This window comes from Loxodonta africana, chromosome 15 (assembly GCF_030014295.1).
Source record: "Loxodonta africana isolate mLoxAfr1 chromosome 15, mLoxAfr1.hap2, whole genome shotgun sequence".
Taxonomy (NCBI): domain Eukaryota; kingdom Metazoa; phylum Chordata; class Mammalia; order Proboscidea; family Elephantidae; genus Loxodonta; species Loxodonta africana.
In genome coordinates, this window is record NC_087356.1 from 2,198,027 (window position 1) to 2,268,137 (window position 70,111).

The following is a 70,111-nucleotide window of genomic DNA, read 5'->3' on the forward strand; positions in this document are numbered from 1 at the left end:
GTGCGCGCATGCGGAGGAGCAGCGGGTCCAGGTGCGTGCACGCGAGGCGCAGCGGGCCCAGGTGCGTGAGTGCCGAGGGCTCTCGGGCCAGGTCGACGCTCTTCCCGCGCGCTCGGCCGCGAGGGTTTGGCAGGAGGAGCGTGTCGGGGCCGCGGGGCGGGGCTGGGAGGAGCCCGGACGGCGGGAGCCTGCAGCGGCAGTGGCGCCCTCGGAGCCGCCCTCGCCGTGGGGCTCGCAGGGAAAGGCAGCGATGGCGCGCTGCGGGCCCCAGACGCACAAACGTGGTCTGCTCCCGGGAGAAGGGAGCGGGGCGGCTCCGGCGGGCGGACCCAGCCATGCACGCGGAGCCGCCACCCCGCCAGGAAGAGGGCGAGGACCGTCAGGCCGCGCTGTCCCTTTAAGACCATGTTCCTGCTAACCCCAACGGTGAGTAACCTGGCCCCCGATCAGGGAGAAACCCTGAGGAGGGAGGGGCCCTGGTTCAGGAGGCTTAGTCTGGATAGGCCGTGAGAGTACAAGTCTCAGGCCATGGAATTTGGGGAAGTTATGAGTGGGGTGGGGGGGCTCCCCACTTTGAGCCCCAACCCCCAGGTACCTTGTAAATTTTAACAGGGTTCCTGGAGGGGCAGTGAGACTAAGCAAGGCCACGTTCCAAAGGGCAGGAGAGTCCCCACCGGGCTTCAGCCTCGCGCAGCTCAGCTCTTCATGAATCTCGGTAAGCCCAATAGCTTGTCAGCTGGAGGGACGGAAGCGAGAAGCAGAAGCAAGAAGCTGCAGTCTCCTGGGAGGGGAAACAGGAGCCCGCTCCTGCTCCACCAGGTGGGGCTTGGGCACCAGTTCTTGTTTCCTGGGCTAGAGGTGGAGCTGTGCCTGCCTCTGGGCCTGGCCCACAGAGGGGCATCGGGCAGCCCTCTCCGGGTCTTAGAGGGCAGAGGAGCCAGCAGTGGAGAGGTGGCTGGCAGCACTGGGGGTTTGCCCACTGGGCAAGTCAGAGTGGGAGAGGCCCAGCGCTTTGATGACACAGTGAGCAGAATGAGAATTGTGAAGTCACAGAGGAAGTGGGCAGCACTCCTGGGGCCTGGGGCTGTGGCCGGGAGAGGAAGGGCAGCAGCAGGTGGTTTCAGTGCTTTCTGCCTGTGGAAGGGAGCCTCTGGGACCAGCAGGGCATCTCTGGTGTCCGTGGTGGACTCATGAGTCGGGTGAGGCCACCCTGCCACAAAGGTCCCCCCCATCCTACACAGGAACGTCCACACTCTGAAGGCCTAAATACACCCACACCATGTGGAAGGAAGGCAGTAGAGAGACCGAGTGGCACATTCGCCATCCCCCTTTCTCTCAGTCCTCTGGGGCAGACCGACGTGCTGTGTCCAGCTCCAGCTCTGTGAGCTTTATCTGTTCTTCCTAAGTAGCTGACTTTGAGGACTAGGGTTACAGGGCTCTGGGGGATGTACACACTAGAGAGCAGATGCGTCCAGAAGACCACCACTGACTCCTCACCCTCCTTCTGCAGATACAGAGGCCCCCATGGCTGTGATAAGCCTGCTCTTCCTGGCAGTGATGTATGTTGTTCACCACCCCTTGATGGTCAGTGACCGGATGGACCTGGACACGTTAGCCAGAAGTCGGCAGCTGGAGAAGCGAATGAGCGAGGAGATGCGCCAGTTAGAGAGAGAGTTTGAAGAGAGAAAGCGAGCCGCTGAACAGAGGCAGAAGGCCGAGAACTTCTGGAGGGGAGAAGCGCCCAGTGACCAGTTAGTGCTAGGGAAGAAGGACATGGGGTGGCCTTTCCAGGCTGACAGCCAGGAGGGACCTCTGGGCTGGATGCTGGGAAACCTGTGGAACGTTGGCCTCTTCTGCCTTTTTCTCCTCTTTGAGCTCCTGCGACAGAGCTTGCAGCATGAGCCGGCCTTTGAGTCCAGCAGTGATGAGGAGGAGGCAGAATTCCATGTTGTGCCCGTCACTTCCTGCAGCTGGCTCATGGACTTCCCCTCCCAGGAGGCCCTGGAATCCTTTTATGAGCACTATGTCCACAGCGCTACCCATGACCTGCCCTGCACCTGTGAGTTCGTGGAGAGCTTTGTGGATGACCTGATTGAGGCCTGTCGGATGCTCAGCCGCCGGGAGGCTCACCTGCAGCTGGAAGACTGCCTGGGCATTGGGGCTGCCTTCGAGAAATGGGGGACCCGCCACGACACCCAGACATTTGATATCCTGGTGCCCATAGTCCCCCCTCAGGGCTCCATGTTTGTCCTGGAGATGAGGGATCCGGCGCTGGGCCGACGCTGTGGCTGCGTGCTTGTGGAGCTGGAGTGCATGTGCAAGTGTGAGAAGCTTCCAGGTGACGTGCTGTGCTTGGTGCACCATAACAAGGACCACCCAGCTGCCCCGGGGAAGTCGACCAGCTCCATCAAGGCGTCCCTCTGCACCGGCTCCCACCTGGATGTGCACAAGACCGTACAGTGGTTCCGTGACATGGTAGGCAATGCCTGGGCCCTTGTGGCCCACAAGTATGACTTTAATCTCAGCCTCCCACCGTCCACCACCTCCTGCAAGCTCAGGTTGGACTACCGCTCAGGCCGCTTTCTCTCAATCAGCTTGGTCCTGGGGGTGCAACGGGAAGACACCTTGGTCTACCTGGTGAGTCAGGCCCCTGACCAGGAAGAGCTCACCAGTGTCAACTGGCCCGAGTCCTTTGCAGCCTGTGAGCACTTGTTCCTGAAGCTGGTAGGGCGTTTTGCTCCAGAGAACACCTGTCACCTCAAATGCCTGCAGATTATTTTAAGTCTCTGGGAGCTCCAAGACTTACCCCAGGGGGCGTCCTGCCCTGTCCTCACCTCTTATCACTTCAAAACAGCCCTCATGCACCTGCTGGTCCGGCTGCCCCTGACAGACTGGCAGCACGATAGGCTGTCTCAGCGGCTGCAAGACCTCCTGTGGTTCTTGGGCCGCGGACTCCAGCAGAGGTCCCTCCATCACTTCCTCATTGGGAACAGCTTCCTGCCCCTGACCATCCCCATCCCTAAGACGTTTCGGAATGCTGAGCCCGTCAATCTCTTCCAGCACCTGGTGCTAAACCCTGTGGCACACTCACAGGCAGTGGAAGAGTTCCACAACCTCCTGACCCAGGTGAAAACCCTGCCTTGTGCTCCACTGGCTGGAGCGCACTGATGTAAAGGCCATTAAAACGGAGAGGCGGTATTTCTGGTTCCTCAGGCTGCAGAGGAGTTTATTTTTCAGATATTCTCAGCAGTGTGTGTGACCTTCCCCTTGCCAGTGGGGCCATTACAGATGAAGACACTTGACGGGTACGGGAGGTGGTCACGAGGATGGGGTGCAGTCTGCAGGGCCCCGTTCGGGGTGGTTCTTCTGAAGTTTTCTTCTCCTGACTTAACTTTCATCATGACCCAAAGAGGGTCCAGGGAAACAGGTATTATGGGAGGGACTTACTGCTGAAGAATTGAGATCCAGAGGGTTTTTGTTTCAGTACTGGAAGTGAAGGAGAACCAGCGAACACCTGCATCTCAGCTTGTGCCTGTGTGAGTGACTCCCAGCACGTTCCTTGTCAGCTGCTTTCCTGGTTGAACTGTTAGCTTAATTCACATCAGAGTTGATGGCACTTCATTTTATTCCAGTCAAATACTGTGATGGCAACTTCATGTATTTTAGGATCTAATTTAAAAATATAACAAGATGTTTATTTTCCATTTTCTTTATTTAGCCCTATTTTCATATGACAATATAGCTATTTTTATGCATCTGAAAAGACCCCAAGGCTACCCAAATAATTTCTTGGCACTGATTTAACAAACAGATGTTGAGTCATAGTGACCTGTCCCATAACTGAGATGATGTATTTACTACAGGTAAGAGCCCACATCTGACAACCTTTGTAGCACCTGGAAGGAACACTGTAAACCCCTTAACAAGGACAATCTGTTTTGGGGCTCTAAGATAAACAATTACTTTGTTCCTGAGGGGGAATCACTGTGAGAGAAATGAAGGTTTGGCTACCATCTATACCTGCGCTTTTTCTCAGCCTGGGAATACCTTTGTGATTCTCAGAGAAGACAAAGGGATTATTTGAAGGATGTTTGCAGTTTTGAAGAGCGGGCTCACCACCATCCAGGCTGACTGCCAGGGTTGGACAGGAAGGGACTGTGGAGCAGCCCCGCTCTGCAAAGTAGTGATTCTAGAGATATGACTGATGTATTTTTCCCTTTCAAAACCTCGGGCCTCCTGAGGAGGGTTAAGAAACAACTATAGTTGTGGATGTGGTTGTTTCGGAAATGCTAATACTGTCGCTACCTACCCAGGACAGGAAGACCTGCTGGGGAGGAAAACCTGGCCTGGGTTTAACATGACCTCAGGGGGTTTAGATGTGGCCTTTTTAGGCTTCAGTCCTGGCAAAAATAAGTGTCCCAGCAGCTGATTCCGGCCAACACCCGAGCGTCCATCTCGCCTGCTAGCATCCACCAGGTACTGCTTTCAGGCTGAGGTGCAATGATGGTGGAATTTTGGTGTTTTAAAAACCACGCATCTGCTTTGTGTGTAGAAAATAATTTGCTGGTGTTTGTTTCACATCAATAAAGAGCTGTTTTCTGTACCAACTGGAATCTCTGCAGTCACATACAGCAGATCAGCGTTTGCACCTGCCTGTTTCCAAGGAGTTGAGGTTACTTGGAGTAGCTTGATGCAGAATCCTCTGCCGTTTCTCGGTGTACCTTCGACTAATCTGCCTCGTGGTTGCCTAGCGGCGTGGCCAGTAGCCAGGAATGGATAATTAAGAGCGCTTAAGGCACATACGGAAGCCCTGGTGGCGTAGTGGTTAAATGCTATTGCTGCTAACCAAAGGGTCAGCAGTTCTAATCTGCCAGGCGCTCCTTGGAAAGTCTATGCGGCAGTTCTACTCTGTCCTATAGGGTCGCTATGAGTCAGAATCGACTCAATGGCACTGGGTTTGGTTTGGTTTTTTGGTAAGGTACGTACAGGCTATTTGTTTTTCAGGGTGCCCAAACCAAAGATCTTACAAACAAATGCATAAGCTCTAGAAACAAGTTGCCTCAGGCAGAAAGAAGGTGGTGTGATTTTCCAGGACTGCAGGGTTGTTTCTAGTCTACTAAGAATCAAGAAAGGGAATGTAAAGTTATGTGTGGGTAGAAGACTTACAAAGGGAACAGTCAGCAAAGCTTGGGTGGGGCAGAGGGTGCAAGAAAGGAAAAAAACAAATAGTAATGGGAGGAACAGAGCTGCAGTGTTCTGGGAACATGCTTACAATGAAAGAGGAAACCTTTGCAGATATTTAGGAAGCTGAGCCTTATTCCAAAACAAACCTGGCTAGCACCCAGGATATACCAGCAATGATAACAGTGGGAATTCTTAGGTTCATTGAGTGTTGCCAGTGGGGGTGGTTTACATCTGGTAACTCATTTAATCCTCACACTGCAAACCCACGGAGTAGGCACTTCACCATTTCCACCGTACACTGAGGAAACATGACGCACACAAAGGGAATGCATCTCGTTCCAGGTCACACAGTAAGTGACAGAGCCACGGGAAGCATCTGCCCTGGCAACCTTTCAGGGTGGTCTTGGGAATAAAATGAAATGAAGGGGTTAAAGTGCTTTGAAAAGCAAAGAAGTACTGTATTAATGTTAAGATGAAGGGTGGTGTGTGATTGTTTGGAAATTCTAGAAGACAGAAATTGTTGGTTCTTGGCCCAGTCTTTAGGAGATGAGGAATTTCATATCACACACAAAAATTACAGGCATTTGCTCAGAGGCCAAGATGAATGCAAACCTAGTTCCCACTAGGAGTCCACTGAGCCTCACGGTGATTTAACGGCTTATCTCCTTAATTGCATTGTCTATCTCCTTAATTGCATTGTCGATCAGCAGCAGGCTGGACACTCAGGGCAAGTTTGCAGTCAAAGGACTGCTGTTCAGGCAGCCCGACTGATGCCAGTAGTTCTAAGCTATGAGTCAAGGGCACACAACAATAGCAACAACAACCCTGAGCCCAGGATGTTTCCAGTTTATTTTGCGGAAGAATTCCCGGTGAGGAGTAAGGTGGAGGAGGGGAATGGTTCCCCCATTGCTTTTCTGGCAGATGTGGAATGGGGGAGTGGCCCCACTGCCACTATATTTTTGTACAAAAAGAGGAATTAAGCTTTGCATACCACAGATAGATCATTCAGTCTTTTGGCATCCTCTGAAGCCAAGAAACAAAGATGGCATTCAGAGCAGAACGTGAAAGACCAGCTTGCCCCGGGCGGGCCGGGCCCACAGAGACACTGGGGGTGGAGCTGGCTCCGTCCCCCACTGCACTGCCTCAAGCAATCAGCCTGAAACCAAACCAGCTGCCGTCAGTTCACTCCAACTCAGGAGGACCCCAGGTGAGTCAGAGTAGAACTGTGCTCCATAGGGTTTTCTTCTTTTATTCCATCGTGGTGAAAATAAACATAATATATTGCTTCATAGGGTTTTCAATGGCTGGGTTTTCAGAAGTAGATTGCCAGGGCTTTCTTCCAAGGTGCCCTTTCGGTTAGCAGCCTTAACCTTTTGTACCACCCAGGGACTCTAAGCAGTCAGCCCAGGAAGCTCCATTATCACCACAGATCAGCCTCCTGCCTCCATCTAGGGGGTCAACGAGGACCCTTCCTCTGCCAGGACTGCCAAGGCGGTTCTTCAGAGGCTCCTGATGCATTTCCGCCTGGCACCCTCCCACCTCCACTGCTCTTAGTGCACACAGGAAGTGCAGAAGATCCCAGTGTTCCCACTCTCCTCCCTCAGATACTCTCAGCAGGTGAGATGGCAGGGATCCTAGCACACAAGGAGCCTGCATGTTCTCCAGAAATACCAAAATCAAACTCCTTGCCGTCGAGCCGATTCCAACTCATAGCAACCCTGTAGGACAGGGTTTCCAAGGAGCAGCTGGTGGATTCTAGCTGCTGACATTTTGGTTAGTGTAGCTCCTAACCACTTGGCTACAAGGACCCCTACATGCTGGTGTCGGGAGAGGGGGCACTTAGTGTCTTACCTAATTCTCACAAAGCCCAGCAAAGGTGGTGTTATCATCTCCATTTGAGATAAAACCAAACCAATCCCAGCATCGTCAAGTCGATTCCAACTCATAGCGACCCTATAGGACAGAGTAGAACTGCCCCATAGAGTTTCTAAGGAGCGCCTGGCGGATTCAAACTGCTGACCCTTTGGTTAGCAGCTCTAGCACTTAACTGCTATGCCACCAAGGTTTCCCCCATTTGAGATACACGGAAGAAATGAGGCCCAGAAAAATAGGCTGCCCAAGGCAGGATTTAAACTAGTCTTCTCATTTCATTGACTATTTAAGTACTTGCTGTGTCCAGGGTCAATACCAGGTCCTGGGAAAACACTCGTGAGCAGAAACACAGCTGTGTCCTCATAGAGTCTAAGGAAGAGACAGACAAGGAATAGTCATAACAGATGTAAAACTGCAAGGGTGACAAGTTCTACTAAAGCCTGCGGTAAGGGGACATGACTATCAGGGAAGGCCTCCTTGAGGTAGTGACGTGAGCTGACACCTGATGGTAGCTCACAAGTGAAGACTAGGAGGAAGAGGACCAAACAGAGGAAATGGCATGTGCAGAGCTCCATGGTGGAGGGTGGGGAGGGCAAGTGTGAAAGAAGGCCTGCCTGGCTGGAGGTCAGGCAGCAAGGGGAGGCCTGGTGCAAAACTGGAGAGGCTGCAGGGAGCTACCAAGGCCTTGGGAGCCTTTGAAGGTTTTAGACTTTGGGGAGGAAGTGGGGGTGGGGGGTAGGGGAACAGGAAGTAAGAGTGACAGGTCAGATTTGAACTTGGCAAACACCACTGTGGGCCTGGGGGGTGGGGGTGGGGTGGGTGGGCGTCAAAGGTGTTGCAGACCAGTGTGGGGAGGGTCCTGTGGACTTACAGAGACTCAGATCGAGGAGAAGTAAAAAGACCCTGATAATTGTGTGTGGGGATTAACCAGCAGGGAACAGGGTGACTGGTGCTGATTCGGGTCCCTGGGTGGCTGGTGGAGTCGTTCATAGAGAACACTGTAAATGCCTTGTCTTCTCTCCCACACTGCCTTACATTAAAGATTGGAAGGTGGTCACTGTAAGAACAAACCAAAAAATGAAACCTGTGGCCCTTAAGTCGATTCGGACTCATAGCGACCCTATAGCACAGAATAGAACTGCCCCCATAGCGTTTCCAAGGAGCACCTGGTGGATTCAAAGTGCCAGGCTTGGTTAGCAGCCAAACTCTTAGCCACTACACCTCCAGGGTTTCCTGTAAGAACAAGTTCAGGCAAAAAATAAATAGGTTTAAAAAGTGGTTTTCAACAAAAGAAGTACTTCTTGGCTGCCAAAATGACTGAGGGGCATTGACAGATTTAGTGGGCAGGGAGTGTCAGGGACAGGACAGCCCAGCAAAGAGGGTGTGCGTCCCACAGGTCAGGAACTGCTTCACTCCAAATGCCAACGGCACTCCTGAGAAGCGCGGTAAAAGATGTGTGAGTTTTAGGACATTACGGGATGTTCTAGGCATATCTGAGGGAATTGCCCTGGCCCTTCTTCCCATGATAAATTCTTGGGGCCGCTGAGGCACAGAGAAGGGACAGGCGGCATTCACACCTGTCTCATTTCCGACCTTGACCTTTTGTCACGGAAGCGGGAGGGCGAGGTTTGCAGGAGGCATCTCCCGGGGCCTTTTTAACGGTAAAAGGTACACGACACCTTGTCTCGGTCCTTCCCTCCCGGAACGGTCCTCTGTAGGTGGTCGCCTCACTCTCCACACCCGCCGCTTTCTACCTGGGCGTCCTGCTGCCCTCGAGCACAGGTCCTCGGGCCTCTGTCTCCCTCCTGGGGAGTAAGGTCCAGGACAGCAGAGCCCTTGTCGGCCTTGACGTCGGGTCCCAGCTCGCCCTAGGGCTCCGAAGGAGTGCCTTTTCATGCTATTTCAGGATGCCCGTGGACCCTGATGGCGCTGGATCAGAAACCCACTGACAAATGGACTCAAGTCATTGCGACCCCATATGACAGACCGGAACTGCCCCATTGGATCTCTTGGCTGCACTCTTTAGGGGCAGATCGCCAGGTCTTTCTCCCGCGTAGCAGTTGGGTAGTTAGAGCCGCCGACCTGCTGGTTAGCAGCCGGGCGCCTAAACCACTGGCCCCCAGGGATCCTCAGCGCGGCACCGGCACCATGGGCCCCGTCGCCCCCTCGGTCCCGCGGGGGAAGTCTCCGCGAGGGAAGGGGCGGATCTGGGGGGGGTGGGGGCAGCGAGCCGGGCGGTCTGCGCAGGCGCGCCACCAGCCCCGCCCAGGTGACGTCACCGCGGCCGTTACGCGCTCGGCAGGCTCGCGCGCGCGATTTAAACCCAGCTCCTGACAGGCGGAAGGCAGGATGGGACCTCCCTGCCGAGGTGAGGCCGGGCGGGCGGGAGGAGCAGCAGGAAGGGCCCGGGGCGACGCAGTGGCCCGGGGGCGGGTAGGGCCCCCGAGCGGAGAACGCGGCTGCCCTCAGCCCCGGTGTGGGCCCGCCGACGTGTGGAGGCCGGCCTGGGGGCATGATCTCGGCGGGCAGGCGGGCAGGCGGGCGGGCGGGCGGGCGGGCGGGCAGGCGGGCAGGCGGGCAGGCAAGCGGGGCGCGTTCGTCCAATCAGGACGCGGCTTGGGCGGGCGCGGCCAGCTCGGCCAGTCAGGACGCGGCTTGGGCGGGCGGCGGGCGTGCGCGGCCAATTAGGTCCCGGCTTGGGCGGCCATGGGGGCGCGCGGGGCTTTGGCCTGGGCTGGGCGGGGCGTGGGGCGCCTTCTCCTTGGCCCCTGCGTTCTGCCATGTGTCACCGTCAAAAAAAGAAAAAAAGCCAAACCCATTGCCGTGGAGCCAATTCTGACTCATAGCGCCCCAATAGGACAGAGTAGAACTGCTCCATAGAGTTTCCAAGGAGCGCCTGGCGGATTCGAACTGCCGACCCTTTGGTTAGCAGCCATAGCACTTAACCACTGAACTACCAGGGTTTCCGGTGTCACCGTTGAAAGGCAGGTTTTCCTGGAATGGGCGTTAGTGTCAGGGCCGTGGAAACAAATTGGTTACCGCTGTATGTTTACCACGCTTGCGTTTATTTTTGCATTCATCCAACAAGTATCTGAGCGCTCTTCTTGGGCCAGACTCGGGCAGGTGCAGAGATGCAGTAAGGGATAGAACAGCCGAGATCCCTGCTCTTTTGGAGCTTATTTTCAGCCGGGGAGACAGTAAACACACGAAGTCACAAGCAAAAGAAATAAGTACAGACTGGGGCTGAGCGCTGTGATTGAGAATAGCGGGGCGGGGCGAGGCGGGGGGCCTCCTTTAGAATAGAGGTTCAAGCAAATTCCAGGCAGGAGGAGCAAGTGCAAAAGTGAGGTGGGGAAGAGCCTGGCCTGGGTTATGACTTGACCAGAACTTCGAGATCAAGCTTAGTGAGGCTGGACATGCCTTGTAGGCCTCGGTAAGAGGTTTGACAATTTAGTTATATTTTCGGTATGTTAAGTGTGATATGCCTGAGAGACACCAGGTGAAGGGGTCAGTCACCTGCACAAGAGTTTGGCAGTCAGAGAAGAGGAGGAAGAAATAAGCTCGGACATCACTGTCGTATACATCATATTTAAAACCATGGGAACAGATGGAATCTCTAGGAAAACATTGTGGAGAAAACTCCCAGGGTCAGCCTTTAGACGCTGGCTAGAGAGGGAGAAGCTGGGAAAACTCAAGCAGAGAGTGGTGTCATCGAAGCCAGGAGTGTTTCAAGGGGGGGCTGTGGCTGTTTCAAGTGCTGCTGAAGCTAAGGGAGACCCTGAAAAGTGGCCGTTGGATTTGGCAACATGGACGGACATTTCAGGTGATCGTCACAAAAGCAGTTTCGTGCAGTGGTAGGAATGGGAGTCAGGCCAGAAGGGATTGAAAAATGAGAGGGAGGTGAGGAAGTAGGGGCAGGAGATGTTTCTGAGCTCAGTAACTGTTGAATGAATGGATACACTACGTCCGGCACACAAAAGAAGTCAGGGAAAGAAAATTCAGGGAATTACAGAGTGCCTCTAATTCCCAAGAAGGAGCCTGGTGGCGCAGTAGTTAAGCACTTGGCTTCTAACTGAAAGGTTGGCAGTTCAAATCCACCAGCCACTCCGAGGGAGAAAGATGTGGCAGTCTGCTTCTGTAAAGATTACAGCCTTGGAAACCCTACGAGTCAGTTCTCCTCTGTCCTTTAGGGTCGCTATGAGTTGGAATCGACTCAGTGGCGATGGGTTTTTAACTATGTGTTGAATGAATGGATGCATTATGTTGAAGGCAACAAGAGAAATCAGGGAAAGAAAATTCAGAGAATGAAAGAGTGCCTCTAATTCCCAACTCGTGTTTCCCCTGCAGATATACTAAATTCCCCCTTTGGTGCTTCCTATTTCTGTTTTCTTTTCCCCAAACTCCAGCCCTTTTCCCACATCCAAGTAGCCTCAAGACCTCCTGGTTTTGCCTCTGAAAATGCCTATGACCTCTCTAGAGGTCAGAATGTTTCTTTTAGTTGTTTGACCTCAGGTGAGAGTTGGGTTAATCAGGTTGTGAAGCCATCAGGGGATATGAAGTTCTTTTCCTCATGTTTACTTATTTATTCCTTGTTATCTCTATTCCCCTTTCCTATTGCTTCCTCTGCATCGTGGCAGTGATTAGTGTTTCTTGTGTATAACTGCTCTATGAAAACTGCTCTTGTCAAGATTACCAATAACCCTTGAGTTGCTAAATGCAGTGACCACTCCTCACCTGATTTGACCAACCAGCCGTATTTGACACAGGTCATTACTCCTCCCTCCCCTGAAATACTGTCTTCACCTGGCTTTTAGGATGCCACGTTTTCCTCCCACCTCACTAGTTGCACAATCCTCATCTCTCGGGTTAGTTTCTCTTTCTTTCCTGCTCTTTAAATTTTTTTTTTATTAACTTTTATTAAGCTTCAAGTGAACATTTACAAATCCAATCAGTCTGTCACATATAAGTTTACATACATCTCACTCCCTACTCCCACTTGCTCTCCCCCTATTGAGTCAGCCCTTTCAGTCTCTCCTTTCTTGACAATTTTGCCGGCTTCCCTCTCTCTCTATCCTCCCATCCCCCCTCCAGACAAGAGCTGCCAACACACTCTCAAGTGACCACCTGATATAATTAGCTCACTCTTCATCAGCATCTCTCTCCCACCCACTGACCAGTCCCTTTCATGTCTGATGAGTTGTCTTCGGGGATGGTTCCCGTCCTGTGCCAACAGAAGGTCTGGGGAGCATGGCCGCGGGGATTCCTCTAGTCTCAGTCAGACCATTAAGTATGGTCTTTTTATGAGAATTTGGGGTCTGCATCCCACTGATCTCCTGCTCCCTCAGGGGTTCTCTGTTGTGCTCCCTGTCAGGGCAGTCATCGATTGTGGCCGGGCACCAACTAGTTCTTCTGGTCTCAGGATGATGTAGGTCTCTGGTTCATGTGGCCCTTTCTGTCTCTTGGGCTCTTAGTTGTCGTGTGACCTTGGTGTTCTTCATTTTCCTTTGCTCCAGGTGGGTTGAGACCAACTGATGCATCTTAGATGGCCGCTTGTTAGCATTTAAGACCCCAGATGCCACATTTCAAAGTGGGATGCAGAATGTTTTCATAACAGAATTATTTTGCCAATTGACTTAGAAGTCCCCTCAAACCATGTTCCCCAGACCCCCGCCCCTGCTCCGCTGACCTTTGAAGCATTCATTTTATCCCAGAAACTTCTTTGCTTTTGGTCCAGTCCAATTGGGCTGACCTTCCACGTATTGAGTGTTGTCTTTCCCTTCACCCAAAGCAGTTCTTATCTACTGATTAATCAATAAAAAACCCTCTCCCTCACTCCCTCCCTCCCTCCCCCCTTCGTAACCACAAAAGTATGTGTTCTTCTCAGTTTTTACTCTTTCTCAAGATCTTATAATAGTGGTCTTATACAATATTTGTCCTTTTGCCTCTGACTAATTTCGCTCAGCATAATGCCTTCCAGGTTCCTCCATGTTATGAAATGTTTCACAGATTCTTCACTGTTCTTTATCGATGCGTAGTATTCCATTGTGTGAATATACCACAATTTATTTACCCATTCATCCGTTGATGGACACCTTGGTTGCTTCCAGCTTTTTGCTATTGTAAACAGAGCTGCAATAAACATGGGTGTGCGTATATCTGTTTGTGTGAAGGCTCTTGTATCTCTAGGGTATATTCCGAGGAGTGGGATTTCTGGGTTGTATGGTAGTTCTATTTCTAACTTTTTAAGATAACGCCAGATAGATTTCCAAAGTGGTTGTACCATTTGACATTTCCACCAGCAGTGTATGAGAGTTCCAATCTCTCCGCAGCCTCTCCAACATTTATTATTTTGTGTTTTTTGGATTAATGCCAGCCTTGTTGGAGTGAGATGGAATCTCATCGTAGTTTTAATTTGCATTTCTGTAATGGCTAATGATCGAGAGCATTTTCTCATGTATCTGTTGGCTGCCTGAATATCTTCTTTAGTGAAATGTGTGTTCATATCCTTTGCCAACTTCTTGATTGGGTTGTTTGTCTTTTTGTGGTTGAGTTTTGACAGAATCATGTAGATTTTAGAGATCAGGTGCTGGTCTGAGATGTCATAGCTGAAAATTCTTTCCTAGTCTGTAGGTGGTCTTTTTACTCTTTTGGTGAAGTCTTTGGATGAGCATAGGTGTTTGATTTTTAGGAGCTCCCAGTTCTCGGGTTTCTCTTCATCATTTTTGGTAATGTTTTGTATTCTGTTTATGCCTTGTATTAGGGCTCCTAGGATTGTCCCTATTTTTTCTTCCATGATCTTTATCGTTTTAGTCTTTATGTTTAAGTCTTTGATCCACTTGGAGTTAGTTTTTGTGCATGGTGTGAGGTATGGGTCCTGTTTCATTCTTTTGCAAATGGATATCCAGTTATGCCAGCACCATTTGTTAAAAAGGCTATCTTTTCCCCAATTAACTGACACTGGTCCTTTGTCAAATATCAGCTGCTCATACGTGGATGGATTTATATCTGGGTTCTCAATTCTGTTCCATTGGTCTATGTGCCTGCTCTTTAAATTTTTGAAGTGTTCTAGAACCTAGCCTCAGATCTCTATCTACACTTATTTCTTTGGTGATCTCATCCAGACTCATGGCTTTAAACGCTGTCTTTATGCTGATGGAAGCCCTGGTGACGCAGTGCTTAAAGTGCTTGGCTGCTAACTGAAAGACTGGTGGTTTAAACCCACTAGCTGCCCCTTGGAAACCATATGGTGCAGTTCTGTTCTGTCTTATAGGGTTGTTATGAGTCAGAATTGACTTGATGGCAATGGGTTTGGTTTCTTGGTTTTATATGCCGATTTCCAAATTTATGTAACCAGCCTGGAGCTTTTCTCTAAACTCTAGGTTCACGTATCTGTTTGCCCCATAGGATGACTAATAAGCATCTCAAGTTTAGCATGTCCAGGATTGAGTCCTGACCTTCCCTCCATCCACCTACTCCCCAAATGTGCTTCTGTAGTCTTTCTCTCTCAGTTCATGGCAACTCCATTTTACCAGTTGTTCAGAATAACCTTGGAGTTATTCTTGAGTCTTCTATTTTCTCTCCTGCCCCACGTTTAACCCATCAGGAGATTAAATTGCCACCTCCACTGCCACCCCTCTCATCTGAGCCACCTCGCTCTTGTCTTGGTTATTCATTCGCCTCCTAACTGACCATCCTGCTCTTCTGTTCTTGCTCCCTTTCCAGTCTGTCCTCAGTGTAACAGCCTAAGTCAGATTCCTCTTCTCCATACCCTCCAGTCACTTTCCTCCTCACTCCCGTAAAAGGCAAAATCATTACAGTGGCCTGTAAGCAAGGATGATATGTCCCTTCCAGTTGTCCTTCTCTCATCCTGACTATCTGGTGTTCCTGCTCCACCAGCCCCTGCACAGTTTGACCCCGCACTGCCTGTCTAACTTTTGTGGCTACTCCCCGGGTTGCACCGCTCCTGCACACGGATCTTCTCAGACATGCCAGGATGTTCTTGTCTCGGCACTTACTCTTCACTCTACTTCCATATGTCTTCCCCAGATATCCGCACGGCCTTGATTCTAAGGCTCCCTTCTTGGTGACATGGAAACCCTGGTGGGTGGCGCAGTGATGAAGTGCTATGGCTGCCAACCAAAACATTGGCAGTTCGAATCCGCCAGGCGCTCCTTGGAAACTCTATGGGGGCAGTTCTGCTCTGTCCTATGGTGAAATGGAAACCCTGGTGGGTGGCGCAGTGGTGAAGTGCTACGGCTGCCAACCAAAACATCGGCAGTTCGAATCCGCCAGGCGATCCTTGGAAACTCTACGGGGCAGTTCTACTTTGTCCTATAGGGTCACCGTGAGTCGGAATGGACTCGACGGCAGCGAGTTCTTGGTGAAGGCTTTCTTGGCCACTGTTTAAAATGACCCCCACCTCCACTCCCCAGATCCCCTCAGTCCCCGTCCACGCCTTAGTTTCTTCACAGGAAAATTGACAGACTAGGACAATAAATACCCTTACGCCCACCACCTAGATCGCATAGTTGTTGACATTTTGTCATATTTATGTTGGTCTCCTCCCTCACGTGTATGTATTTTTTGACTGAACCGGTTGAAAGCAAGTTGCATACATGATGTCCAAAAGCCAAACCAAACCCACTATCATCGAGTCGATTTCGACTCGTAGCAACCCTATAGGACAGAGTAGAACTGCCCCATAGAGTTTCCAAGGAGCGCCTGAAGGATTCAAACTGCCGACCCTTTGGTTAGCAACCATAGCACTTAACCACTGTGCCACCAGGGTTTCCTTACATGATGCCACTTCCCCCAAAATTGTTTCTCATGCATCTCTTAAAAGCAATGCCATTCTTCTACATTATTATACCATTATCACATCTAAGAAAATAATCAATTCCCTAAGCAAGGCCCCTGCGTCCTGCCAGGTGTCACCGTCAAAAAAAATTCCCTAATGTTATTTGATATCTAGACTATACCCAGAATTTCCCTAATTATCCACAAAATGTTGTTTATAGCTGTTCTTTTTTTTACTGGGCGGGGGCGGGGGGGCAAGGATTGGCTCAAAGGTCATACATTGTTTTTGGTCTTTTATTCCAGAAGAGTCCCCCTACTTCTTCTGTGGAATAACTGACTTTTTTAAGAGGCGAAGCCCGTTGTCTTGTAAACTCTCCCACATTCTGGATTTTTGGGATGTTTCCTTGTGTTATCATTTAGCTTGTTCCTCTACCCTTATAAAAAAAATTTTTTTTTTCTTTTTTTTGAAGTTGGAGCTAAAGTCAGACACTTTTGGCAAAAATGTTCATGAGTGGTGCTGTGAATTTTATATTGCATCGCTGAGAGATGAATGAATTTCAGGCTGTTCTTTTTGAGTGTGTTAGGCTACACGTGATTGCCTGGTTGAAGTGGTGATGGCTAGATCTTTCCTTGTAAAAGACGGTTTTCCCTCTGCAACTAGCAGGTGATTCTTTGGAATGTGCTATTTATTTAATATATTTTTTTTTATTCTCTGTCTCCCAAGATATGGCAGAGCTGGAATTAGCCTATCCCCAACCCTTGTCTCAGCACCTGCCTCTCCCTTGCCTGGCATTATGGGCTATACGTGTTTGTTGTTCCAGGAGTCTGTGAGGTTATCAGAAGCAGCACCTTTATCTTATCCCTCTTTTATATCCTGTACAGTGCTTAGATTCATAATAACTAGCTATGAAGTGGATTTTTGTCCCAGATCGGCAAGGAAGCAGCAGAAACCTATCACCCTCCCAGAAACCCAACTCAGAGGTTCTAGTCACAGAGTATTAGAGTCAGAAAAGATGCTTGAAGGAAAGGTGCAGTGACCTTCCGCCCCGTGACAGGCCCCACAACCCCTTTTAGATAGAGGAACGTTCTGCTGAACCTTGCCTGAGCAAGCGTTTTTGTTCCGTTGCCATCAGTCCCAATGAACAACTCTGCTTCAGAGACCCGTGGACACCTCCACAGTGCCTCCTCACCGTCGGAACGGGCATTCGCAATGCCTCTGCCCAGGAAGGCCCCCCTCAATACCCCTGGCACCCCTATCCTTGAAGACTTTCCGCAGAACGATGATGAGAAGGAGCGACTGCAGCGGAGGCGCTCCAGGGTCTTCGATTTGCAGTTCAGCACGGACTCGCCTCATGTGCTGGCCTCTCCCTCCAGTAGGTGAGTGTGTTCCTGGGCTGGCTCCCTTGGGGAGCAGCTGTGACATGGGTAGCCTGTGTCCTGCATCTCCATGATACCACCATGGGCCTGGGTTTTGAAAAGTCACAGGATCATGGATCCTGGCTAGAGTTTTCTATGTTTGTTTCCCATTTAGGAGTATTGACAGTTCAGTTACAATCTCCAAGTTTACAAACACACAGATAACAGAGCATTACTCCACCTGTATCAAATTATCCACAGAAAATGTGAGTATCTGCTGGCTTATCCCTGAATATTTTGCAGCTTGATGCAGAGGGGTCTGGTCTCCTTGATTCCATAGAGAGTGCATGATTGATCGTAATTGTATACTGCATTTTTACACAAATAATGGGGCACAGTTGGCAGACAAACATAGAGGGTGCGTAACTCTTAATGCTGATGTTTTTCAATGTTTTTACTGTTTCTTGTGGAACTTTGGTGCCCCCACCATATCACTGCCACCTGCAGTGTATCTAGATAAGCAGGAAGGCTTATGTTAATAGTGTGAGCTCTGAAACTAGATTTCCTGAGTTGGGATCCTGTCTCTTCCACTTTCAAGCTGTGTGACCTTGGCAAGTTACCCAACCACTCTGCCTCAGGGTCCTCAGGTCAAATGAGGACGAGACTAGTACCTACCTCAGAGAGTTGTTCTGAGGTGACAGAGTCCCTTCATGTGAGGACGAGACTAGTGCCTACCTCAGAGAGTTGTTCGGAGGTGACAGAGTCCCTTCATGTGAGGACGAGACTAGTGCCTACCTCAGAGAGTTGTTCTGAGCTGACCGAGTCCCTTCACGTAAGGATGAGACTAGTACCTAAGAGAGTTGTTCTGAGGTGACAGAGTCCCTTCATCTGAGGACGAGACTAGTGCCTACCTCAGAGAGTTGTTCTGAGGTGACAGAGTCCCTTCATGTGAGGACGAGACTAGTGCCTGTCTCAGAGAGTTGTTCTGAGCTGACCGAGTCCCTTCACGTAAGGATGAGACTAGTACCTAAGAGAGTTGTTCTGAGGTGACAGAGTCCCTTCATGTGAGGACGAGACTAGTGCCTACCTCAGAGAGTTGTTCTAAGCTGACCGAGTCCCTTCACGTAAGGATGAGACTAGTACCTAAGAGAGTTGTTCTGAGGTGACAGAGTCCCTTCATCTGAGGACGAGACTAGTGCCTACCTCAGAGAGTTGTTCTGAGGTGACAGAGCCCCTTCATGTGAGGAAGAGACAAGGGCCTACCTCAGAGAGTTGTTCTGAGGTGACTGAGTCCCTTCATGTGTAGTGCTTAGAACAGGGCCTGCACACTACGGACACACAGGAATTTTGTGCTCTCGCTGTGTAGACGTTGAGAATGAGGAGGAACATATGTTGGATTTGGCTATTTGCCAGATTTTTCTGGGAATTCAGGTCAGGGTTGTGGTATAGGATAATCCTATATAAAAATTTAGCTTGTTCTGTTCACTGTAGAATCATTTACATCAATCTAGGCTATAAATAACAAAGCTTTCTGTAATTTTCCGTTTTCAGAAAATCACTACCAAGAATGCTTTTGGCTTGCATTTGATTGATTTTATGTCAGAGATTCTTAAACAGAAAGACACCGAACCGACCAACTTTAAAGTAAGAAGGATGTCCATTGTCTTGCATTGGAAATAATGATGACTATTTCTAACACCATAAGACAATAGTTGAATTCTGCAAATACATGAAAGCCTCTCTCATTTAAGATGTCGTTAGCTACTTCGCTGTGTTTCCTAACCTGATGAAATGCAGATAAGATACCTGTGTGTCATGTTCTGGTTATTCCCCGCCAGTGTTAATGGGACTTCTGCCTGTTCAGAAGCAGCTTTTTGAACATCCCTGTGAGTGTAGCTCTGCTTGTCTGACCAGGTGGCTGCTGGTACTCTGGATGCCAGCACCAAGATCTATGCTGTGCGTGTTGACGCAGTTCATGCCGACGTGTACCGAGTCCTTGGGGGACTGGGCAAAGAGACCCCGGAAGAGGAGGGCCACGATGCAGGTGTGCAGACTGGGGTTTGGACTTAATGGGCTTCTTTTAGGGTTTAAAAAAAAAAACCAAACCCATTGCCACAAGTCAATTCTGACTCATAGCAACCCAATAGGATGGAGTAGAACTGTCCCATAGGGTTCCCAAGGAGCGTCTGGTGGATTTGAACTGCTGACGTTTTGGTCAGCCGCCATAGATCTTAACCACTACACCACTAGAGTTTCCTCTTTTAGGGTATAACAGGTAGTTATTTGAATGATATACTGGAACGATTACCTCATGGAATCGATTACCTCATGGACATTTTCAGAATTGGATATTGTCTTGCATGAGAAGTTATTCAAACATGAGTTATTTTTTTTGGAAAAAGAGAAGGGCCTTATAAAAGCTTTTAGATTTTATTTTGGCAAGGTTGAGTAAACACCAGCTAGGGAGCTTCAGATGTGGGGGTGTTTGGAAGTCAACTTGCATTAGAAGCCAAATAACTGATCTAGCACACAAAACCTGCAGAAGCCAGAACCTGCATAAGGCAGAAACCTGTCAGAGAAGGAAAACTCAAATATTTTCCACTAATGGACAGTGATAGAAAAGTGGTAAGACTGCATCCTGTCAAAGGCAGAAAACGTGCAAGACCTGGGAAAACAAAGCAGCCATGTGGAGCTCCAGCTCTCACAGGTCTCACCGTAGTTAGATTTCCCCTGAGCTGCGGATCAGATGTACCTGTTGCTTTCAGAGAATCGTGCACGTTGAAGTTATGACTACTCTTCAGGGCTCTGAAGAACTTGAACTGATAATAACAAGTTCCATTACATGCTCCAAAGCAATCCTCACACTCCACAATCTTATTCCTTCTTTCAGATGCAAGTGCTACCGAAGTGGGAACAAGCAAAAAGGCGCCGAAGCCAAAAAAGAAGCACTCATACAAAACCATTGAGCAGAACCTTAACAACCTCAACGTCTCCGAAGCAGATCGGAAGTGTGAGGTGAGGCGCTGTGTGCACAGCGTAGTCTCTGTCTACTTCAGAGCCTCAGGGTCTGGTGCTTGGCAGGGCTTGCTGCATTATGGGTGTGTGCTTGTGTAAGCCTTGGAGGAGGACAGTGTTCACCTGGCATCCTTGCACTGCTACCCTTTAGCTTTACAGTGAAGCCTGAAGGTGCTAAGTCCCTGTTTTCCCTTCAGTCTATCAGAACGATGAAGTAGAAAGAGATTGCAAATTGCTGAGAAACCTGATCAATAGAACAATTCATTTTCTTTCCTAGTAGAAGCAGCAGGAACGATAGCTAACGTTTAACTGCGCTTCTGGGGTGCCGTGTGCTGCCCTAAGCCTTTGACCTGTGTTGACTCATTAGCCTCACAGCACACTTGCGACCTCTTGAAATTTTTCATAGTAAACAGAAAGAGAACAGTGGGAGGCAGGAGTGAAGACACTGAGTACAGGCAGGTCTTCCGAAGAGTTTTCCCATAATGGGAGCAGAGTAAGGTAATGGGAGAATTAAGAGCTTGTTTACTTGTTGATGCCAGCAGTCTAGCAGAGGAGTGGTTATTGATGATGTAGACAAGAAGGGAGAGTTTCTGGAGCGAGCGGATAATGAGGGAAGGAGTGGACAGTCCCGTGGGGTTGGCTGAGGAGCACCAGCGACTGGTAGGGGATGAGCTTGAGCGTGTACACGTGGGAGCCTTCTGGATGTCCTTTTGTAGGGATGTCTTTTTTCCACAGTAAAATAGAAAGCCAGGCCATCAGCTGGCAGTGAATGTGGGGGAGGAACACATTGGAGGTTTAAGGAGAGAGAAAAGGTAGGAAAGAGTCCTCCAGGAAGGTGGGCAAGGGATGGACCAGGGAAACACAGCTTGGTTGCCAGATAACACGCAGGGCCCTTTGAGGGTAGTGGAGACACATTTAAAGTGAGGCCAGACAGCATGGCTTTGTCCTTCCCGGCCATGATTAGCTGTCTGGGTACAAGCAGGAAGTGGGCAGGAAGTTGGGTTTAACAAAGCAGTGTGTCTGGTTGTGTGAATGACACAGCTAGCAAGGGGCATTGGGTTAAAACCATGTGCAAGGAAGTGGTTATAATCATTGCTCATGGAATTTTAGCTGGGAAAAGAGGGGAGGGAGTAAGGGACAGGAAAGTGGTACAATTAGTAGATTGTAGGTCCTGGTGGGCGTCAGAGACTTGGCATGGCAGACAAGAAGGCGTAAGCTGGAAAGACAGGAGGTCATTGTCAGAAAGGGGCGCTTGGAATTGAGCTTATGGAGAGATTGTACTCTAATGACAATTCAGGGAACAGGCAAGGGGGCGAAAGGCTGAGAGGACTAAGGTGTGGGGGTCTTGCTAAGACCTCAGAGATGGAGGGTTGTTAGGATGGTGGACAGGAGCATTGAGGGGGAGGGTGTCAGGTGGCTGAGAGGCCAGAGAACTAGATGGATGTTGAAATCCTTCCGAATTACGATAGTAGTACAGTGGAGAATAGGAACGAGGGAGGAGCTAATACTCAGTCTTCAAAGACAGGGCATAGGATTGTGACCAGGGGATTGGAGGGTGATTGCCACACAGATGGGAAGAGGGTGGCTGAGTCTTATGTTATATTCAAAGCTGACAGTTCTTGGGAATTGGGAAGGAGACTAGTCTGGAAGCTGCATGAGGAGCAAGGAAATCGTCTGCCTCACTTCTGGGCCTAGTGGTTGGAGGGTTTGGGAGAGAAGACAGCTGCTGTGGAGAGGCTGCTGGGGAGGCAGTGTCCTGTGGGAGCACCATGCTTCATAAACAGTAGTGCCCCTCAAGCTCTTTTCATTGTTGTCCCTTCTAAGGAGCCTCCAGATGTTTTGTTCCTTGAAATGAAATACTAAGGGATAAGATTTTGTCAAGTCGGGTTGAGGTTTGGAAAGCCACAAATTATTGTAATACCTAAGGTTTTTTTTTCACTGCCGGCAAGAACCAATTTTCACTTCCTTGAGGGCGGTATCACCCCCACTGAGAATGCATGAGTTAGAGCAAGAAGGTAGAGGAGCCTTCAGGGAGAGGCAGGGTATATGGGAATGTTGGTGATGACTGACTGAGTCTGGAGGGAGAGGGGGTCGAAAGGGAGATGTACAGCCCTGGGTAGGATCTAGAGTCTGGGGAATGTAGACTCCTGGGTGTCTTGGGTCTTCTTTGTGTAATTAATAAATAAACTAGATAAAGGGCAATAAAATGGGAATTGTTCTAGTGGTCTCATAGCAGATGGGAGTGGTGAGGTGGGCTCAGAGTAGTAGGGTAGGGAAGTGATGGATTTTGCTAAACAAACATTGACACAGTGTCTTAGTTAACTAGCGCTGTTAGAACAGAAATGCCACAGGGGTGGCTTTAACAAACAGAAATTTATTTCCTCACAGTTTAGGAGGCTAGATATCTAAATTCAGGGCGCCGGCTCTAGGGAAAGGCTCTCTCTGTCAGGTCTGGGGGAAAGTCCTTGTCTCTTTTCATCTTCTGTTCCTTTTTGATCTTCAGGTAGTGTGGCATCTATCTGCCCCCATCTCTGCTTTCTTATATCTCAAGAGAGATTGACTTAAGACACACCCTTTACTAATACTGCCTCATTAACATAAGAAGAAAATCCACTCTCAAATGGGATTATAACCACTATGTTGTTGTTCAGAGTCTTCCTCTTTTTCACTGGCCCTCTACTTTACCAAGCAGGATGTCCTTCTTCAGGGACTGGTCCCTCCTGACATGTCCCAAGTACGTGTGACAAAGTCTCACTATCCTTGCCTCTAAGGAGCATTCTGGCTGTACTTCTTCCAAGACAGATTTGTTTGTTCTTCTGGCAGTCCATGGTATTTTCAATATTTTTCACCAACATCATAATTCAAAGTCATCAGTTCTTCTTCAGTCTCCTTATTCATTGTCCAAGTTTTGCATGCTTATGAGATGATTGAAAACACCACGGCTTGGGTCAGACGCACCTTAGTCCTCAAGGTGACATCTTTGCTTTTGAACACTTCAGTATTTTTTTTTATAATTTTTATTGTGCTCTAAGTGAAAGTTCACCAATCAAGTCAGTCTCTCACACAAAAACCCATATACACCTTGCTACATACTCCCGATTGCTCTCCCCCTAATGAGACAGCCCGCTCTCTCCCTCCACTCTCTTTTCGTGTCCATTTCGCCAGCTTCTAACCCCCTCCACCCTCTCATCTCCCCTCCAGACAGGAGATGCCAACATAGTCTCAAGTGTCCACCTGATCCAAGAAGCTCACTCCTCACCAGCATCCCTCTCCAACCCATTGTCCAGTCCAATCCATGTCTGATGAGTTGGCTTCGGGAATGGTTCCTGTCCTGGGCCAACAGAAGGTCTGGGGGCCATGACCACTGGGGCCCTTCTAGTCTCAGTCAGGCCATTAAGTCTGGTCTTTTGAGAATTTGGGGTCTGCATCCCACTGCTCACCTGCTCCCTCAGGGGTTCTCTGTTGTGTTCCCTGTCAGGGCAGTCATCGGTTGTAGCTGGGCACCATCTAGTTCTTCTGGTCTCAGGATGATGTAGTCGCTGGTTCATGTGGCCCTTTCTGTCTCTTGGGCTTGTAATTACCTTGTGTCCTTGGTGTTCTTCATTCTCCTTTGATCCAGGTAGGTTGAAACCAATTGATGCATCTTAGATGGCTGCTTGCTAGCGTTTAAGACCCCAGACAGTTCGAAGTGGGATGCAGAATGTTTTCTTAATAGATTTTATTATGCCAGTTGACTTAGATGTCCCCTGAAACCATGGTCCCCAGACCCCTGCCCCTGCTACGCTGGCCTTCGAAGCATTGAGTTTATTGCTTTTGAACACTTAAAAGAGGTCTTTTGCAGTTGATTTGCCCAGTGCAATATGCTGTTTGATTTCTTGACTGCTGCTTCAGCTGGGTCTGGGCTTCCATGGGCGTTGACTGTGTATCTCTTTGGTTCCCTCTCTTTGTTTTTGTGTTCAGATTGACCCCATGTTTCAGAAGACTGCAGCCTCCTTCGATGAGTGTAGCACAGCAGGGGTGTTCCTCTCTACCCTCCACTGCCATGACTATAGAAGCGAGTTGCTTTTTCCTTCTGACCTGCAGACTCTATCCACCAGAGAACCTCTTGAGTTTCCTGATTTAGGTTGGGTGGAAATGACAGATTTAGAAGGTAAGTACAGATACTCCCTCTCGCCAGAGCGTTCTGGTCATCAGAGAGGTTTTTATGTAACTGTGGGTGTGATCACCCCATTATGCTCTTAGGCTGATTATTTAAATTACCCAGAAGGTACCAAACCGGGTATCCCTTTGGGAGTGCCTAGCACAAGGCAGTACTTGTTTTCCTCTCCGCAGCATGGAGTCTGAAACAGTAGTAGCTAATATTTGCCGTTGCTCTTGGTCTCTATATGCCACGTAGTTCAGGTGTCCACTGTTGTGGTTCTCACACTCATGTTATTGGGGCCCTGGGCTGTCAGAGTCTAGACTTGTCCGGCCAGAGAGGCCTTGTTTTTATTTATTATCAGTACAGGGGGTTCTGAGGAAAAGGGGGCATTGTGAATTGTTTTCACAGTACTCTTTGGCCATCTCAGAACTGACCTGTCCTGTTGTGGCCCTCTTATACTGGCCTCCCAAGGATTTTCGTACCCCTTCCTATTGTATCCCCTTTCCCTCCCCCCGGGGGTGATCCCCTAAGGATGTTGTGACGACGCACAGTGAGTGTAATTGTTTTATGTGTCGCTTGAAATTGGCCCTCTTCCCCTGGGGCAGATGTTACAGTCCCATCCTTTCTATTCTTGTCTAATATTTGCTAAGTGTAACTGCTTTGTGCAAACAGTCTCTTTTCCAAGTTTATACACTCTAAACTGGAACTCCGATCCTCTGAGATCAGTAATCTGTAGCAAGTTTAGTTTGGGACTAAAAATAAGAGACATTACAGGATTGGGTATGTCCTGAGTACATTTTAAGGAAGAGCTTTTGATTTCCTGACTATGGCATAGGGCGTGCAGTTTATTTCAGAACAAAAGGTCTGTGCTTCAGGGTTTCCATCCTGGTATTAACTAATTCTCGGAATGACCACATGTAATCTAAGTGGAGCGTGGGGCGGACCGTGCGTCGGCACACTCCCAGGAGGGTAACTGGAGATGGAGAGGTTGGCTTGCAGCCACCCACCCAGTCAGGGCTGGCACTCGAGCCTCTGGCCAGAGAGTAACAGAGCGGCTGCGAGCCTCTCAGCTCCATCATGCTCCTCAGTGTCGTCTCGGAAGGAATGGGGAATGTGCGTGACCCACCTCTAATCCCTCTCTGATCTCCTGTCATCTGCAGCCCCCTTGCAGCAGTGTGCAGAGGACCGCCAGATCTGCCCCTCCCTGGCCGGCTTCCAGTTTACTCAGTGGGACAGTGAGACACACAATGAGGTGTGGTCAGCTTCTGGACTCGAGGGCACTGGGCATTTCTCCAACCGCTCGAGGTCTCGGTTAAATGGCCCATGATGAGCGCTGCCCAATGGGAACCAGACTCTGTGGCATCATGTTTGTTTAGCCAGGAGTGCAGAAAACATTTCCTTTGGCACTCCTGTAGACACAAAAGCCTGTAGGGGAGAGGGATGGGGTTGTGGACCCCAGCAGGACCAGCAGACAACTGAATGAATTCTGGGGTCAATTTCACGTCCCCTCTTTGCTTCCCCAGGATGAGGCAGCATTGCCATTCGTGGGTGAACGTTTTACCCCCAAACGTGCTTATACCCGTGACCTCTGTCTCCTAGGCTGCTGTCAGGCTCCAGGAATTTCCTGCTCCTTGAGGTTAAGTCCCGTGGCACAGCATTTCCTGAGAAAGTGTCATGTGTGAAGCTTTCCTCTGTATATTTTTAGCATGGCCCCCTTTGGTCTACTTACTACAACTTCAAAAATAAATGGTCTCCATGGAATATTGTTTTTGCTAAACATGTAGTTAATAGATTTGGATTCCTGTCTCATGTTTTATGAAATGTGCCGGCCAACAATACAGCTCCATCCTGTGCTACACAATGTAAACTTCCTCGTGCTCACTACTGTGAGAACATTGGCCCTGAGGGGGCAGGGCAGGAAGGTCCTGTGGGGAGGCTGTCCCTCCAGTGGTGAACGGGGTGGTGATGGCAGTGGGGAGAACCCCTGAGAACCGTCTTTCTGTCCCCTTCAGTCTGTGTCAGCCCTGGTGGACAAATTTAAGAAGAACGACCAGGTATTTGATATGAACGCCGAGGTGGAGGACAGCGACTGCGGAGACTGCCCTGAAGAGCCCCCAGAGGACGACTTCTATGCCAACGATGAAGCTGACCACGCCACAGTTGGCAATCAGGAAGAGTTCAGGAGCTGGAAGGAGCCCTGCCAGGTTCAGAGCTACCAGTAAGGGTCCCAGCGCCTTGGAAATGTTTCCATACGAGGTGCTCATCAGTTCCTACAGACTTCCTGCCGGGATGCCTAATTTCACCTCTTTGATCAGCTGAGCTGCTCTGACTCGCAGTGGAGTCATGCTGGCCTCGAACGTTGGTTCAGCCAGCGCAAGTGATGAGACTGACACTGCAGGGACGTGTGAGGATTAGAACTGAAATACCTGAGCGCTGGGAAAAGATGCCCGGGAAGTGGCAGCTACTTAAGAGGTGGCTGTTCGTGACCAGTTGTGTTTGGGAGCACAGAGCACTCTCCCTTTCTACACGCTGCACGTAGTCGGGCCGTGTCACGCCGTATCACTTACAGATAGAAACAGGTTTACATGTCACTTACAGGAAAAAGTTTCTCCCACCTGATGGGTCAAGCAAAGAGGTGGGATAGGCAGGATTGGGTTACCAGATAGGGACTAGCAAAGCAGGGATCCTGGTAAAGAAATAGAATTGGGCATGTCAGTATCTGGAGAGGTAGAATTTGATATTTAGTAATTTAAACTTCATTAGCGGGCATCATAAGAGAAATAATCAGAACTTCGTTAGCCTTTATAATATGTACTCAAGAGATTAGCAGTGTTTTAATTTTGAGTATGATTTGGAAGTGGGATCCCACAATCCTTTTTAGTGCCGAGGGCCTTGAAAGGTCTCGAATGGGCCTAGTGATGCCGTGAGACGAGAATGCCTGTGCCTCTGGTAACTCCATACTCACAACAGCAGTGTTGCAAGCCTGGGCCTGGGGACAGCCAAGCTGGTTTAGTTTGAGTAAAACCTTACAAGTTGTTCAAGGTAGAAATCCCATTAAGGACACCGAGTGTCTCCAGAGTAAGAGAGTTCCTTCTTGAGCTCTGTTTGTAGGCCCACATGGGAAATGATTAGATCGATAACATCTCTTCAAGTCGAGGTTGAAACTTGGGGGGCTGAACGTTCAGAACCTCAAGGCAAAATTGTCCATCCAAGCCCATTAGCACCCACCCCTCCTGATTTGTACTATTAAGGTACCCGTGGCTTTGCCCCTGCTCCTGTCCCACCTCCTAAGGTGTGAGAAACGGTAGGCAGGCTGGTGAAATGGGCCCTTTTCACAGTCTCGTCAGCTGTCATGAAGAGCTGCCACTTCTCCTAAGCGGTGAGGTGACGTCTGAGGAACTGATGAGAGCAGAGGGCTTTAGTCACTTCCATTTTGTTTTTGGAAGGTTTCTTCTGTTGGTTATTTTTAATAAATTTCTCTCCCCAGTTCCAAACAGAACAAAATCTTAGGATCCATCCTCCTGAGTGTGTTAGGGGTAGGAGGGTTAGGTTCCAGTCCCGAGTTTGGTCCATCCTTAAATTCCCTACCCTTGGCGTGGTGCTGGGCCTCTACCAGGAGCTCAGTAAGTATTTGAACTGGACTAGACCTGACCTTACCATTGACAGCTCTGAGTGGGGAAGGGCAAGTCTTGTAACCCTTTGTTTTCTCATCCGTAAAATGAGCGATTGGGACTAGATGATAATGCTACTACCTGATCTTTATTGAGCTCCTTATTCTGTACTGCACACTGTGCTGAGTTCTTCAGTGCCTGCTTTCACATAGTTTGTATAACATACAAAATGTAACTACTTAATCCTCACCACAGCCCTGTAATTAGGTACTGACATTCCCAGATGTGGGAACAGGCTCAGAGAAGCTAGGTAATGTGGTGGAACTGGGAGTCACTCAGCACTTTAGCCAGTCCTGGCTGCACTAACTGAGCTTTTGACGTGCAGGCCCACCCGTGACCAGTTAAACAAGAGTCTCTGCAGTGAAGCCAGGCATTGTGTTGCTGTTGTTTGAGTTACCCCAGGTGACTGTATTGTGCACCCAGGGTTAAGAACCACTGAGTACCGTGCGGAAGGGCCTTTAAGGCCTCTACAGCTCCAGTTGGGGTGGGAAAACACTGGTTTGTAAACACCAGTGTTCTGTAAAAACCCTGGCGGCGCAGTGGTTGAAGCGATTCACTGTTGGCAGTTCGAAACCACCAATGGCTCTGCGGGAGAAAGATGTGGCAGCCTGCTTCCATAGAGATTTACAGCTTTGGAAACCCTATGGGGCCGCTATGAGTCGGAATCAACTTGACAGCAGTGGGACTTTTTTTTAGTGTTCTGTAGGATGCTCTAACAGCCGCGCATGGTGTTCAGACCTGGAGCTGTCCGCGTGCATATGTTAACAATGACCCAAAAAAAACACCCTTGAAGTCAATTCTGACTCATAGCAACCCTATAGGGCAGAGGAGAACTGCCCTATAGGGTTTCCAAGGAGCAGCTGGTAGATTCAAACTGCCTACCTCTGCCTGCCTGCTCAGTCAGCTGCTGAGCTCTTAACCACTGCACCACCAGGGCTCCATGCCTCCTGAAGTATCTGATAAAGTGCCTTGTGCCTCAGCAGCTCCCGTGCCTCCTTTTCCTGAAGCGGTGGAGTGTTTCCTAGCTGACCCTTTGGTGGCGCATGCCTGTGAGATGCTCACTGTGGTCAAGGCCCAGAGCACAACCTGCTCCACGCTGGCAAGAATGAGGAGGCATCTTGCTGCGTGCTGGGTGATGTTCTGGGAGCCAGCCATGGCCATGAGGGTGATGTGCTGATGGGCAGGAGGATCCTGTGACTGGACACTGCAGGGTTCTCCCCGAGGGGAGTAGAGGAGCTCAGTGGCGGGCAGGTCTTAGAGAACAGGCTGGCTGTGGAGCGGTTGTGAAGCGGTGGGCAGGGACCAGCAGGTGCCTGTCATGCAGGATGGAGCGTTGAAGGAATTCTTGAAAGGCTGGAATTCCAGCCTCCAGAGCCTGGTCCACAGACTCTCGGGGAAGTGGAAGCCCAGCTCTGAACACCTTTGCCTGTAAGTTCTCAGTAAAGCCCCAGCCTGACAGCCACAACTTTTTAACAGAAGATCCCTGAGAATTCAGCGGGGATGCTGTTGTCGCCCCTGTCTTTCTCCCTGTGGGGTTCAGAGTGCAGTGTGTTTGTTACTTCATAGCGTGAGCTGGACATCAGGCTGCTGTCGCCCTGGGTCTTACAGATGAATGTATTTTAATTTTAAAAATGAAGTCTTAATTACCCAGTAAATGTACAAATACAGTCTAAATACAGTCTCCTGGTTTAAAAAAAGAAGATTAAGTCAAAGTTCCCTTTTAAAGCTTTGTCAGTTAACTCGATAAGGCTTGATGTACAGGGGGTTTATATCTGTGGCTCAGCTCAAGCCTAAAGCTGCTGCCTGTGTGTTTCCTTGTTACCTTCACCTTCAGAGGACAGGGTCGCAGCACCAGCAGGTTTTCTAACAAGTCAGAGGCCTTAGGATAAAGCTACCTGGAACATTTTAGCACCTTGTAGCAAACGTGAAAAACCAAACCAAACACAAGCTTCCATGCTAAACTGGTCAGTTACGTACTTCATGGACAGCAAAGAAGAAAGCTGGTTGACATATGAGACAGGTAGAGGCAGCAGCCATTTGGCAGGCTAAAGAAGTAAATTAACATAACGTCTCTTTTCAGTTTTATTAGAAAGTGTGGTGAAGAAGGAATGAAGGATTACCACCCTGTGTGGCAGGAGGCCTTGCAGTGGAGAGACCCTGAGGCTGGCATTCACAGAATCGTGTCCAGCTGCCGGCACTGGCATTTTACCAGCCATCTGGCTTTATATGAAAACTGAATTTCTCTGTACCTTTTTTTTTTGTCTCTCAAATGGGTAGACTTTCATTTTATGAAGGGCTTTGAAACATCCAAAGTACTTGTATAGACATGATCATATTGTCATCAAATTAGGAGAAGAGAGGCGAAAGCACTTCGAAAAGTAAAAAACAAAGGATTATTAGTGAAGTATTTACCTTGGGCTTACTCTTAGAGATGCTGCTTGTTCAGAAAAGTGGGCAGGCAGAGGAGCCTTCTTCACCTACATCACAAGCTTTTCATAAGTAAACACATTCTGATTTCATGTGTGTTGCAGGGAAGATGTCATTCCCCTTGGGGACGGAGACATTGGGACCATGTGCCCCCTTCTGTCCATGAAACCTGGAGAATATTCCTATTTCAGTCCCCGCACCATGTTGATGTGGGCTGGCCCGGATCATTGGCGCTTCAGACCGCGACACAAACGTATGTACTTGTAGATGGAGCTTTAAGAAACAAGATAGCGCAGATGACCAGCCGGTCAGCAGTTCAGCCAAGGAAGGGAAGTGCCAGCTGCTACACGGCTGTACTATCTGATAAACTGAGGAAGCATACAGATGAGGCGGCCTCCTGGTTGGCCGGTCAGTTGGTGAAGCATCAGTTAAGACTAGGTCCTCTGAGTGGGAAATGTGAGTACCTGAGTTAGGAGAGTGGGCTCGTGTCCTGTACTACTCCCTAGTATCCACACGACCTCAAACAGGAGTAGGTGGGCATGACCTCCAGACTTTGGAGGGCCCACGTGAGTTATTGCACACAAGGCTGTGTTCTACAGACCTCCGAAGGGCTAGGCCAGTGTTACATATTTTACATTCTCTCTCTGAAAGGAAGGAATTAGCATATATTTTTTATTACATTTTGTTAGCAAAAACAAATTCTAAGTCCAAATTATATATGACTTACGTTGTTTAAGTGGTTACGCTCAGACACAAACACAGCCTCGTGGTTGATGAGGCTGTCCGTGGGTTTGTGGGATGAGTAAATGATTTAGGCCATCTGTGTTCATTTCTGCAGAAGATGCTTCCTCAAAACCAGAGAACAAAAAGAAGAGTGCGAAGAAAGACTTTGAAATTAACTTTGAAGATGATATTGACTTTGATGTGTATTTTCAAAAAACAAAGGTTTGTGCTGCATTTATTAGCATTTGTGCTTTCTTAAATCACTCTTTGTACTCCTCTTCCTGTTTCAGATTTTATTTTTAAAATCCATTATGAATTTAACTCTTAGAATAAATGAATGTTTTCATTCCCCCTCAGTCCCTAGAGGGATTGAGAAATAGTCCCAGACTCAGTTGCAGAAAGAATCAAGTTTATCGTAAGGGAAATAGTGTCCAGCAAAATCAGCTTCTTATGCAAAACCCTGGGAATGCTAATGCTAGACTTTACTGGATGCTGTTGAGTCAGCTCCCAGCTCCGGACGACCCCGTGTGTGTCAAAGCGGAGTTGTGCTCCGCGGGGTTTTCCCAAGTAGTTCACCGGGCCTTTCTTCCGCATTGCCTCTGGGTGGACTTGAACCACCAATCCTTCAGTTAGCAGCTGTGCATGTTAACTGTTTATACCACCCAGGTAGACTAGTGCTGCCCAAACTCCAGTTTCCTTCAAAAAAAAAAAAAGACGTTCTGACCATCCTTATTAAAGGTGGGTCAGAATCACTTTCTCTTTTATCGTAGGCTGCTACTATTCTGACCAAGTCCACTTTGGAGAACCAGAATTGGAAGTCCACAACTCTTCCCACAGATTTCCACTATGAGACTAATAACCTTGTCCAGCTGCACCTCAAGCCAGGCATCAGGGTAAGGCTGTTCCTTGGCTCCTTTAAGCCGCTGCTGTGGCCAAACTGTAGTATAGTATTGTTGTTGGGTGTCTTCAAGTCGATTCTGACTCCTTGCGACCCTATTGGACAAAGAACTGCCCCGGAGGGTTTTCTAGGCTAATAGCTTTGATGGGAGCAGATCACCAGGTCTTTTCTCCCATGGAGCTGCTGGGTCAGCTTGAACTTCCAACCTTTTGGTTATCTGCCAAGCACTTACCCATTGCTCCACCAGAACTCCTGTTTGTAGCATAGGAGGTACCGAGTATTCTAAATGGAGAGGGAATTAGAGATTGTGTCACGTGAGCAACTGTGGAAGACATTGTGCGTTTCTTCGTTCAATACGTATTTATTGTTTAATATTATTTTTGATTTGTATTACAGAGCCATTGTGAGGGTTTTTTGGGGAGGGCTTGTTTTTCAAAGTATAAGGTTGTATTAACATACTCAGTGTGTGTTTGTAAACTGTATAAACCATGGACCTCCCTTCCCCCACCACAGAGTCACATGCCTGGGTAAAAACCGCTGGTCTAAGGGCCTGCAAATATTGAAGATGTGTGGTCAACAGGCACTCGCCAAAGAGGAAGCAAACCTGTTCTGTGGAAGGCGGACCAAGGACCCACGCGTGTAACGACAGGGAGAAGAGGGGGATGTTGCTCCCTTTAGCCACGTGGGGAGCAGTGGTTACTACCTAGGACTGGGACAGCCTGCCTGCAAATTAAGGGATTGAGTTTTCCATCCAATTTGTTCAAACGACAAGTTGACTTTCTTTCAGAAAGCTCTAAACAGGGATTTCCAGCTTTCGTTTTGTTTTTAATAAAACCCATTGCCACTGAGTCAATTCCAACTCATAGCAACTTTATAGGACACAGTGGAACTCCCCCAGGGGGTTTCCAAGGCTGTAATCTTTACAGAAGCCAGCTGCCATATCTTTCTCCTGCAGAGGGACTGGTGGGTTCAAATCACCAACCTTGTGGTTAGCAGGAGAGCACTTAACCACTGCACCATGAGGGCTCCTTATTTTTAATAAAAGAACCATTTTTCAGATAAAGTTGTGTGCAGAAGACCTTGCCACAAACCAAATAGAAAAGGAGCTGCTCTGGTCTCTTGGATGCGCGGAGGTTCTGAGCCCCACTACCATGGGCTGGCTCAGAGGGAGCTGTGCCATTGAAAATCTGATTGGACTGGAGGACCTTTCTCACTCTAAATTTTTACAGTCCTAGGAGGAGTTTGATCACAGAAACTAAGGTCTATTTATTTGCCTGACCTAGTTCAGTAGCTGCTTTTCTAAAAATTGCTTTCTGAACTTGTTCTTTCTCCGTAGTTACTTAAGTTGGCCCAGGACCAGAAGACAGGAACTGAGCAATATGAAGAAATTGGAGACTATGATTACAATAACCCTAACGACACATCCAACTTTTGCCCTGGGCTACAGGTAAAGGAGGAGAGCTCTGTCCTCTTCTAAGCAGAAGACTCTTGCTTTCCTGCTTTCCATCTCCCCCTCTCCCTGCATGGCTGAAGGATGTAGGACATTCTGAATGAGGCCAGACTTTTGTGCGTGCAGGGCCTGCCCTGCCTCAGGCATCAGGGAACTGAACAGAGCTGAGGTGATTCCTCAGCCTTGGCCTGCCTTACCTCAAACCTTACATGTTGTTGTTGTTCTTAGGTACCATCGAGTCAGTTCTGACTCACAGCGACCCTACATACCACAGAACGAAACCCTGCCCGGTCCTGCGCCGTCCTTACAATTCTTGTCATGCTTGAGCCCGTTGTTGCAGCCACTGTGTCAGTCCATCTCGCTGAGGGTCTTCCTCTTTTCCGCTGACCCTCTACCAAGCATGATGTCCTTCTCCAGGGACTGATCCCCCCTGACAACATGTTCAAAGTATGTAAGACACAGTCTCGCCATCCTTGCTTCTAAGGAGCTTTCTGGTTGTACATCTTCCAAGACAGATTTGCTCGTTCTTTTCGTAGTCCATGGTATATTCAATATTCTTGCCTAACATCACAATTCAAAGGCGTCAATTCTTCGGTCTTCCTTATTCATCATCCAGCTTTCACATGCATATGAGGTGATTGAAAATACCATGGCTTGGGTCAGGCGCACCTTAGTCTTCAAGGCGACATCTTTGCTTTTCAATACTTTAAAGAGGTCCTTTGCAGCAGATTTGAGCAATGAATGGATCTTTTGATTTCTTGACTGCTGCTTCCATGGGTGTTGATTGTGGATCCAAGTAAAATGAAATCCTTAACAACTTCAATATTTTCCGTTTATCATGATGTGGTTTATTGGTCCAGTTGTGAGGATTCTTGTTTTCTTTATGTTGAGGTGTAATCCATACCGAAGGCTGTGGTCTTTGATATTCATTAGTAAGTGCTTCAAGTCCTCTTCACTTTCAACAAGCAAGGTTGTGTCATCTGCGTAACGCAGGTTGTTAATGAGTCTTCCTCCAATCCTGATGCCCCGTTCTTCATGTAGTCCAGCTTCTCGGATTATTTGCTCAGCATACAGATTGAATAGGTATGGTGAAAGAGTACAACCCTGATGCACACCTTTCCTGACTTTAAACCACTCAGTATCCCCTTGTTCTGTCTGAACAACTGCCTCTTGATCTGTGTACAGGTTCCTCATGAGCACTATTAAGTGTTCTGGAATTCCCATTCTTTGCAATGTTGTGCATAATTTGTTATGCTCCACACAGTCGAATGCCTTTGCGTAGTCAATAAAACACAGGTAAACATCCTTCTGGTATTCTCTGCTTTCATCCAGGATCCATCTGACATCAGCAATGATATCCCTGGTTCCACGCCCTCTCCTGAGTAAGGCCTGAATTTCTGGCAGTTCCCTGTTGCAATATTGCTGCAGCTGCTTTTTAATGATCTTCAGCAAAATTGTTTTTGCTTGTGATATTAATGATATTATTCGATAATTTCTGCATTCAGTTGAATCACGTTTCTTGGGAATAGGCATAAATATGAATCTCTTCCAGTCGGTTGGCCAGGTAGCTGTCTTCCAAATTTCTTGCCATAGACGAGTGAGCACTTCCACCACTGCATCTGTTTGTTGAAACATCTCGATTGATATTCTGTCAATTCTTGGAACCTTGGTTTCCACCAATGCCTTCAGAGCAGCTTGGACTTCTTCCTTCAGGACCGTCGGTTCCTGATCATATGCTACCTCTTGAAATGGTTGAACATCGACTAATTCTTTTTGGTATAATGACTCTGTATATTCCTTCCATCTTCTTTTGATGCTTCCTGCATCATTTAATATTTTCCCCATGGAATCCTTCACTACTGCAACTCAAGGCTTGAATTTTTTCTTCAGTTCTTTCAGCTTGAGAAACGCCATGTGTGTTCTTCCCTTTTGTTTTCTATCTCTAGCTCATTGCTCATGTCGTTATAATACTTTGAGCCACCCTTTGAAATCTTCTGTTCAGTTCTTTTACTTCATCATTTCTTCCTTTTGCTTTAGCTGCTCGACGTCGAGAACAAGTTTCAGAGTATCCTCTGACATACGTCTTGGTCTTTTCTTTCTTTCCTGTCTTTTCAATGACCTCTTGCTTTCTTCATGTATGATGTCCTTCCACAACTTATCTGGTCTTTGGTCGTTAGTGTTCAACGTGTCAATTCTATTCTTTTAGAAGGTCTCTAAATTCAGTTGCGATATACTCAAGGTCGTATTTTGGCTCTCATGGACTTGCTCTGATTGTCTTCTGTTTCAACTTGAATTTGCATATGAGCAATTGGTGGTCTGTTCCACAGTCAGCCCCTGGCCTTGTTCTGACTGATGATATCGAGCTTTTGCCATTGTGTCTTTCCACAGATGTAGTCAATTTGATTTCTGTGTGCTCCATCTGGCGAGGTCCATGTGTATAGCCGCTGTTTATTTTGGTGAAAGAAGGTATTTGCAAAGAAGTCGTTGGTCTTGCAAAACTCAATCATGCGATCTCCGTCATTGTTTCTGTCACCAAGGCCATATTTTCCAACTACCAGTCCTTCTTCGTTTCCAACTTCCACGTTCCAATCACCAGTAATTATCAATGCATCCTGATTGCATGTTCTATCAATTTCAGACTAAAGAAGCTGATGAAAATCTTCAGTTTCTTCATCTTTGGCCTAGGTGGTTGGGATGTAAATTTGAATAGTGGTCGTATTAACTGGTCGTCCTTGTAGGCGTATGGATATTATCCTATCACGGACAGCATTGTACTTCAGGATAGATCTTGAAATGTTCTTTTTGACGATGAATGCAACACCATTCCTCTCCAAGTTGTCATTCCCAGCACAGTAGACTATGTGATTGTCTGACTCAAAATGGCCAATACTAGTCCATTTCAGCTCACTAATGCCTAGGATACTGATGTTTATGCATTCCACTTAATTTTTGATAATTTCCAATTTTCCTAGATTGATACTTCATACATTCCAGGTTCCGATTATTAATGGGTGCTTGCAGCTGTTTCTTCTCATTTTGAGTCGTGCCACATCAGCAAATGAAGGTCCCAAAAGCTTTACTCCATCCACGTCATTAAGGTCGACTCTGCTTTGAGGAGGCAGCGCTTCCCCAGTCATCTTTTGAGTGCCTTCCAACCTGGGGGGCTCATCTTCCAGCACTATATCAGACAGTGTTCCGCTACTATTCATAAGGTTTCCACTGGCTAATGCTTTTCAGAAGTAGACTGCTGGGTCCTTCTTCCTAGTCTGTCTTAGTCTGTAAGCTCAGCTGAAACCTGTCCTCCATGGGTGACCCTGCTGGTGTCTGAATACCGGTGGCATAGCTTCCAGCATCACAGCAACACACAAGCCCCCAGTATGACAAAGTGTCAGACAGGTGGGGCAAGCCTTACATGAGTAAGTGAATTGGCATACCCCCGTCTACCCATCAGCCTGTGGATGGAGCCTTTAGCCTGTGAAAAGCACTCACCTTGTCTCTTTGAGATTTCAAAAGAATATAAAACACTCACCCTGTTCTTAGAAGCTCATGTTTTGGCTAGGGCGACAACACAGGTAGACATATGAAGGGGGCGTGATGTCATGGGGAAAATGATCTATGGAGTGGGTCTGAAGCCAGGCATCCAGCTCGGATTTCGGTTCTCACACTGTGGACTTGTGCAGACCACTCTGCGTCCCTCAAGGTAATCTCCATACCCATGAGTCTCACCTGTCTCACCTGTGCCTAGGGAAAGAATATGTTCACCTTCTTTTCTTATTTGGAGGAAAGTTAGCTGCCTTCTTTACCAATGCTTATTCAACTTCAGATGCACCTGGGAAGCCTATTAAAAATTATTGAATGTAATAATTAAAATAATTACTAATAATTATCTCAGTGATTAATTTTCAATTATTAAAAATTAGAATCACCTGGAAAGCTTATTAAAAAAACAGATTCTGAGCCCCACCTCCTGAGATTCTGTTTTTTTTTCCAGGTGGGTCCTGAGCATGCCTTTCTCACAAGCTCCTGGCAATGCCCGTGCTGCTGGTCTCTGGGCTGCACTGTGAGGCGCAGAGTCCAGGTGACCTCTGGATCTGTGTCCTCTCTGAGTGAGGGACGATAGTGATCGAGGAACTGAGTCAGTGATTCATCTCTTGTGTTTGAGGAATGCTTTTGGTAAAATGAAATCCTAAATAGGTCAGAAGTCAAAGGGAATGCTCTGGCAGTTATGATTATTAAATTTCTTTTCACCCCGTCTAGAGATCTCCAGGTAGATAGCACCCGAGCTGGATTTGTTTAGGAAGACAGCCAGAGGCCCTAGAAGTCATCCTAGGCCTGACTCACTTCATGCACCGTCGGGATGCTCTCTCCTTGCTGTGTAAGGAGGTGTCTAAGCCCCTCTTGACAGCTTCCGTCGAACATTTAAGAGCTGTTTCCTTGCCCAGGCTGCTGACAGTGATTACGAAGAGTCGGATGACTTATTCGTGGGACCTACTGGGGCCTTTGACCTCACACTTTATCCTGGCCATCCACCTAAGACAATGCAAGAAAATAACAATGCCCCCGAAGTCCAAGGACTAGACATCGTGACCTATGGGGAGTCGAATCTGGTAGCTGAGCCTCAGAAGGTAAGGACGGAGCAGCCAAGAACTGCACCATTCCCCTGAGGTCTGTTTATTTTGCCTCATCTGTGACAGTCGTGCTAGTCTCAGCTTGAGTTTTTTCTTCTCAGGTTTAGCCTGTGGCTCTTTGAGTGGGTGCGTCTTAAACAGGGCTGTAGGGAGTGAGCGGTTGCTAGTTAGGTTTCTGTGGAACTGTCCATCTCTCCGAAGACCTGGATAAGCCACGTGACTAGGGTGGAGCCATCACAAGTAAAGTGTGTGAGTGAAGGCAGAGAAAACGTGTTTATACCACTGGGTAAGGCTAGCTATTTGGCTCTGGAGAATCTTGGCCAGGTTCAGTTTGTGTTAGGTGAGCATGTCTAGTTCATGCCAGTGACAGGCTTGCTGCTTTCATGTATATCTGATGCACTTACCACTGTTACAGTGGAATTCCATGCTAGCCTTAATGTAGACTGCACTTGATCAAAAAGAAATTAGATTTGAGATGAGGGACTGTATTCTAGTATGTCCAAAGAGAGCTCTGGAACTCCTTGTTTTGAACTGGACTCCTGTTTGTTTGAACTCCAGAGTTTTGTTTTTACAATGAATTCATGTGGTGGAATCTCATGGGTAGATGTGTTTTTCTCCTGCTTAGTTTTCCTTTGTCGTATACCTATTTCAGGTAAATAAAATTGAGATTCATTATGCCAAGACTGCCAAAAAGATGGACATGAAGAAGCTGAAGCAGAGCATGTGGGGTTTGCTGACAAAGTTCTCAAAGAAGCAAGTGGACGCAGAGGTACCAGGGTTTCCACCCGTCTCGAGATGGCCCATCGTGTGTGGGCACTGGAGTGGCTGGTTTCCAAGAGTCTTGGGATTCCTTGATTTGGTCTATAGCTCTGATACAGGAAGCACTCAGAACTGTAAGGAAGACATCGAGCCTCTAAAAGATAAATGAACCAAGTACACAAACAGGCAGGTTACACAAAAGCAATAAAAATGGGAAATTATTCAGCCTTGCTGGTAATAACAAATGAAGATATCTTTATGTTGCTTTAAAAAAAGAACAGTTTTAGCAATTAAGCTGTGTTTCAGCACTGAGGTTGAGGAAAATACTGGAGTACTGGGAGCGATCTGAGCTGACATAAAGCAGATGACAACTACATCTCGGGTGCCCTAAGAGGTTTTACCCTTTAATCTAGTAATTCTGGTTTGGGGAATGTATTTTAAGTAAGAAAGTAGTTTAAAAAAAAAAAAACATGTATTATGCTGTCAGATCATCTCTTTCTCCGTTAGAGAACGGAGATTACCTTGATGCTTCCCGCTAGCAACACCCTCCATCTCCTCATCTGTACCCGTCCGCTTGGGAATGCTGTGAGTTGTCCACACTCAGCCCGTGGTCTTATACCTTCTCCTGCTGCCTGAGAAGTGAAAGTTCTTGCTTAGATGGAAGACCCTGAGCTGTACACAGGATATCAGATAAAGCTTCAGTCACATTCAGAGGGCTTTTATCAACTAAAACGGAATGGGAGGCAAATGCTTGAAGAGAGGTGTGCTTTCTAAAAAGTGGGAGAGGGTTCTGCTTAAACTTTAAGTGACTCGTAATACCCTACTTCCAGGAATTCTGGTTAGTAAGGGTTCATTCTTTAAGGGAAAAAAGAAACTACTATGAAAATATTCAAACATGTAGAAAAGTAGAGGAAACAGTAGAGAGAACAGTATAACGGATCTCTATTCCCGGTAGTTAGCAGTGTTTTATCTGTACTCTCACCCGACTCCACGCCCTTCACCTCCCCATGCACGTATTCGGAGTTATTTTAATGTCAATCCCGGACATGGTATTCTCTCATAAAGACTTGCCTATGAGCAAGGAGGCAGCAGATTATTATTATCTAAGTGGAACGCTTCAGTCGGCGCTGCCTGTAGCTGTGGGGTCCAGTTGAAGCGATAAACGGTCGTGGCTTTTGTTGTTTTGTTATTTTCTGTTTCCCCAAGGGCTCTGGAAGCCTCTTTGCAGTGTCCTCTTTTCCAGGATTTTACTGGTCTTTGACATCCATGTTTACATCAATAGGTAAACATCACTGTCCTAGTCCAGGACTGAGGTGCTGCTTCCCTTTATGTAGACCCTTGTTCTTCAGAAAGTAAGAAAATGTCCTGCTTTTGTTCAGATGTAGACTTTTCTTTTTGAAGATACAGCTTTGTACCTTGCTCTCTCAAAAATGTACCGGTCCTAAATGTCTGCTGTGTACGTGTCGTTCTGTTAGGCAAACCACAGTGAGATGGAAAAAGAAGGGGGCCTGGAGGAGGTGGCTGATGAGAAGCTGTTCAGTGGGCTCACAAAGGACCTGAAGAAGAGGTGCGTGCTGGCAACACCAGGGGGCTTACTGTCTCTTTCCTCTGAGCTCTGGCTAAGGGTGCCCCGGCCTGGGCTATCTGATGGGTCCCACTGAGCTCTGGCTAAGTGTTCCCCAGCTGAGCTATCTGATGGGTCCCTCTGAGGTTTGGCTAAGGGTGCCCGGCCTGGGCTATCTGATGGGCCCCTCTGAGCCCAAGCTAAGGGTGTACTGGCCTGGGCTGTCTGATGGGCCCCTCTGAGCCCTGCCTAAGGGTGTACTGGCCTGCGCTATCTGATGGGCCCTCTGAGCCCTGGCTAAGGGTGTACTGGCCTGGGCTGTCTGATGGGCCCCCCTGAGCCCTGCCTAAGGGTGTACTGGCCTGGGCTGTCTGATGGGCCCTCTGAGCCCTGGCTAAGGGTTCCCCAGCTGAGCTATCTAATGGGCCCCCCTGAGCCCTGCCTAAGGGTGTACTGGCCTGGGCTGTCTGATGGGCCCTCTGAGCCCTGGCTAAGGGTGTACTGGCCTGGGCTGTCTGATGGGCCCTCTGAGCCCTGGCTAAGGGTGTACTGGCCTGGGCTATCTGATGGGCCCTCTGAGCCCTGGCTAAGGGTTCCCCAGCTGAGCTATCTAATGGGCCCCTCTGAGCTCTGGCTAAGGGTGCCCCAGCCTGGGCTATGTGATGGGCCCCTTCCCACATGACCTGCTATGTGGTCAGTTTTATATAACACTTTCAGCAGTGTTTCTAGTTCTTCTCTGTATTGGTCGATAAGTTAATACAAGCCATGGCACCTGTTACTTGAAAATGACATTTTCATTCCAATGACTGGAATGGAACAAGCGATTTTTTAATTCCAAATAAACTGGAAAAACCTGCTTATAAAATGCCCTGAGCTGTTTCATCGGTTCTTGTCGGCTTACTCACGGCACATGTGTATCGTCCGTGCTTGCTGAAAGAGCCCTTGCTTCTTGGAACTGCAGTGACCGAGCGTAATGCTTGCCCTCTGCTTCACAGCCTGCCTCCCCTCATGGCCCAGAACCTCTCCATACCTTTGGCCTTTGCCTGTCTCCTACATTTAGCCAATGAAAAGGTAGGTATACCTGGTAGGTGGGGGGGCATTCCCTATTTGTGTCAACCCATTTGAACCTCTTATCGGCTCTTCCATGGGCTACCTTCAACAGTGATTTCTGCAGTGCTTTCAACCAAAAGGAGTAATCAGGCGCCTGGGAGTGACTTAGAAAAGGCCATCAGGTATGATTAGCAATGAAGACGATGACGAGGACCCCAACAGGAACGTTTCAGTGGTACCGGAAGGGGCACTAGGAAGGGTGTAGTGGATGTTGAATGCCAAGACATCGTATTTGCCGCCCGTGTAAAGCAAGCAGGCAGATGGTTTGTGGTGAAGTTAGGCAAAAAAGGCTTCTTAGAATTGCTTAGTCCTCAGGGAAACGGTGCCTGAGATTGGCGAAGAGAATTTCTGGGGTGAGAGAGGGTTGGGTGAGGTGAGGGAAGAGTTAGGAGGTACGGAAAAACCTGAGCAAAGATGAGAGTTAGAGGGTGGCCGTCATGGCTGTTATAAAGGTATGAGGCATCAGGGCCAAGAGGATGAGGGCTGGAGAAGCCTCGGGTGCCAGGTGCTGTGTGAGGACAGGTCTGCTGGGCCTGCGGAGCTATGGGCAGCTCTCAGCTCAAGTTCAGTTTGATAAAAATGTGTCATAGTTCCTAGTGGTGGACAGGACCCATCTGCTTCACTTAGCTTGTTTGAGGTAAACAGCATAGTTCTCGGGCGTTTTAGAGATTATTGTAGGCACCAGGAGAGGCTTGCCCCCCACCCCCACCCCCCTGCGATCAGCAGGGATTTGAAATCAGCTTTCTCATAAAATTGTATTTGCTGATAGAATTTTACCTGCCATCTTTGTAGTCACTGCCTCGCTACTTGATTAGAAGCTGGTCTGATTGCTATGCTCTCGGTAACCCAAGTGCGTACACGTTTCCATCCTCCCCCAGAACCTGAAGCTGGAAGGAACTGAGGACCTTGCTGATGTTCTCGTGAGGCAAGGGGACTGAGTTCCCTGCAGAGAAGACAGTAGAAGGAGACCCATCTCTTCTCAGTGACCTGGGCACATATGCTCTGGTGGAGGAAGGAGCTGTGTGGACTTGTGGCCAGGCTCTGGCCAATGCCTGGAGCCTGCATGTTCTCTTCCCTTCTCCATCGCAGCCTGGGAGCCAGCACCTTGACTCACTGTCCTTGATTAAAGTTTTCTGCCCTTCCTGGGTGTCATGATCACCCAGGAAGGAGGTGGCCAGAGGCAGGAGAGGGCAAGAAAACGTCTTGAATATGGACACCTATTTCCATTCTGTGTGTCAAAATACATTGTGTGCATGCTTATAAATGTGTGTGTAATACTTAAAATTCTGAACGATATACCTGGCACAACATGAGTATGAGATAAGTATTAGACCTGGCCCTTGCCCTTGCTTGCTAGACGAGACACCCCCGTGCCAGTGTAAGGCGGGAAATACTCAAGTGCTGGCGGGATGCGCCTTGCAGGGGAGAGGAGGAAGAAGTCACTGGCTGGAGATTCAGATTTCAAGGTTGTCCCTGTTCACATACCTAGGAATCCTGCTAGATGGTGACGGTGCTCATAGCTGCTAGCCTTCCCCAAGTGCCCGCCGAGTATCTCCTGGGAACTGCTTCCTTCAGCCTTCCCAGCAACCCCACGAGACACTGTTATCACTCCCATTTGACAGAAGCGAAAACAGGTATACGAAGGTAAAGTAACGGGCATAAGGACAGACAGCTAATGGCCTTGAGCCCGGTAATTCTTCTCCAGAGCCTTTGTTCTTGGCCCCTGTTCCATGTGCTGCTCAAACCGCAGGCTCAGTAATGAAGAGCAAAGGCTCAGAGAGATTCGCCCAGCCCCACAGACCCACCGCACCCACAGCGGCATAGAATTCTTCCCATAACCTGAGGGGAACGGGGTGCAAAGAGCACCAAACTGCAGAGTCAGAGCCAGCATCTCCCCAAGGCTGCCCTCACTTCAGACAACAGCCACAAGTTCAGGGCTATCCCAGGCCACCCTCACTCCAGACTAGCTGGCTACAGGTTCCATAACTGGCTAAGAAGACTCACAGAACTGGCTGATGTGTTATACTCACAGGGAAAGGATGCAAACTAACCAGCCAGAGGAAGGGACATGTGAGCAGACTGTGGGAGGGCCCAAGCAGGGAGCTTCCGTCGTCCTCCCCCGTGGAGGCCCGGCTGCTGCTCTCTTCCTTTTTCCTTGTCCTCTTGGGTTTATACCTGTCTTCTCTACTGTCATTCTATTGTAGTCAAGGAGGAGAAAGCTCAGCTTGTAAGGTCACTCGGCCATCTTTATCTGAAAATGCTATGTGATTTTTTTTTTTTTATATACTTTTTATCATGCTTTAAGTGAAAGTTCACAAATCAAGTCAGTCTCTCACACAAAAACCCATATACACCTTGCTACACACTCCCAATTACTCTCCCCCTAATGAGACAGCCTGCTCTCTCCCTCCACTCTCTCTTTTCGTGTCCTTTTCACCAGCTTCTAACCCCCTCCACCCTCTCATGTCCCCTCCAGGCAGGAGGTGCCAACATAGTCTCAAGTGTCCACCTGATCCAAGAAGCTCACTCCTCACCAGCATCCCTCTCCAACCCATTGTCCAGTCCAATCCATGTCTGAAGAGTTGGCTTCGGGAATGGTTCCTGTCCTGGGCCAGGAGAAGGTCTGGGAGCCATGACCACTGGGGTCCTTCCAGTCTCAGTCAGACCATTAAGTCTGGACTTCTTATGAGAATTTAGGGTCTGCATCCCCTTGCTCTCCTGTTCCCTCAGGGGTTCTCTGTTGTGTTCCCTGTCAGGGCAGTCATCGGTTGTAGCCAGGCACCATCTAGTTCTTCTGGTCTCAGGCTGATGTAGCCTCTGGTTCATGTGGCCCTTTCTGTCTCTTGGGCTTGTAGTTACCTTGTATCCTTGGTGTTCTTCATTCTCCTTTGATCCAGGTGGGTTGAGACCAATTGATGCATCTTAGATGGCTGCTTGCTAGTGTTTAAGACCCCAGACAGTTCAAAGTGGGATGCAGAATGTTTTCTTAATAGATTTTATTATGATGCCAGTTGACTTAGATGTCCCCTGAAACCATGGTCCCCAGACCCCTGCCCCTGCTACGCTGGCCTTCGAAGCATTCAGTTTATTCAGGAAACGTCTTTGGTTTTGGTTTAGTCCAGTTGTGCTGACCTTCCCTGTATTGTGTGTTGTCTTTCCCTTCACCTAAAGTAGTTCTTATCTACCATCTAATTAGTGAGTACCCCTCTCCTACCCTCTCTCCCTCCCTCCTCTTGTAACCACAAAAGAATGTTTTCTTCTCGGTTTAAACTATTTCTCAAGTTCTTATGATAGTGGTCTTATACAATATTTATCCTTTTGCAACTAATTTCACTCCGCATAATGCCTTCCAGATTCTGCCATGTTATGAAATGTTTCACAGATTCCTTACTGTTCTTTATCGATGTGTAGTATTCCATTGTGTGAATATACCATAATTTATTTATCCATTCATCCGTTGATGGGCACCTTGATTGCTTCCATCTTTTTGCTATTGTAAACAGTGCCGCAATAAACATGGGTGTGCATGTATCTGTTCGTGTAAAGGCTCTTATTTCTCTAGGATATATTCCGAGGAGTGGGATTGCTGGATCGTATGGTAGTTCTATTTCTAGCTTTTTAAGGAAGCGCCAAATTCATTTCCAAAGTGGTTGTACCATTTGGCATTCCCACCAGAAATGTAGAAGTGTTCCAATCTCTCCATAGCCTCTCCAACGTTTATTATTTTGTGTTTTTTGGATTAATGCCAGCCTTGTTGGAGTGAGATGGAATCTCATTGTAGTTTTGATCTGCATTTTTCTAATGGCTAATGATCGTGAACATTTCGTCATGTATCTGTTAGCTTCCTGAATGTCTTCTTTAGTGAAGTGTCTGTTCATATCTTTTGCCCATTTTTTAATAGGATTATTTGTCTTTTTGTAGTTGAGTTTTTACAGTATCATGTAGATTTTGGAGATCAGGTGCTGATCAGATATGTCATAGCTAAAATCTTTTTCCCAGTCTGTAGATAGTCTTTTTACTTTTTTGGTGAAGTCTTCGGATGAGCTCAGGTGTTTGATTTTTAGGAGGTCCCAGTTATCTAGTTTTTCTTCTGCATTCTTAGTAATGTTTTGTATACTGTATGCCATGTATTAGGGCTCCTAACGTTTTTCCTATTTTTTCTTCCATGATCTTTATCGTTTTAGATTTTATATTTAGGTCTTTGATCTGTTTTCAGCTCGTTTTTGTGCATGGAGTGAGGTAAGGGTCTTGTTTCATTTTTTTTGCAGATGGATATCCAGTTATGCCAGCACCATTTGTTAAAAAGACTGTCTTTTCCCCCTTTAACTGTTTTGGGGCCTTTGTCAAATATCAACTGCTTATATGTGGATGGATTTATGTCTGTATTCTCAATCCTGTTCCATTGGTCTATGTATCTATTGTACCAGTACCAGGCTGTTTTGACTACTGTGGAGGTATAATAGGTTCTAAAATCAGGTGAAGTAAGGCCTCCCACTTTGTTCTTCTTTTTCAGTAATGCCTTATTTATCCGGGGCCTCTTTCCCTCCCATATGAAGTTGGTGATTTGTTTCTTCATCTCATTAAAGAATGTCTTCGGGATTTGGATTGGAATTGCATTAAATGTATAGATCGCTTTTGGTAGAATAGACATTTTTATAATGTTAAGTCTTCCTATCCATGAGCAAGGTATGTTCTTCCACTTATGTAAGTCTTTTTTGGTTTCTTGCAGAAGTGTACTGTAGTTTTCTTTGTATAAGTCTTTTACATCTCTGGTAAGACTTATTCCTAAGTACTTTATCTTCTTGGGGGCTACTGTAAATGGCATTGATTTGGTGATTTCCTCTTCAATGTTCTTTTTGTTGGTGTGAGGAATCCAACTGATTTTTGTATGTTTATCTTGTATCCCGATACTCTGCTGAACTCTTCTATTAGTTTCAGTAGTTTTCTGAAGGATTTCTTAGGGTTTTCTGTGTATAAGATCATGTCTTCTGCAAATAGAGATACTTTTACTTCTTCCTTGCCAATCTGAATGCCCTTTATTTCTTTATCTAGCCTAATTGCTCTGGCGAGGACCTCCAACACAATGTCGAATAAGAGTGGTGATAAAGGTCATCCTTGTCTGGTTCCCGATCTCAGTGGGAATGCTTTCAGGCTCTCTCCATTTAGGGTGATATTGGCTGTTGGCTTTGTATAAATGCCCTTTATTATGTTGAGGAATTCTCCTTCCATTCCTATTTTGCTGAGAGTTTTTGTCATGAATGGGTGTTGAACTTTGTCAAATGCCGTTTCTGCATCAATTGATAAAATCATGTGATTCTTTTGTTTTATTTATGTGGTAGATTACATTAATTGTTTTCCTAATGTTGAACCATCCCTGCATACCTGGTATGAATCCCACTTGGTCATGGTGAATTATTTTTTTGATATGTTTTTGAATTCTGTTGGCTAGAGTTTTGTTGAGGATTTTTGCATCTAAGTTCATGAGGGATATAGGTCTGTTTTCTTTTCTTGTGGTGTCTTTACCTGGTTTGGGTATCAGGGTTATGCTGGCTTCATAGAATGAGTTTGGTAGTATTCCATCCTTTTCTATGCTCTGAATTACCTTGAGTAGTAGTAGTGTTAACTCTTCTCTGAAAGTTTGGTAGAACTTTTCAGTGAAGCTGTCCAGATCAGGGCTTTTTTTTTTTTGTTGGGAGTTTTTTGATTACCTTTTCAATCTCTTCTTTTGTTATGGGTTTATTTAGTTGTTCGACCTCTGTGTTAGTTTAGGTAGGTAGTGTGTTTCTAGGAATTCATCCATTTCTTCTAGGTTTTCAAATTTGTTAGAGTACAATTTTTCATAGTAATCTGATATGATTCTTTTAATTTCAGTTGGGTCTGTTGTAATATCACCCATCTCATTTCTTATTCGGGTTATATGCTTCCTCTCCTGTTTTTCTTTTGTCATTTTGGCCAGTGGTTTACCAATTTTGTTGGTTTTTTTTCAAAAAACCAGCTTTTGGTCTTGTTAATTCTTTCAATTGTTTTTCTGTTTTCTATTTCATTTTGTTCAGCTCTGATTTTTAGTATTTGTTTTCTTCTGGTGCCCATGGGTTTCTTTTGTTGTTCTCTTTCTATTTGTTCAAGTTGTAGGGATAATTCTTTGATTTTGGCCCTTTCTTCCCTTTGGATGTGTGCATTTATTGATATAAATTGGCCTCTGAGCACCGCTTTTGCTGTGTCCCAAAGGTTCTGATAGGAAGTGTTTTCATTCTCATTGGATTCTCTGAATTTCTTTATTCCATCCTTAATGTCTTCTATAATCCAGTCCTTTTTGAGCAGGTATTGTTCAGTTTCCAAGTGTTTGATTTCTTTTCCCTGCTTTTCCTGTTATTGATTTCCACTTTTATGGCCTTATGGTCAGAGAAGATGCTTTGTAATATTTCAGTGTTTTGGATTCTGCTAAGGCTTGCTTTATGACCTAATACGTGGTCTATTCTAGAGAATGTTCCATGTGCACTAGAAAAGAAAGTATACTTGGTTGCTGTTGGGTGGAGTGTTCTGTGTATGTCTATGAGGTCAAGTTGGTTGATTGTGGCATTTAGATCTTCCGTGTCTTTATTGAGCTTCTTTCTGGATGTCCCGTCCTTCACCGAAAGTGGTGTGTTGAAGTCTCCTGCTATTATTGTGGAGCTATCTATCTCACTTTTCAATGCTGATAGAGTTTGTTTTATGTATCTTGCAGCCCTGTCACTGGGTGCATAAATATTTAATATGGTTATATCTTCTTGGTGTATTGTCCCTTTAATCATTATGTAATGTCTTTCCTCATCCTTTCTGATGGATTGAACTTTAAAGTCTATTTTGTCAGAAATTAATATTGCCACGCCTGGTCTTTTTTGATTGTTGCTTGCTTGATACATTTTTTTCCATCCTTTGAGTTTTAGTTTGTTTGTGTCTCTAAGTCTAAGGCGCATCTCTTGTAGGCAGCATATAGACGGATCTTGTTTTTTAATCCATTCTGCCACTCTCTGTCTCTTTATTGGTGCATTTAGTCCATTTACATTCAGGGTAATTATGGATAGGTATGAATTTAGTGCTATCATTTTGATGTCTTTTTTTGTGTATTGTTAACAGTTTCTTTTTCCCACTTAATTTTATGTGCTGAGTAGATTATCTTTATATATTGTCCTTTCCTCATATTTGTTGTTGTTGATTTTGTTTCTGCTGAGTCTGTGTTTTTTTCTTGAATTTTATTTTGATGAGTAGGATAGTTTGTCTCCTTTGTGGTTACCTCATTATTTACCCCTCTTTTTCTAAATTTAAACCTAACTTTTACTTCTTTGTATCGCCGTATCTTCCTCTCCATATGGAAGGTGTATGATTGCATTTCTTACTCCCTCTTTATTATCCTAATGTTGTCTTTTTTATATAATAACATCGCTGTTACCCTGTTTTGAGCTTTTTTTTTTTCTTAAATAATCTTCCTTTGTTTTTTTTTATTTCTCTGTCTGGGTTGACTTCTGGTTGCTCTGCCCAGTGTTCTAGTCTTGGGTTGATACCTGATATTATTGATTTTCTAACCAAAGAACTCCCTTTAGTATTTCTTGTAGTTTTGGGTTTGGTTTTTACGAATTCCCTAAACTTGTGTTTATCTGGAAATGTCTTAATTTTACCTTCATACTTAAGAGACAGTTTTGCTGGATATATGATTCTTGGCAGGCAATTTTTTTCCTTCAGTTTTTTAAATATGTCATCCCATTGCCTTCTTGCCTGCATGGTTTCTGCTGAGTAGTCTGAGCTTATTGGCTTTCCTTTGTAGGTGACTTTTTGTTTATCCCTCACTGCTCTTATAATTCTCTCTTTATCTTTGGTTTTGGCAGGTTTGATTATAATATGTCTTGGTGACTTTCTTTTAAGATCTACCTTTTGTGGAGTTCGATGAGCATCTTGGATAGATATCTTCTCATCTTTCATGATATCAGGGAAGTTTTCTGCCAACAAGTTTTCAACAATTCTCTCTGTATTTTTTGTTATCCCTCCCTGTTCTGGTACTTCAGTCACTCATAGGTTATTTCTCTTGATAGAGTCCCACATGATTCTTAAGGTTTCTTCATTTTTAAAAATTCTTTTATCTGATTTTTCCTTGAATATATTAGTGCCAAGTGATTTATCTTTGAATTCAGAAATTCTACCTTCTACTTGCTCAGTTCTGCTCCTGTGACTTTCTGTTGTCTAATTCTGTAATTTTATTGTCAATCTTCTGAATTTCTGATTGCTGTCTGTCTATGGATTTTTCCAGCTTATGAAACTTTTCATTATGTTCCTGAATAATCTTTCTAATTTATTCAGTTGCTTTATCTATGTGTTCGTTGGCATGTTCTGCACATTGCCTCTTTTCCTTCCTGATGTCTTGAAGGGTTCTGTATATTAAACTTTTGGATTCTGGCTCTGGTAATTCCAGGAATGCACTTTCATCTAGAAGATCCCTGGATTCTTTGTTTTGAGAGCCTGTTGAGGTGATCATGGTCTGTTTCTTTATGTGAGTTGATATTGACTGTTGCCTCCGAGCCATCTATAAGTTATTGTATTAGTTTATGCTTGCTTACTATGTCGTAGCTGCTCGCTTTGTTTTGTTTTGGTATACCCCTATGGGTTGCTTGAGTGAGCTAGCTTGATTATTTTCACCTTCGGAGCTCTGGTGTCCTGTCCCCAGCTGGCTAGAGGTGTTATCAGATATATCAGTCTAGGAGTCCATTCAGCTTTCTTGTATGAATTCAGCTGAGGTTTCCAGGTAGCTGATCATCAAGTGTGTGGTATAGGCTCTGTCGTAGAGTCTTAGAGGGGCAGGGGTAATTGGTATATATACTGGTGTCTGATTGCAGCAGGGGTTCACGCTCTGAACAAGGCAGGGGGCTGAGAACCAACCCCCGAGTGTTTCTGAAGAAAACACGTCCCTGTTCCCTAGAGTGTGCAGGTGGGTGGGTTCTGCAGACAGACCATGGGCACCCAAAGTTTTTGGTTGTAAGGACTGAGAAGTACCAGTTATCTTTGGACCCCTTTCGCGGGTGGCTGGGTGACCTGAGTGGGGCTACCAGTGCTTAGGTCCCTGATGTGGGTAGGTGAGGACCTTGTTTAATAGGCAAAGCAATGTCAAATATTAAATACCCACCTCTCCACCGCACAACTGAAATGGTTGGAGTCTGCCAACAAGGGCCTATTCTCCCGAAATAGGCCCACACAGGTCCATGCAGAAGGGAAAGATGCTCAAAATCCACGGACAGTTTATGCCTGGATAGGAGCTGCTTCTGTCCTAAGCTCCCCCAGTTAGTGGAGCTAGCAAATTATCTTTTCCCCCAAATGCAAATTTTTTCCTTCCCCAAGGCCGAGAGGATGGCTCTAGGTGCTCAACAGGGCCTATCTCAGGCCCAGGGAATTTGGCCGCTGAAGCCGGCTTGGGGGTGGGGGGGGTGGGGCACGGTAAAATATACGCAAGTTCTTAGCTTTTGCCAAGAGCACCGTTCTCCTCAGGCTCCAGAGGTGTGAGTAGGCTGTATGGCTGGCTGCTTCTCCCTGAGGAAACTGCGGCCTAACCCTAGGACCAGCCCGCCGCTGCAGCCGCCGCTCTGGGAATGGTGCCTGAGGGCTCCCCGCGATTCAGGTCCGGTAACTCCTGTCTGCTTCTGAATGGCCTCTTCCTTCCCCTGCCCCTCAGTTCGTTGTCCAAGCTTGCCTTTGAAGCTCAAGGCTCCCAGCTTGTCACAAATATACTCGTTTCACTTGTTTTTTCGGGTCTTTGTTGTAAAGAGGGCTCACCGGAAGCATCTGTCTATTCCGCCATCTTGGCTCCACCTCTACTATGTGATCTTTTAAAAGCAGAAATTCGATCAGGTGACACTCCTTCAGCCGGCAGTGGTCTCCCATGCCCTAAGGATCCAAACATGTTGACCTGCATCACTGTCACAAGCCAACCCACCAGCCTTCTTCCCTCCTCTCCTCAGAGTCCCCCTCTCGTTCATCATTCTCCTGCAGACTGACCTCTTTATCTGTCCCTGGAGCAAACCAGGCCTGTTTCCACTCGCCGCTCCTTCTTCATGAGAGGCTGTCTTCCCAGATCTCCGTTTGGCAACTTGAGTCAGAAAAGGCTGCTCAGAAAGTAAGTAGCATCTTGAAGACTCAGCTTCAATGTCATTTCCTCTGAATGACCTTTACCAACTTCCCAGAAAACTCATCCAAACCCCTTGCTGTCGAGTCTACTCCGACTCATAAGGACCCTATAGGACAGAGTACAACTGCCCCATAAGGTTTCCAGGTAGCATCTAGTGGATTCAAACTGCCGACCTTTTGGTTAACAGCTGAGCTCTTAACCACTGAGCCACCAGGGCTCCTCCTTAATGTCAGCATGGCCCTTCCTGCTTCTAGAATTATCTAGGCCACAAGCTGTATCTCAACTCCTGAATGTCAGCTCCCTGAGGGAAGGGACCTTGGCTTCATGTCCAGCCCCTAAAATAGTACATAGCAGGTACGTGATAAATGTTGAACGATGGAACAATCCCTTTTTAAAACTGAAAAACAAAGCATGGCATTTTGAACAACCACAGGACACAGAGCTGGAAGGTCAGGAGCCCTGAGCTGTAGCTCTAAAGGTACCTTGCAGTGCAACCTTGAACCAGACCCCCCAACCTCCCTGTGCCTCAGTTTCCTCACTTGTCAAATAGGCAAGATCCCCCCTCCTGGAGCCCTGGCGAGACAATGGTTAAGAGCTATGACAAGCTATGGCTGCTAACCCAAAGGTCAGCAGTTCGACTCCACCATCCGCTCCTTGGAAACCCTGTGGGGCAGTTCTACTCTGCCCTGTAGGGTCATAGTGAGTCGAAATCAACTTGACGGCAATGCGTTTTTTTGGTGTGTTTGCCTACATCACAGGCTTAATCTGTACAAAAGTGCTTTTGAGAAAGGTGAAGCATGAAAAAACAAGCATTAAATGGTACTTCTAATGCGTTGCTCTAATAATTTTATAGACAATCTTTTCCTTAATCCCCTGCTGAGGAAACGTGGAAGTTAATTGTTTTCTGCCAGAATTTGCTATCCATTTGCTATTCCATAAGACTGGGCTTCAGGGTCCTGTTTCCCAGCGAGGATCCTGTTTAGAAGGCAGAGAAGAGCCTGTGTTTGCTCGGTCTGAGAGGCCCGTCGGCAACGCATTGCTGACGCCTTACGAGAGAAACAAGGTGCTCCCACTTGGGCTCTGCTGTCACCAGAGACATTCGCCTTGGAGTCTGACAGCTATCCCGAGTTCATCAATTTTTTTTCTTTTCAATAAAAATGATTCATGAAATAAAAAGATGATTTTATTTGTATGCTTTTGTAAGATTTTTCACGTGAGTAAAGAAATCCTCAAATCGGTGGGAAAAAACTGCCATGAGATTAAATGAGCCTATCGCATCATGGATTGACACAGTGGCTGCAACAATGGGCTCAGGCATAACAACGATTGTGAGCATGGCACTGGACTGGACAGCGTTTCGTTCTGTGGCACATGGGGTTGCCACGAGCCGGAACTGACAGCACCTAACAACAACAACAACATCGCGTCTGTACCTCTGTAGTGGGACGGTGCCGTGCCGTGCGTCTCAAAGGCGTGATGTTTTACCACTATTCACTCTGGGTTAAATGTCTCTTATGACGTCTTGCCACATCTCCAGACAATTCAGACTGTGTGGGGCTGCGGTGGGCGGTGGTGGTCGCCTTTCCAGTGAAGATAAACTTCCTTTGCTCTTTGGGGATGGTTGGCTGGAAAGCTTCCTTCTGGGGCTCTAATCAACAAGCTTATTTTATTTCCCCAGGAAGGAAATATAGTCTCTGAGGTTTCTCAGCTGCTTAGAAGGCTCTGAGGACAAGCTGCGTCAGGTCTTCTGATTCTAACAAATATTTTTCCTAAATCGAAGAGAATTTTCCCTGGATGAAGATGAGAGGGATTCACTTACAGCTGGATTTCCCAAGTGGGGCCCGGCAACAGGCAGGGGCTCCTTAGAAATCACAAATATTGCTGAACCAGGGCAGAGGGAGACCATGCCTGGGAAGAGAAGGGCCAAGGAATTAGAGCTGACATGCCCTTGCTGAAGAGAGCAGAGCAGGAAACAGGTGAAGAGGGTGGGAACCTGAAGACAAAGGCGAAGACCCACTGTGCGCCAAGATGACAACGCAGCCAGTGTGGAGAGTCAGGAGGTCCACTGAAGCTCAGATGCTCAGCCATAGCAATGGATGGCCTTGACAAAAACTTGACAACTGCTACTTCCTGTCAGAACAGAAGCCCAGCCTGGGAAACCACCTCCTGAGTTTCTGGTTTGTTGGCTCGGTGGGTCCTGAGCGTGCCTCTCTCACGGGCCCCTGGCAGTGCCGGTGCTGCCGGTCTGTGGGCTGCACTGTGAGGCCCACAATAAGGGTGGTCACAATAAGGGTGGTTCTGTGAGCGCTAAAACATCTGCAAACTGCAGCTGCGGGTGGGAACTGCCACTGGCGGGCGATGCTCTCAGGAAGCAGACAGGAAGGGCGAGTCCCATCTCCACGCGCCCTACGGGCTCCCTCTAGTGGCACCTGTTGGCATAACCTCACAGAGAGCAAACCCAGGAAAACTAAAACACTTGTCTTCGCGGTTGGACTGGGTTCCACTCAGTTGGACCCTTGGTGACCCATGTGTGTCAGAGTAGAACTGTGCTCCGCAGAGTTTTCAATGTTTGTGCTCTTTTGGAAGTAGATTGCCAGGCCTTTCTCCAGAGGCACCTCTGGGTGGATTTGAACTGCAGAACTTATAATAGCCAAGCACTTAACCATTTACGCCACCCAGGGGTTGATTTGATTTCAACTCATAGTCGATTTTGACTCATAGTGACCCCAGGTGACAAAGTAGAACTGCCCCATAGGATTTTCTACTCTGTAATTGTTTTTTATTGTACTTTTTTTTTCAAATTAGTTTCTCGTTAAACAATTAATACACATATTGTTTCATGACATTGGTTGCCACCCACACGGCATGTCAACACTCTCCCCTTCTTGACCTTGGTTTCCCTATTACCAGCTTTCCTGTTTCCTCCTGCCTTCTAGTCCCTGCCCTGGGCTGGTCTGCCCCTTTAGTCCCATTTTGTTTTATGGGCCCGACTACTCTTTGGCTGAAGGGTGAACCTCAGGAATGACTTCAGTACCGAGTTAAAAGGATGTCTGGGGACCGTACTCGGGGTTTCTTCAGTCTCTGTCAGACCAGTAAGTCTGGTCTTTTTTTGTGAGTTAGAATTTTGTTCTACATTTTCCCCCAGCTCTGTCCGGGGCCCTCTATTGTGATCCCTGTCAGAGCAGTCAGTGGTGGTAGCCGGGCACCGTCTAGTTGTGCTGGACCCAGTCTGGTGGAGCTGTGGTAGTCGTGGTCCATCAGTGCTTTGGACTCATCTTTCCCTCGGGTCTTTGGTTGTCTTCATTCTCCCTGGCTTATACTGGAGACGGGGTTACACTGTAATTTTTATGGAAACAAATCACCAGGTCTTTCTCCTGAAGAGCCTCTGGGTGGGTTTGGAAGGCCAACCTTTCAGTTAGCGCTCATAGCAGGGCAGAAATATGGTTTGCTGAGAGGCAGTTACTTAACAGCTGGCACTGGACCAGATCTTTAAGGCCATTGTAGCTCTGGCTTTCTCAGTTCCTTTTTCCCTCCTTCCTTCCTTTTTTTTTTTTTTTTTGAAATAGTATTTATCTTTATTTGTTCACCCACTTTCAGTGATACGCTGGTAAAAGTGCAACAACTGACTCAAAGGAGGGGGTGGGGGAGCCCCGACCGGCAGCATTTGCCAATTTTTGTGGTGTAAATACCCCCACCATGACTGATTTGAGCCTGCCAAAGGTTTAACAAAATTCCTGAACAATCGTGGTACAAACCAGCTCCTGCACACCACTGCCTACAGCCAGGTACTCTTCAAGTTTACATGAATTCACAAAAAACACTGCTCAATCCACCTTGGGTTCTGAACAAAAATCAACCCTTCCTAGTTCCCAGACCAGGTGGACTTGGTGTGTCTGTCTGCTGGACTCCACGCTGTGGAGAAATCAGCTGCCCCCTGCTGGCTCCAACACAGGTGCACAGGCCATCACGTCTGCTTCTCTTCCCAGGTAAGCCAGCTCTCTTGGGTGTGTATGGTCCTGCCAGGGGAACACGGTCACCAATCACCTCTCCCCTGTCGTGGGGCTCTCGGGACAGGAAGACGTTCTCAGGGAAGAAAGGGTGAGCAGCCCCATACCCTCTTTGAGGTTCCACAGCAGAGTTCACGTGGTAGCCTGGCCCTCTCCCCGGCTCCACGCCTACCTTTCTCTCCCTGTGCAGGAGCTCTCTGGACACCCACTGAGGCCTCCTGGCCAGTGTGTCTCGCACTGCCCCCGGTCCCTCCTGCTTCCTGCCCTCCTGTGTCTTCTTTAGCTGTTATAACCCCCAGGTCTTTGTCTCCTAGGGCTGCTGTAACAGGGTACTCTAAAAAACATTTATTTTCTCACAGTTCAGGAGACTGGAAGTCTAAATTCAGGGCACCAGTTCCAGGAGAAGGCTCTCGCTGTCGGCTCTAGGGAAGATCCTTGTCTCCTTCAGCTCCTGCAGCCCCAGCATTCCTCTGTTCCTTGGCAATCTCCACGTGGCGACTGTCTCCCCCTGTATGTGCTTGCTCGTCTCAGTGTCTGTTCTGCCCTGTACAACTCAGAAGTGGTTAGGGCAGGACACCCTCTACACTGACACGGCCTCATTAAAGCAACAAAGAAGACCTGTTTCTGGGGCCGACTCCACAGGTGTAGGGATTAGGATTTATATTTTAGGGGGTCACAATTCAATCTGCCCTTCTGGGGTGGCCCTGGGACCACCTCAGCTGTTCTCAACACGACAGCCTTTGTCTCACAGGGCTCTTTTCCCAGAGGACCTTCTCCTGCCTCCCACTGTCTACCCGGTGGAGGCCATGCCCATCGCCGGGTGTGGGTCCCTGCTGCTGCTGGAGGGAACTCTGCTCCTGAGGCAAGAACAAGGAAGCAGAGGGTGCTCACAAGAATATTATTCATATTAACCATTGCCATCAAGTCAATTCCGACTCATAGCGACCCTATAGGACAGGGTAGAACTGCCCCATAGAGTTTCTAAGGAGCACCTGGTAGATTCGAACTGTCCACCTGTCGGTTAGCAGCCGTAGCTGTTAACCACTAAACCACCAGGGTTTTCAAAACCAAGCTTGTTGCTGTGAAATCAATTCTGACTCATAGCGACTCTATAGGACACAGATGAATTGACCCATAAAGATTCCAAAGGGCACCTGGAGGATTTGAACTGCCGACCTTTTGGTTAGCAGAAGTAGCTCTTAACCACCAGGGTTTCCTATTCATGTTATAGGATCGTTGTAAGTTGCAATCAACTTGACAGCAATAGGTTTAGCAATGGGTATAATTAAAAAACATGTTAAAAACAGTGATTTTTTTTTTAAGATTTTTTTTATTGTGCTTTAGACGAAAGCTTAGAGAGCAAATTAGTTTCTCATTAAACAGTACTGTTCTAGTGTAAAAACACAAAGTTTAGCAAAGCAAAAAGAAAAGTTTTATTCAGCATATATTCAAAGAAGCAAAAGCAGGAAACGGACAGGCTTGTCTGCGGAGTCCAAGGAAGGTTACAGCCATCAGTACATATTAACATTACAAAAGGGCAAAACCACTGGAAGCTTCACCTTTTCACAGGTTGGCTAGAACCTGCTAACTCTCCCCGATTCTACATTTTGAATTGTCTTTCTTAACAATCATTGGTGCAGTTTTCAGTAACGACAGTCAGGAGGGTCTTCATCGGTCCAACAAATCTTACTGTTCACTAAATGCTAACAGAAACAGAGACAAGTGGAAAGTATGTGGTATTTTGTGCTGTTTTATGATTTGTTTATGTGAAAGGTGCCCTAAAAGATGTTTTCCAAGATTGTCCTAGCTATTGTCTTAATTAATACCTCAGGGCCCAGTTGATGTGTCCTTGTGAGTCCTTGTGGGTCCTTGTGAGTCCAGCTCTAGCTGGGTACATTCTTTATACTCAAGGACAAGGAATAATGGCTCCAATATTATCTCCTAAGTCAATACACATATCGTTTTGTGACATTGGTTGCCAACCCTGTGACGTGTCAAAACTCTCCCCTTCTTGACCTCGGAAACCCCATTTCTATTCATCCAGTTTTCCTGTCCCCTCCTGCCTTCTCGCCCTTGCCCCCGGGGCTGGCGTGCCCATTTAGCCTTGTATACCTGGTTGAGCTATGTGTGTTACTGTTTTATGGGCCTGTCTAATCTTTGGCTGAGGGGTGAACCTCAGGAGTGACTTCATTACTGAGCTGAAAGGGTGTCTGGAGGCCATACTCTCAGGGTTTCTCCAGTCTCTGTCAGACCAATAAGCCCAGTCTTTTTTTGTGAGTTAGAATTTTGCTCTACATTTTTCCCCAGCTCTGTCCGGGACCCTCTATTGTGATCCCTGTCAGAACAGTGAGTGGTGGTAGCTGAGCACCATCTAGCTGTACTGGACTCAGTCTGGTGGAGGCCATGGTAGTTGGGGTACACTAGTCCTTCAGACTAATCTTTCCCTTGTGTCTTTGATTTTCTTCAAAGAAACAAGAGATTTTTCTTGAATTAATTAATCCTTGTCTGATCCCTCAGTAACAAGTGCAGGGAAGCTGAGATTCGAGGAGGTTTAGGATTTGCCAAGGCCACACACTAGTGAGAGGAAAAGCAGAGACTCTTAGACCCAAGGCCCCAGGCCTGCAGCCCGACCTGGAAGCACAGAAAGGGGGCAGGCATCAGAACAGAGCCCCTCGGCACGGTAGACAGGGGGTGTACGGCACCTCGAATTCATTGCTAAACTCCACACCATCACTTAGAGCCTGTTCTCTGGATTTTTCCGGAGATTTTCTGCCTGGAAGGACCTCCAGCCTTTTGGTTAGCAGCTGAGTGTGTTCACCATCCGCACCATGCCTTCCGTAGGAGACCCGCAGAGGCTGGCATGGGAAGAAGCCAACACAGGCCACAGTCTCTGCCCCGGAAGGCTGTGAAGTAGGGTCAGGTGCCCAAGCCACCTGCTCGAACAGTCACCCAAACACCCGGAGTTTGCAGTGTTTGTCCCCACCAAGGCCTAGCAAGTTACACCCACTCCGGGAGCCAGGACTGTTGGGACTGCCCCTGATCCCAGTTCAACAAGCGGGGCATCTGAACACTGTGCAGTCTTGACAGGAAACAGAACAGGGTGTGAAACCCTTTTTTCCAACCCTGACGCTGGCACATTCTGACACTGCTGGCTGGCACACAGCAGCCTCCTCTTTCTTCCTTGCCCATGTGGCCCACCGTTTCGGGAAATGAGGGCCCAGCTCTGCCCAGCCCAATCCTGACTGGCTGAGCTAGCCATGGTGGTGCCATTCTCCTTGTCTGTGATTGGCTTAGGAATGGGCCTGTCAATGAGCTACACAGGAAACTCTGCCGGGGGGAATGGGCCCTTCTAGACAACGTTTACCGGCTCTTAAGAAACTAAAAAATAACCAAACCAAACCAGTTGCCATTGTGTCGGTTGTGACTCATGGTGATCCCATCCATGTCAGAGTAGAACTGTGCTCCACAGGGTTTTCGATGGCTGATTTTTCAGAAGTAGACCAAAAAAAAAAAAAATTTTTTTTTTTTTATTAGACCACCAGGCTCTTCTTCCAAGGTGCCTCGGGGTGGACTTGAACCTCTAACCTTTCAGCTAGTAGCCGAGCATGTTAACTGTTTGCACCACCCAGGGACTCTTTAAAGAAACTCACAGGAAGTCCTTCCGACAGGACTTCGGCGTGTCTACATTGACCTGCGCCGCCATCTTGCCAGCAAATGAAGGGGCAAGTAGAGGGTGGTAAAGGGGAAAAGGACCTGGTTCTGGGTGGCACCAAATCGAGCTGCTGAAGTAGCCAACCCTGGAGTTACCCTACGTCAGGACTGCCTGCGATGTGGGATCATAAAGCCTTTTCATGGTTTAAGCCGCTGAAATTGGGTTTCCTGTTATCCCTGTCGACAAGCAGGTGTAATGGGGCAGTGACGTCACTCGGGTTGGTGTCACACAGTGAGGTAACTCATAGTGCCGCCCCCCCATGCTGATTACCACAGTATTGTAGCTAAAACACCAGAAAATTTGACAAAATCAGTGACTATAAAAACGCTGGCAGCAATGAAAGCAACGGTGTGAACAAAACTGTGTGATTCGAAGCATCGTGGTAGCCGGGTAGTAAAGGCAACTCTGACGGGAGCAGAGGCCCTGGCGGCCTGGCGGCCGAGAGCCACCGCTGCTAACCAAGGTAGGCAGCTCAGCGGCCTGGCGGCCGAGAGCCACCGCTGCTAACCAAGGTGCGGCAGCTCAGCGGCCTGGCGGCCGAGAGCCACCGCTGCTAACCAAGGTGCGGCAGCTCAGCGGCCTGGCGGCCGAGAGCCACCGCTGCTAACCAAGGTGCGGCAGCTCAGCGGCCTGGCGGCCGAGAGCCACCGCTGCTAACCAAGGTAGGCAGCTCAGCGGCCTGGCGGCCGAGAGCCACCGCTGCTAACCAAGGTGCGGCAGCTCAGCGGCCTGGCGGCCGAGAGCCACCGCTGCTAACCAAGGTGCGGCAGCTCGAAGCCACCACCTGCTCCTTGGAAACCCTGTGCGGCAGTTCTATTCCATCCTATGGGGTTGCTGTGAGTCAGAATTGACTCCACGGCAACAGGTCTGGTTTGTTTTTCTGACTGGAGCACGTTAGAAAGTTCAAAAAGTAAATTAGCATAGAGTTTTAGCCTTGTAGGTAGATTGATACATGTAAGCTGAGCTTATAAAAAATGTTTTTGTTGTTACAGCTAACTGCAGGGGTACTTTTATTAAAATAATAAATTTCTGCTGAAACGGCACAAAAATTTTATAGGCAGTCATTTTGGCATCACCCCCTCTGACAGTGTCACCCCATGTGACCCCACACCCCCTTAGTGACGACGCTGAATAGGAGACCACCAAACCCACCCCTTTACTTTCTCAATAATCAGTGTGTCTTTGCTATTTTGTGCTTTGCCTTGTTGCCTTAGCCTGACCTTGCGCCTGCTCAGGTGGAAGTATAAATTGGTACCGAACCCTAGGAGATGAACACGCACTCGCTGGGACCTCTCCCGCTGGGCTCTCACTAAATAAGGAGGCTTCCTCCCAGCACAGGGCAGAGAGAACAGGCTTAGATTTCATCCTCCCCAAAATGAAACAAAGAAATACAAGATTCCAAACTGTAACTCAACAGCAGGAGCAAAGCAGCCCCTGGGGCTGTAGGTAAGATTCCCCCTGGGAAGCCCTGGCTCTGCCATGGACTGATGGCTTGGGCCCTGGGTCCTAATTTGTAAACGCTGGGGAGGGATGGACCCCTTCCAGCTGGCACGTATTTCATCCATGCCGTTGAAAACAATGGCGCCAGTGTACCAGCCAGGTGAGAACATGCCTCTCATGCCTGGGAACCATGGGGCCAGCTCCCCCAGAGTGACCCGGATGCTGAGGTCAGGCCTGTGACATCAGCACCCACACCCTGGCTAACAGGGCCCATGCCCTCAGTCCCTCTCCAGTTGTAACTAAATGGTTATGTGAAAGGACACAGGAGGCTGGAGTGAGGGTCCCTTTTCTAACTGATTCCCCACGTGTGAGGCAGCCAACCTCGTGTCCCGCACCAACCAAGCAGGACCTGCCTCCAGGGATCCTGCCTGTACTAGCTCCCCAGGCACACACCATCCTCTCAGTCAGACCCAGACTGATGGGCACCAGGGCCCCATCCTACACCCAGAGTGCTCCCGACTCTGTCCTCTCCATTTGCTGACCTCAGCTCTGGTTTCCAACCTGCTGCTGCTCCCTGGTCCGATGACTGCTATCTGACTCGCTCTGACTGTTAACACACATGTTTGCCAGAACAGGCGTCCGGAGTGGGCTGTGGCGTATCTAGGGTACTGCACCCACCCCGGGCACGTGGCACCACGGCGTATGTAGGGTACTGCACCCACCCCAGGCGCGTGGCACCACGGCGTATCTAGGGTACTGCACCCACCCCGGGCACGTGGCACCACGGCGTATCTAGGGTACTGCACCCACCCCGGGCGCGTGGCACCACGGCGTATCTAGGGTACTGCACCCACCCCGGGCACGTGGCACCACGGCGTATCTAGGGTACTGCACCCACCCCGGGCACGTGGCACCACGGCGTATGTAGGGTACTGCACCCACCCCGGGCACGTGGCACCACGGCGTATGTAGGGTACTGCACCCACCCCGGGCACGTGGCACCACGGCGTATCTAGGGTACTGCACCCACCCCGGGCACGTGGCACCACGGCGTATCTAGGGTACTGCACCCACCCCGGGCACGTGGCACCACGGCGTATGTAGGGTACTGCACCCACCCCGGGCACGTGGCACCACGGCGTATCTAGGGTACTGCACCCACCCCGGGCACGTGGCACCACGGCGTATCTAGGGTACTGCACCCACCCCGGGCACGTGGCACCACGGCGTATGTAGGCTACTGCACCCACCCCAGGCGCGTGGCACCACGGCGTATCTAGGGTACTGCACCCACCCCGGGCGCGTGGCACCACGGCGTATCTAGGGTACTGCACCCACCCCGGGCGCGTGGCACCACGGCGTATCTAGGGTACTGCACCCACCCCGGGCACGTGGCACCACGGCGTATGTAGGGTACTGCACCCACCCCGGGCGCGTGGCACCACGGCGTATCTAGGGTACTGCACCCACCCCGGGCACGTGGCACCACGGCGTATCTAGGGTACTGCACCCACCCCGGGCGCGTGGCACCACGGCGTATCTAGGGTACTGCACCCACCCCGGGCACGTGGCACCACGGCGTATGTAGGGTACGGCACCCACCCCGGGCACGTGGCACCACGGCGTATCTAGGGTACTGCACCCACCCCGGGCACGTGGCACCACGGCGTATGTAGGGTACGGCACCCACCCCGGGCACGTGGCACCACGGCGTATCTAGGGTACTGCACCCACCCGGGCACGTGGCACCACGGCGTGTGTAGGGTACTGCACCCACCCCGGGCACGTGGCACCACGGCGTATCTAGGGTACTGCACCCACCCCGGGCACGTGGCACCACGGCGTATGTAGGGTACTGCACCCACCCCGGGCACGTGGCACCACGGCGTATCTAGGGTACTGCACCCACCCCGGGCACGTGGCACCACGGCGTATGTAGGGTACGGCACCCACCCCAGGCGCGTGGCACCACGGCGTATCTAGGGTACTGCACCCACCCCGGGCACGTGGCACCACGGCGTATGTAGGGTACGGCACCCACCCCAGGCGCGTGGCACCACGGCGTATCTAGGGTACTGCACCCACCCCGGGCACGTGGCACCACGGCGTATGTAGGGTACTGCACCCACCCCGGGCACGTGGCACCACGGCGTATCTAGGGTACTGCACCCACCCCGGGCACGTGGCACCACGGCGTATGTAGGGTACGGCACCCACCCCAGGCGCGTGGCACCACTGACAGTTTCTACTAACCTGCATGGCCCAACGTCCTCTCTTCAGCACGGTAATGTGTTAATTAGAAGATTAACAAGCTTGACTTGTATATTTGAGCTGGTATTACGGTAGGTATTACAGTAAAGCTATCTAAAAGAGGGCCATCAGATGTTTGGATAGGGGCACAATTTCAGTGTTTGCCATTGATGGCATTTTCCATAGATACGGCCGCTGTCCTACCAGGTTAATACAGACTGCTCAGTGGCACCCACCACGCGCCCAGGGCTGGTGCAATACCTGCCAGACCCTAGTTACGCATCTGCCCCAGACTTAGGCAGCAGCTTGATTCTAATTTCTCATCACAAAGGATATCTTTGCAAAAAGAGTTCTTTCCCCTCTCAGGTTATCTCCCTGAGTATATTTACAGTGAGAGGTTCCCGGGTGGAGCAAACGGTTTGCCCTCGACTACTAACCTGAAAGTTGGTGGTTTCAATGCATTGAGCGGCTCAGTGGAAGGAAGCCTTGATGACCTAGTTCCATAAAGATTACAGACAAGAAACCCCCTGGAGCAGTTCTCTGTAACACATGGAATCACCAGAGTTGGAATCGATTCCACAGCAACGGGTTTGGTTTTTTGGTATTTACGGTAATGACGCTTTCTCAGACTCTAAAATTATAAAACACCTGCTATAATTTTATACTGCTCAATATGGGACCATAGGAATTCCATATGGGGCCACAGGAAGTCCACATGGGGCCACAGGAAGTGCACATGGGGGCCACAGAAAGCCCACATCGGGCCACAAGAGGTATACATGAGGCTGCAGGAAGTCCGCATGGGGACACGGGAAGTCCATATGGGCCACAGGAAGTCCGTATGGGGCCACAGGAAGGCCTCACGGGGCCACCGAAGGTCCACATGGGCCCACAGGAAGTTCACATGGGGCCACAGGAAGTCCACGTGGGGCCACAGGAAGTCCATATGGGGTTACAGGGAGACAATGTTAAGATTGGGCTGTCTAGAAATTCAGGTTAATGGTCAACAGGACTATGGACTCAGAAATGAGATTCCTTGCCTTCCCAAGCCCTGGTCGTTGCTGCGTTCTCCATCCACCTGCCTTCCTAAATCTCCCTCTCCTGGGCCTTCTGGGCCCAAATCTCTACTGGTGAGCACCTCCCAACACTCAGTGGGGAGCCAGAGGAAGTCATATTTTAAGGAGTGGTAGATAGGCTTGGGCCGCCACCCAGGCCAATCCAGCCAGAATCCCTCTGTCTTTTTTTGCCCCATCACACTCTACACCCAAACCAGGTCTTTGGCTCTTATTGTCCTCAGAGCGAAGTTCCAAACCCCCAGAACTAATGCCTAACCGCTTTGACTGCTAGCTGAAAGGTTGACTGTTTAAGTCCACCCAGAAGTGTCTCAGAAGAAATGCCTGGCAATCTACTTCCAAAAAATCAGCCACTGAAAGTCCTGTGCAGCACAGTTCTACTCTGACACAGATGGGATCACCACGAGCAGGAATCGCCTCAACACCAACTGGTGCCTGGCCCTCAGAGCAGCATCGTGAGAGCAGAAATGAAAAGATGAGCAGATTGTTGTTGGCTTGTGGGCTGGAGAAGTCCACCTTGTCACAGAGGGAGAGGTAGAGTCCACCTTGTCACAGAGGGAGAGGTAGAGTCCACCTTGTCACAGAGGGAGAGGTAGAGTCCACCTTGTCACAGAGGGAGAGGTAGAGTCCACCTTGTCACAGAGGGAGAGGTAGAGTCCACCTTGTCACAGAGGGAGAGGTAGAGTCCACCTTGTCACAGAGGGAGAGGCAGAGTCCACCTTGTCACAGAGGGAGAGGTAGAGTCTACCTTGTCACAGAGGGAGAGGTAGGAAAGGTGTGTAGAAAGGTCAGAAGCTGAGGTGGGTCTTCCAGGAGGGGGCCATCATCGCCCTGGGTTAAAACCCCCAGAGAGGGGCAAGGGTAGCCACAGATGGGTTGAGAATTAGAGCAGGGGGGGTGTGCTACAGGGATCCCTGCTGCTGGCAGAGAGGTCTGGAAATGGCTGCTGGGAGCTTCCTTCAGGCCCTCAGAGAAGTGGAAGAGGCAGAAAGCACCTGCAAGGGTGGACCTGAGGGGACGGCACTCAGGACAGAGGACAGGGGCCTGATGAGCCAGTGAACAGGAGCAGAGGTGAAGGGGCAGCTCAGCAGGCTCCTCCCAACTCCGTGGGGGCTAGAAGCCTGGCCCACCTGGGAACTTAGAAGGGGGTGTGACTGAGCCAGCCCGTTTGCCTGGGCTTGTCCTGAATTCACCGAGATCATTTCTGCCTACAATGGAATGAGAAATTTAGACAGGAATTCAGTTCAGGTAGAGAAATGTTTTAAAAATTAGATTTTTAAATCTAAGTGTGTTCACTTTTGCTGGTCATCCTATGGGAATGGGGGCAGGTGGCCGGGGGCGGGGGGTGTTCCCTGGAGTGGGTGAGCGTGTCTGGCTTCACATCCTAGGCTTCCCGAAGCCCCTCGCTATCTTGCCCCATGGACAAGGGGCCCGGGAATGATGACTGGACTGGTACTCTCAGTGGATCTGACCAGGTTCGAGGCCTGGGGCAGGAAGCTCATACTCGTGACCCCTCCTGCTCTGCATGGTTGCTAGACACTGGTCCACTGAGTCGGGTGGGTCAGGGCCTTTTGGGGACTTGAGCCTCCCAAAGAAAGACCTACATCTCCTCAGCCCCAGATGTTGGAGGACCCCCCTGAGTGCATCTTCACGGGCCACTCCAGGGCTGTATAGGGGCAGCCCTAGGCCTACCAGGGCACAGCTGCCTAGCTCTGAGCCCTGGGAGCCAGGCGAGGGGCTCCTTCCTGCCCTGGGAGATGGGGCTGGGCTCACAAATTTCCTCTGCTGGGGTCTTCTCCAGGAAGTGTCCTGGCTTTTGAGGTGCTCTTTTCTCTTGCCGCAGGCCCACCAAGGTGGACAGGGACACTCCACACTCTTCTAGCCTGGCTAAAAGTCAAAGGGAAAAGTCAGGATGAAATTCTCTTTTAGGGATAGGCTCTGTGGCTTTGGCACCAAAGGGTGTCCAGTCCTTCCCTCAATCCTCCTCAGTGACAGACACCAGGGGAGAATTTTTTTCCAATTCTAAGCCCCAAACCAAACACCTGCTGTCAAGTTGATCCCTACAGGACAGAGTAGAACTGACCCATAGGGTTCCCAAGGAGTGGCTGGTGGACTGGAACTTTTGGTTAGCAGCTGTGCTCTTAATCACTGTGCCACTAGGGCTCAAAAAAAAAAAAAAAAAAAATCCAAACCCGTTGCTGTCAAGTCGATTTCAACTCATAGCAACGCTATAGGACAGAGTAGAACTGCCCGTAGGATTTCCAAGGAGCACTTGGTGGATTTGAATTGCCAGTCTTTTGGTTAGCAGCCAAACGCCTAACCACAGGGCCACCAGGGCTCCAACTCTAAGCCAAACCAAAAAACCAAACCAAACTCATTGTCATCGAGTCGATTCCGACTCCTAGAGACCCTATAAGACAGAGTAGAACTGCCCTATTGGGTTTCCAAGGAGCGCCTGGTGGATTCAAACTGCTGACCTTTTGGTTAGCAGCCACAGCTCTTAACCACTACGCCACCAAAAACCAAACCAAACCTGTTGCCATCAAGTTGATTCCAACTCATAGCGACCCTATAGGACAGAGAACTGTCCCATACAGTTTCCAAGGAGCACCTGGTAGATTTGAACTGCTGAACTTTAGGATAGCAGTCATAGCTCTTAACCACTATGCCACCAGGGTTTCCAAATTTTAAGCCAGGGGCCCAAATTCAAAAGCAGGGAACAGACAGCCCACATAGGCTGGGGCTAACCCTGGGGCCTCTTGGTCTATCGTTCTCCCTCTTTCGATGGACATGAGATATCTTCACATCAGCCCCGGCTCTCCACTCATGGAGAATGAGTGTGGCCTCCTGCCCACCGTTTCTGCTCCTAGGAAGACAAGGCACCCACACAGAAGCTGCAAACCAGCAGTTCCCACACTGGTTCTGGCCCATAGACATGATTTTTTAGGTGGTTAAGTGATCAGTTGCTAACCGAAAGGTTGATGGTTCGAACACACCAGTTGCTCTGCAGGAGAAAGATGTGGCAGTCTGCTTCTGTAAAGATTTACAGTCTTGGAAACCCTGCGGGGCAGTTCTACCCTGTCCTATAGAGTCATTAGGAGTTGGAATCGACTTGATGACAGTGATTTTTTTTTTCACGTACTAGCCCAAGCAGTATGAATTATACCTCAACATAAACAAAAATCCTCACAACTGGACCAATAAGCAACATCATTATAAACGGAGAAAAGACTGAAAGTTGTCAAGGATTTCATTTTACTTGGCTCCACAATCGAAACCTATGGAAACAGCAGCTAAGAAACCAAAAGACGCATTGCATTGGGCAAATCTGCTGCAAAAGACCTCTTTAAAATGTTGAAAAGCAAAGATGTCACCTTGAAGACTAAGGTGTGCTTGATCCAAGCCATGGTGTTTTCAATTGCCTCGTATGCCTGCGAAAGCTAGACAATGAAAAAGGAAGAGGGAAGAAGAATTGACACCTTTGAATTCTGGCATTGGCGAAGAATATTCAATATACCATGGACTGCCAAAAGAATGAACAAATCTGTCTTGGAAGAAGTACAACCAGGATGTTCCTTAGAAGCAGGGATGGCGAGACTGCATCTCATATACTTTGGACAAGTTGTCAGGAGGGATCAGTCCCTGTAGAAGGACATCATGCTTGGTAAAGTAGAGGGTCAGCGAAAAAAAGGAAGACCCTCAATGAGGTGGATTGACACAGGGGCTGCAACAATGGGCTGAAGCAGAGCAACAATTGTGAGGAAGGCGCAGGACCTGGCAGTGTTTCGTTCTGTTGTGCGTAGGGTCACTATGAGTTGGGACCCAGTTAAACAGCACCTAACAACAACAGCTCAAGCAGTGAGTACATTTGCCATTAAAAAATTGAAAGATTTCCCGTATAAAACTGGAGGCCCAGCTGTTCTTAAAAAACAAACAAAAAAAACATGGCATCAAGTATATGAGGTCAAATGGGCAACACCTGCCCAAAAGCAATGCCGAGAAGGCAGGAAGGGGCAGGAAAACTGGAAGAAAGGACATAGAGAACCTGAGGTGGAAAGGAGGAGAGTGCTGACACACTGTGGAGATCACAACCGACGTCACAAAACAATCTGTGTATAAATTTTTGAATGAGAAACTAATTTGGGCTGTAAACTTTCACCTAAAGCACACACACACACAAAACTCTCGGTAAACTCAAATTTTATAAATATTTATACTAACAAACATGAAAAACAAAGTTTTTTCCTAAAAAAAAGACTTGGTTACTTTGGGTCCGAATTCTGGCAACTGTGCCTGGAGCTGGGCTATGGCTGCCCCCCGCTCCCCAGAAGCCCCGGCCCGGCCCTGGCATCGCTGCCGCCTCAGCCCATTGCCCGCCTGGCCCCTGTGGCACCCGGCGTGGCTGCTGCTCTGGGCCCGGGGGGGCAGCAGCGTCCAGACGACCTTGAGGAGGTCCCCTGTGGGCAGGGGCCTCGGAGCCCCTCTGCCGCCCTGCCTGTGGGCACCGGGTGGCCTCGCGCGGCCAGAAGGGGGCAGTGCAGTGCAGGCAGGGGCATTCCGGGCTGGGACACTGGAGATAGGCTTCCTCTGCACCTGTCACTGGCTCCATGGGGCCCATTCCCGCCCAGATGGTAGGTTCCCCTCAGGGGAGGAATGCCCGTTGGTTGATTTTATAAAAATTTATTCTGTTGTTGAGAATTTACACAGCAAAACATACACCAATTCAAAGGTTTCTACATGTACAGTTTGGCAACACTGATTACACTCAGGTTGTACTACCCTTCTCACAGCCTTTTCAGAGATCTTCCTCCTCCATGAACATAAACTCGTGCCTTCTAGGGTGCCTATCTAATCCTTTCAGTTGCCGCATTGGCTAGTTTTTAAAAGCTGCTTTGTTGTCGCTAGGTGCCGTCCGGTTGATTCTCATAAGGACTGAATTTACCACAGAACGAAACACTGCCCTGTCCAGTGCCATGCTCACAATAGTTGTTACCCTTGAGCTTATTGTTGCAGCCACCACGTCAACCCATCTCGTTGAGGGTCTTCCTCTTTTTTGCTGACCCTCTACTTTACCAACCATGATGTCCTTCTGCAGGGACGGATCCTTCCTGACATGTCCAATTTGTGTAAGACGCAGTCTCGCCATCCTCACTGCTAAGGACCATTCTGGTCGTACTTCCTCCAAGACAGATTTGTTTTTCCTTTTGGCAGTCCATGGTGTAGTCAATATTCTTCGCCAACACCACAACTCTAAGGTGTCAGTTCTTCTTTGGTCTTTCTTACTCATTGTCCAGCTTTCACATGCATATGATGCGATTGAAAATACCATGGTTTGGGTCAGGCACACCTTAGTCTTCAAGGCGACGTCTTTGCTTTTTAACACTTTAAAGAGGTCTTTTGCAGCAGATTTGCCCAATGCAATGCAACTTTTGATTTCTTGACTGTTGCTTTCATGGGTGTTGGTTGTGGATCCAAGTAAAATGAGATCCTTGACAACTTCAATCTTTTCTCCATTTATCATGATGTTGCTTATTGGTCCAGTTGTGGGGGTTCTTGTTTTCTTTATGTTGAGGTGAAATCCGTACTGAAGGCTGTGGTCTTCGATCTTCATCAGTAAGTGCTTCAAGTCCTCTTCACTTTCAGCAAGCAATGTTGTGTCATCTGTGTACTGCAGGTTGTTAATGAGTCTTCCTCCAATCCTGACGCCTCATTCTCCATATAGTCCAGCTTCTTGGATTATTTGCTCAGCATGCAGATCCAATACGTATGGTGAAAGGATACAACCTTGACGCACACCTTTCCTGACTTTAAACCACACAGTATCTCCTTGTTCTGTCCGAACAACTGCCTCTTGACCTATGGAAAGGTTCCTCATGAGCACAATTAAG

At 48.3% G+C, this 70,111-nt stretch overlaps 2 protein-coding genes across 5 annotated transcripts; both read left to right on the forward strand.

Annotated features, from left to right (window-relative positions):
• The first annotated feature begins 217 nt into the window (after positions 1-217).
• ITPRIPL1 (ITPRIP like 1) lies at positions 218-4,593 on the forward strand. Of its 3 annotated transcripts, none has more exons than XM_023541138.2 (3): positions 219-426; positions 592-715; positions 1,511-4,592. In XM_023541138.2, exons 2-3 carry the CDS (start codon positions 706-708, stop codon positions 3,166-3,168), a joined length of 1,668 nt encoding a protein of 555 aa, XP_023396906.1. In that variant the 5' UTR covers positions 219-426; positions 592-705; the 3' UTR covers positions 3,169-4,592. The 3 variants fall into 3 exon arrangements, with proteins under 3 accessions (XP_023396907.1, XP_023396906.1, XP_010599659.1); XM_010601357.3 differs by having other exon boundaries at positions 613-715; XM_023541139.2 differs by lacking the exon at positions 592-715 and having other exon boundaries at positions 218-426; positions 1,511-4,593.
• Positions 4,594-6,271: 1,678 nt separating this feature from the next.
• Positions 6,272-43,923, forward strand: NCAPH (non-SMC condensin I complex subunit H). Of its 2 annotated transcripts, none has more exons than XM_003422022.3 (18): positions 6,272-6,391; positions 16,986-17,229; positions 17,384-17,474; positions 18,760-18,852; positions 19,123-19,252; positions 20,099-20,223; positions 24,184-24,373; positions 25,525-25,616; positions 26,377-26,582; positions 30,567-30,715; positions 31,301-31,407; positions 31,956-32,078; positions 33,420-33,530; positions 37,976-38,158; positions 38,814-38,930; positions 40,396-40,487; positions 41,480-41,555; positions 42,473-43,923. In XM_003422022.3, exons 2-18 carry the CDS (start codon positions 16,991-16,993, stop codon positions 42,530-42,532), a joined length of 2,184 nt encoding a protein of 727 aa, XP_003422070.3. In that variant the 5' UTR covers positions 6,272-6,391; positions 16,986-16,990; the 3' UTR covers positions 42,533-43,923. The 2 variants fall into 2 exon arrangements, with proteins under 2 accessions (XP_003422070.3, XP_064124477.1); XM_064268407.1 differs by lacking the exon at positions 6,272-6,391 and adding an exon at positions 9,353-9,424.
• Positions 43,924-70,111: the final 26,188 nt, after the last annotated feature.

Excerpts from the sequence above, each read along its gene's own strand:
- NCAPH (XM_064268407.1), top strand. Across the intron at positions 18,853-19,122 it reads CCGAACCGACCAACTTTAAA|GTGGCTGCTGGTACTCTGGA; the intron begins GTAAGAAGGATG and ends TTGTCTGACCAG. Across the intron at positions 30,716-31,300 it reads CTTCAGACCGCGACACAAAC|AAGATGCTTCCTCAAAACCA; the intron begins GTATGTACTTGT and ends TCATTTCTGCAG.
- ITPRIPL1 (XM_010601357.3), top strand. The coding sequence starts at position 406 with ATGTTCCTGCTAACCCCAACG. Across the intron at positions 427-612 it reads TGTTCCTGCTAACCCCAACG|GGTTCCTGGAGGGGCAGTGA; the intron begins GTGAGTAACCTG and ends AAATTTTAACAG. Across the intron at positions 716-1,510 it reads TCAGCTCTTCATGAATCTCG|ATACAGAGGCCCCCATGGCT; the intron begins GTAAGCCCAATA and ends CTCCTTCTGCAG.